The 71327-nt window shown below is 43.4% G+C and overlaps 3 protein-coding genes across 4 annotated transcripts; 1 reads left to right on the plus strand and 2 right to left on the minus strand.

Annotated features, from left to right (window-relative positions):
• Positions 1 to 298: 298 nt before the first annotated feature.
• Positions 299 to 13341, minus strand: tubgcp3 (tubulin gamma complex component 3). The gene is made up of 23 exons (XM_029517460.1): positions 13178 to 13341; positions 12004 to 12111; positions 11147 to 11214; positions 10886 to 10963; positions 10597 to 10805; positions 9641 to 9813; positions 9206 to 9315; positions 8061 to 8186; positions 7892 to 7960; positions 7666 to 7798; positions 7411 to 7577; positions 6143 to 6253; positions 5915 to 6023; positions 5006 to 5195; positions 4772 to 4907; positions 4617 to 4685; positions 4370 to 4505; positions 4014 to 4102; positions 3527 to 3658; positions 3303 to 3443; positions 3051 to 3167; positions 2828 to 2922; positions 299 to 2589 (listed from the first exon to the last, which is right to left on the minus strand). Exons 1-23 carry the CDS (start codon positions 13251 to 13253, stop codon positions 2523 to 2525), a joined length of 2709 nt encoding a protein of 902 aa, XP_029373320.1. The 5' UTR covers positions 13254 to 13341; the 3' UTR covers positions 299 to 2522.
• A 1200-nt stretch (positions 13342 to 14541) lies between these two features.
• Positions 14542 to 45778, plus strand: atp11a (ATPase phospholipid transporting 11A). Of its 2 annotated transcripts, none has more exons than XM_029516006.1 (30): positions 14542 to 14863; positions 31943 to 32065; positions 32547 to 32636; positions 33043 to 33123; positions 33209 to 33316; positions 33724 to 33852; positions 34060 to 34163; positions 34247 to 34294; positions 34431 to 34495; positions 34624 to 34705; positions 35374 to 35524; positions 35607 to 35804; positions 35897 to 36010; positions 36137 to 36196; positions 36284 to 36450; positions 36567 to 36638; positions 37045 to 37118; positions 37198 to 37301; positions 37722 to 37903; positions 38186 to 38437; positions 38512 to 38689; positions 38770 to 38872; positions 39033 to 39178; positions 39269 to 39328; positions 39427 to 39554; positions 40015 to 40150; positions 42201 to 42266; positions 42357 to 42460; positions 42548 to 42713; positions 44686 to 45778. In XM_029516006.1, the coding sequence occupies exons 1-30, from the start codon at positions 14819 to 14821 to the stop codon at positions 44965 to 44967; spliced, it is 3618 nt and encodes a 1205-aa protein (XP_029371866.1). In that variant the 5' UTR covers positions 14542 to 14818; the 3' UTR covers positions 44968 to 45778. The 2 variants fall into 2 exon arrangements, with proteins under 2 accessions (XP_029371866.1, XP_029371874.1); XM_029516014.1 differs by having other exon boundaries at positions 43418 to 44828.
• Positions 45779 to 67331: 21553 nt separating this feature from the next.
• Positions 67332 to 68752, minus strand: sox1b (SRY-box transcription factor 1b). Its single transcript, XM_029517846.1, has one exon. The coding sequence runs from the start codon at positions 68630 to 68632 to the stop codon at positions 67583 to 67585; it is 1050 nt and encodes a 349-aa protein (XP_029373706.1). The 5' UTR covers positions 68633 to 68752; the 3' UTR covers positions 67332 to 67582.
• Positions 68753 to 71327: the final 2575 nt, after the last annotated feature.

Below are 71327 nucleotides of genomic sequence, written 5' to 3' on the forward strand. Positions count from 1 at the left end.
ATGCATGCTGAATGTCTCGACCTCTGCTGCTTGTAATCAGTCTCACAATCCTCCCAATTTAAATATTCTTATTTCTAAAGTGACTCTTGAAGCTCTGACTTATTTTATAACCATTAAAGTTAGACTGAGGAGGATTGGATGTAGTGCAAAGCGCTCAACCACTCACACCCTTTTGGGAATTTATGGAACGACGACCTTGAAATTATCTCATCTTTTCCTCTTTTTATCTGTCACTTGTTGCCAGAGGGTGGCAGTAAATCAAAGCTGCACTGCTTCATATAGGAGTCAAACACATTAATAATAATAAAAAAAAACCCAACATTTTATTAAAGAAGAAGCGGGATGGTTTGTTTCCCTATATTCTATACATTATGTGCTATACAATGCAGAGAACAGAGACTGCAGCTTGGTGTTTTGACGTGGATGAAGGAGACTCATTGTCACAAAGCAGGAACTGGTCTAATGACCTGATGCAGCACCAATTTGTTTCACAAACGATGATGAAAAATCCAAATCAATCCTGAAGCTTCTCTGCACACTTCCAATAGAAGTCCGCTTGTGCACAGTGACCAAAGGGCTGATGTTGGAGGACGTCGCTGTACATGCTGCTGAGTGAAAAGATTCCCCACAACCTGAAATATTCTGAAGCTGTTAACTCCACTGAGGCCTCAAACAACCGAAGGGCAAAGATCTGCCTCTGAATTATTGTATAGTTTTACATACTAAAATGAGCTTTGTGAGGAAGTTAAGCATGCCTTTTAAAATGCATGTGTCCATTTTGTTATGTTTTAGTTTCAGAAACCTCTGCTCCCCGACCGAGGATCAATGCTCACAGCTCTTCCTATGGAAATGATTGTGTAACTGCATTCTTAAAATGTTACTTGGCTTTTAAATCGCTACAGACATCTTTGCCTTTTTCTACAGCAAAAAGCATTTGAAAGGGAACCACAGAGGAAATCCAGCAAATAGTTTGACGCTACCACAGCAATTCAGACTGATGACTTTCAGTTTTAGTTTTAGGCCATCGAGTAAAAGCTTGTTCTTCTTCTCTACTCCTGCTTAAAGTAAAAAGTTGGATATTTATTTTTCGTTTGGGAACAGCTGACGATAGACTTCTTCTCCTTAACATTTCAAAAATATGACCTATATTTCAAAATGCAGTTTAAATTAACTAGTTGAGGGGCTGATCCAGCTCCATCAGAATACCGTCAGCGTCTCATCTCAAACCTCACTTCATCACTTTTCTTATTTATAATGTGGGACTTGACCTGCTTCAGAAAATAAACTGTCCAAGAAAACATTTAGAGCCATTAAAGTCCTTTTTGATTCAGACATATTTACAATATTTAAACAAACTGAAGTATCTGAACATCTATAGTTGTTTTTGTGAAGGCGGTGACAAGAAGTGAGGTTGTTGTGGTTGTTGTGAGGATTGTTTTCTTCGACATGATCCGTCTCTCAGACAGACATAAAACACACTGTACATTAAGCAGGGAAACGTCGGGATAACACTTAAATACATCGTAAAACCTTCGGACATTCTTTATATCGGTCAGATCTCTCTCTGATGTTTAACAGCTATAATAAACACAAAACTATATTTAGTTAAAACAAATAAACTAGAGATTAATATGTGGCATAAACAAATTGTTCGTTTATGCAATTCCAAGTCCTGTCTATGAGCGGACAGCTGACCTGACGTACTAAAAAACCCTGGATTTTAAGGAGGAGAGTGGAGAACTAGGGTTAGACTGATACAGTGCTACGCCAATATTGACCATAAATACTAAATATTCTATATGCTCAGCCTCAGTGCTCTGAATGCATTATTTTTTTTCCACTGTAATCAGAAGAAACACAGTTTCTTGTGGAATAATCGCATTAAAAATGATCCAAATTTATAATTTTAATATCTGCTAGAAATACAAAATTGAAAAAAATATCAATATCAGACGCGTATATCTGTCGAACCCTAGTGAGAGGATGCAAAGCCACAGCTGTTGACGTGTAGAGACAAGTGCATATATACACACACATACATACATACATTTTTGCATAAACTCTATGTACATACATTATGTGTGTTGGGACTAAATTTGGCAACCACGCTGAGAGAGAAGGTTTTGTTCTCCCTCATTAATAAGGCATGCCATGTAAGGTGGCCGTGTGTGAGTCGGGGAGCTCAGCCTGACAGCAGCAGTCGGACACGTTTCACAAATTTACTCAATATTTTTGCAGAAATCTTGCAGAGCGCCATGGAGCCTGTTTAGGGTGTTTACTCTGCACATCAAGCTCTTAAAAGGGTTTGTGATCCCACCCAGCAGGCTTCACTGGAGCCGTGTGCTGTGATGTCATCACTCGGTGACCGCTGCAATACCAGAACGGCACTGGATTGCTCCTCCAAGGCATGACATCATCTCGACATGAAGCGCTAAAAGTCTGCTGGTCTGCCCATCCCTGTGATGTCACAGCCCACGCTCCAATGACTGGACGTGTTGTCTGTCATTGCCTTCGTCTTCATGTCAGATATTTGATGGTCGTCGGCCTCGGGTGGCGCCGAGTGAAGCTCGCAGCCTTGGCTCTCTGGCCCTGTAGGGTGCATAATAATGATGTCAGCCAAGCTTCCAAATGCAGCTTCCTCAATAAGATCTTTTCACATTCAGAATTTTCCACTTCAATCGACAAAATAATAAGAATATAATGACTAAAGCAATGTGCTACGTCTCCTTCGTCAGCAGGTTCTGAATACAGACAGCTGTTTGAACGACACAACCGTGTCATGAGCTTCAAAATGTGCTGAGTGTGACTGCGTTCTTCAAAGGCAAACCTGTAGTGTTCATTGAAATCCAGTCGGAAGCTGAGGAAACGAAGACTCTCATCTGAACTTGTCATCAGCAGCACCAGGAACTGCTGGACGATGCTCTGAGAGAAGGGCAGGACAAAAAGAGAGCGACTGAGGAGATATTCCATCACAGCTGATTGCACTTAGACTTGCACCTATTGCTCCTTGTGGGGGGAGCGAGGGGGGGGGGGTCGTCTCAGGCTGGTACCTGGTAGAAGTGGGTGAGAATACGCAGCTGGGAGCGCATCTTTGGTATGGTTTCCTGGAACTCCTGAATCCTCTTCTTCTCCTCTGCTTCTACTTCGGCTGTCACTCCCCACTGACCCTGAATCAGCAGGAAAAGGCTGATTAGGAGTGGATAGTATTCACAGTAAAAATATCTCACACCTCTCAACATCCTACTCTCTTTCTGTAGCTCATCTGTGGCCCAGAAACCTCAATTCCTCCTCCTACATCTCACCTCCTCTTCTCTCTGGCGCTTCTTCTCTTCAAACTGTAGTCTGAGGCTGAGCTCCTCCAGTGCAGAGCGGTAGAGGGAGTCCTGTGCGCTCTGAAACTCTATGATCTGGTCAAATATGGCCCTCAGCTGGTTCAAAAGAGACTGGACGGACCAAAACAATCAGTGTGAATCAGAAAACAAAAAAACAAAACCATAAATGCTCGTGTGTTGTGTTTGTGCGTTACCCTGCTGTTATTGTCCAGCAGGCATCTGGAAATGATGGTGTCCAGGAAGACTTCGTGAGCAGCGATGATGTGGTCTAGGTCCTGAGCCTGCTGTACTTTGTTCCACAGCTCGTCCCACGAGCACTCCAGCACCTGCAAACACATTGACCCTTCTATCAAACATAAGATCTCACACAGTCCGTGTCTTCTAACTGCCTGTCCACAGTCAACACCTCCTTGCTCTTCTTGTTTTTACTTCACAGTAAAACAACAGTAAAACCTGCAGCTAAAAACAACCTCATTCGTCTGACTTTCAGTACAGTGTCAGCCGCTAATGCGCTGAATTGTTAAGGAATTGGTCTGGACTTGAACCAGCAACCTTCTGCCTGACTTCAAAGAGGCTGTAACTCAGAATCACGCAGCGTTGCAGATCACCTCCTGGTGTAATTACTACTTTTCACCGATGTTTTACAGCCTGGGATGGCAACGGCGCCGCTAATGGACTGACCTCGAAGGTGATGTAGTACTGCATTTGGTGGATGAAGTGGACCATCTCAGAGGCCAGGATGTGACACTGGTGCAGCACACCAGACAACTCTGGAGGGTAAGAAGCACAAATGCAGGCCATACATGTGTTATCAGGCTCTTTGGATACCAGTGATAATGATGATGATAATAATCAGACAACATAACAAAAAAACACGAATGTCTGAACATAAAAATGTGTTGATTCAAGCGGTAATGCTTTGATTTAGACTCAATTATCTGAACTTGACAGAACGCTGGGACAGCAGTGATTGAGACCTGGCTACACTGAACACGCCATCACAAACAGAAATGCTGAATGATGCAAGGCTTGTGTACCAGGCATGGTTTTGAGGAGCTTGGCATTACACATCTGTCCCTTCCAGATATCCGTCAGTGTGTACTCCATTCTCTTGGCCCGCCAGAGGAAATTAAACACGCGCAGGTAGTGGCCCATACACTCCCTCGTAAACACCTGGCATAGACACACACAGTGGCAAGACATTAACATTGACACCAATCCAGGACAACACAATGGCTCTGAAAAGAAAAAAAAAACCAAAGCTGTGAATTGTGCATGTGTTACCGTAGCAATTGGTCCATCAACGTGGTAGTCCAGACTGAAAACGTCCCAGCCTGTATCACCAGGAGACACCTGGTGCCGACAAAGAACAAGGTCAATGATCACATGCTCGCACATTTGCATCACCGCACAAAATCCTCACAGCGCACACACTTCACCTCCAGCAGACGGACGTCCAGCCTCTTGAGGATCTCTGCATTGTCAAACTGGGCATTGGTGGCTCTGACTGCTGTTTCTAAGATACCCGTCAGGTTGTGTTGGTACAAAGTGGTGGCAGGACGCACCAACTCCGGTCTGAGACAAAATACATTAGCATACGACAAAATGAGATTTAATTTAGCAGCAGCAATGTTAGAAACAAGAAGATATATTAACAGCATTTTGTTGCTAACTTGAGAAGGTCCATGAGATGCCTGATGAAGTCGCCCTGGCCCAGCAGCAGGTATCTCCTCATGGCTTGCAGGTGCTCCAGCAGCAGGTAGTTGCGGTTGAGAACGTCCAGCAGGTATTTGCTGGTGTCAAAGTAGGCAGCATCAATCTTCTCCTGAAAAGCCCCCTCCAGGTCTGACAGCAGCTCTGCAGCTGTGAAAGCATGAGGTCCAGAGAATGGTGGTGTGTTTTTAAGGAAAGGGTTTTGATGTTCCGCAATTACATTTCCCTCCTTTCTCTTATTTGAAAAATACAAGACACCAAAAAACACAATATCTCACAACAGCATGGCTGCCGGGGAAAAAAGAAAGAATGTGCATGGACATTGATGGTCAACCTCACAAACACCTTGTCCTTCATCAACCGAGAAATCAACGTGATGTCCTTCAACAAATACAGTAAAACGCTCAATCAATAGAACATGGCTAAGTATACCTCTTCCCACTCCATAGTGAGAAGGAAAGGGGGACAAAGCCAGCAAATGGTAAGAGCATTGATCTGTGCCTGTCCACTAATCTACATCAATGCAACCACGTCAATATGATGAGGACGAAAAAAAAAAAAAAAAAAAAGGGTTAGGCCCCTTCTTGGTCAATATCATTTGTGTGCTTGATTAAGTAATAACGCTGGAAAAAGAAACCCACAGCAATAAAGGTTGGCAATAAAGCAAACAAAACCATTCCAGTTTCAACGTGGGCATAATTTGTATTATTGCTTCCTCAGTATTCTCATCAGATATTGTCCTTTTACGGGCTGCAGAGAAAACGTTTAATCCAAATTATTCCCAGAAACAATGTACAGACATTTGGTTTGTCAAGCTGTTCCCCTTGTGGGTGTGAGCGACACAATAAGAGGGCAGCTGAGGCGCTTACCGTCTTTGGGCGTGTCCGCAGACTTGGATGCTGACGTGATTTTGCCTGGTGGCGTTCTGTCGTGACAAACCTGATGCAGGAAGTTAATGGATTTTCCGATGAGCAGAACCTAGAGGGGGGCAATGACGGTGGCTTTATATGAGTTAAGAGAAAATAGTTGGTGACGACTCCGATCTATTGCTGCACATTAAGACGTGTGAGGATGTGAGCGTGCGTATGTGTGCACACCTTGCGGGCCTGATCCATGGTGATGAAGGAAGGGATCATAGACTTCCTGAGGGAGTACTTGTCGTGCCACAGACGATCAGTCTTCACGTTGGGATCTGACGCTACAAAGAACTATAACACACACATAAACAAACATAATTCAAGAAACATTTCTTTCCCAGCTGGGCTTTGTGTAATGTACGACAGAACTGATTCATTCCTTCACTTGAGTGGAGTAACGTGAATTTTATGAAGAATAAAGCAAACGATCAGGCATTTGGAGAAATGTTTTATGGACAGAGCGTGCAGTCCATGACAGAGTTTTTCCTCCTTTGTCACTTTCACTGAGATTGCCCATTTACTTACAGAGGCTCGTACAAAAGCTTCAACCGGCTCTCTAATGGGCTCACTGAAGGCTTTGTCCTCTGTGTATACTGATACATTTATGAAGTAGCTCTGACTGTCAGTTTCACTTTGAATCCATCTTAAAATGCATTTTCCTGCCGCCCATTAGCTGGAATAAGAGCCGAGGAATAAAACAACATGGAGCATGTACACAAAATCCCACATTTAATTCAGTGTGGATTTCTTTGTCAACACGTTTGTGGTTGATAAAATTGATGATTGGAGAGCAAAATGTTTTTTTTTCGTAAACTATAATAAAGCTGCACAGCAAAACTAGAACTAATGTCCATTTGTTTGCCAAAAGAATCAACAGGAACAATACTGTCAAGTTACATCAAATATTTAGGTGATAATTTTTCTATACAATAAGGTGCTGTTTACTGCATTCCTTTCAGACAGTGTAGGCGTGATCCACTTGGTAATTTCCCTCTTGAAAGGTGCAATAACTTTCTCTCCGGTTTCTTAAACACTGCAGAGAGCAGTGTTAAGTCCAGTGACGACTGTTAACGCTGGACACATAAATACTGAGCGAGAGAGAAAGAGCGAGCAGGGAGAAATAAAGGAGAAACATCCATCACCAGGTTCTCCATTACACTACTCTCATCAGTTCTCATTTGAGAAGCTGTCCTGCTTCACCTCTCTCTTTATTTCTCTCTCCCTCCTCCTCTTCCTCCTCTCAATAATCTTTTTTCTCACAGGGGTCAAACGTCAGAGGAGTTAAACAGAACAATTTCCAGCACCCTGCAGTAAATTCCCGATGGTTTCTCAATTAAATAGGAGGCCAGGAGCTTAAAGCACACAGCACTACATTTAAGATGAAGATAGTCATGACTTCAGTCCGGAGACTGAGCTCACATGGAGTGCAAATATCAGAAGGTGTGTACCTCATGGTAGGTGTCTTCTAACTCTCCGTCATAGATCCACCTGTACAGGAAGTTGAGAATGGGGTGTGACACCAGGCTGAGGATGTGTTGAACCAGTGCTCTCATCTGGGGGTCTCCTGTTTTCCCATAGGCATGGACAGCAGAGGCTAGCTCGCCCCCCTTTCGACCTGCCCATAACCACACAAATGGAAGAACACTCGTTCAGGGAAACTCCTATTCACTTCCTGTGTTAAACCCAGATCACTACCAGCCCACCTTGGCAGTAGTCGACGAGGGCAGCTAGTGTTTTGAGTCGGACTTTGGGATCGTACATCCAAACCAGCAACCTCCTGAGAGTCAGGCTGCTCTCTGTGCACACGTTCACACCTTGATCATCTTCTACCTGCAACTACAGCAAACACATGCAGGTCAACTTCAGAAATCTCACTGTAATTTCTCTGTCTCTGAATATCAGCCATCTCTGTGCTGTCTGTCTGAGTACCTGGGAGTGGAGGACGGACAGCAGCCTGTAGTACTCCTTCAGCTCCTGGTGAAGTGAGGCGCAGAAGCTCTGGAGATGGAAAGGGGAAACACATGGATGGAATGATATGTGTTAGAGGAAGAACTAATCCATAGAAGGAACGGAGCCACAGAGGCCGGTGCTGACACACCTGTCCGACCAGCCCGAAGGCGCGGTCCAGGCTCCTGGCGTCGGTGTACTTCCTCACTTTGTTGTGGAGCCAGCCGAGCTCGGCCAATCTGCTGCTGGTGTCCCTCAGGGACTTGCACAGCACCACCTGATGAGGTGCAACACACATCATAACACAAGGCACTAAATTAGCACTGGATTGCTGATGAATCTATGTTTGATGCAAATATGCATTAAACACTCAGCAGCAAACAAAGACTATAATAAACAAATCACTGATACAGACGAGTGCACTTCATCCAGATTTTCAGCGCACTTGCAATTGTGTCACAAATTTTAATGCCCTGATGACGTTCCACTGTGGATACCTTCTTAACTTACATTATAAGTAAGTTAAGACAAATAAATATACTATAGCTGGCATGGCCTCCTCAGGGAAAGAGATTTGTTCTGCAGTTGGGGAAAAGTTCACAGTTAATGATGCATTAAATTTTCATCTGTTTAACAAAACCTCTTTGCAGAGAGTTTAAGTGGCCAAAGAAGAGTCCAGAAGAACTATGTCCATCCTTGACTCATGTATTTTTGGTCTCAATGGCTCCCAGATTGACCACGTGTTTATATTTAGCATCACTGAGTGAAGATGGGACAGGTTACATCAAAGGCCTTTCTATTGATGATATGGGGGAGGGGGAGGAGAAGAAAATTGATAGGAGAGAGGAAAGATGTGGGAGCAGAGAGAGGTCGATGTGGGTCAGAGCCAAAGAGCTTTATATTGATCTGTTGAATCTTTCCTTTTAAAGTCCGATCAACAACAATAGTCTTGATTTCATATCATCTGCATTGAATATATGGCAACCTTCACTTCAGCTCCACTTCGTCAGTGAATGAAAATCCAAAGTAAGATAGGAAAAATGAGTAGTAGTGTCATGATCAGAGTCAAACACAACAATGTGGCATTATTTCACAGAATCGCTGAGGTCAAACTTCAGTCTAATGCTCCCTGGACCAGCCACAGTTAGCCACTGTATTGTACCATCGTTCAACGGTAATGATGACGATAACGTGCTGAACTGCACTGTTAGACTGTTCCTGGTAACATGCGAGCTACTGAACCGATTAGTCCATTAAAAGCTTTACAGGGCGATGTGGCAATGTGGGTTGAGGTACCTTGCTGTCTATTTTGTAGCAGTTATCCTGGGCACTCAACTTGATGAACTTGCCATCGATTCCCTGAAAGACATAGAGGATGTCCCGCACCAGCGCCACCTCGTTCACCTCTGTGAGGACAAGAGAGATAACAGAGTTATCATAAATATAAAAAAAAAAAACCCAGTTTCTGGTCTCAGCTTGAGATAAAAGATTTGAGCTTTGAGTCAAAGTTTGGGTTGTAATAACAAAATTAAAAAACTAAATAAAAAATATCATTTGCAGCGAATTTGAATGAAACAACTTTTTTTTTTTTTTTTTTAGGGACATGGTCACTAAAAGGTAGGACAATGATGAATACAAAAAAATTATAAAAAGTCCTTTACTAATTAAGGACATGAAGGATATGCTGCTTCAAGTCGAAAACATCAGCCTGTATTTATACACTTCACGTACCACCTGTGTCACCGTCTCGGCGAGGACGGGGCACCCTGGAAGAAAGAGCTGGTGGTCCAAGTGGCGGCCGAGTGCTGGGCGGGGCCAGAGCAGAGGAAGGAGAGGAGCTCATGGGAAGAGCCCAGGCCAGTCGAGAACCCAGAGGCTGAGCGCCTGCAGACTGAGGGGGTTGACTAAAACACACACACATGGTTTCATGGTCTAAATGCAGTTTAAGAGGTCCAGATTTAAGGCAACTAGAGGAGGCAACATTATCTCAACCTAAACAAAAGAACACCCACGCACCAACCCATATCAAGGTCTTCTGTCACTGTGATTCCCACCATGTTGGATGATGCACTCAGCAGCAAAGCCCACCTTTGCATAATTAAAGTGCATCCACTGTGCGAGTATAGATTACTGTTCAATGCCTTGAGACCTTTTTTAATGTTTGAGTCAGGAGCTGCCCTTTCACGATTAAGAGGTGAGCTCAGACAGCTCCATGGTCATTTGTAACCGTAAGCCTCTTGCATTATTAATATGGATAAATGGAATTAAATGGCCTTCTGATGCTTCATAAAATAAATTTAAACCAGGGCAGGCTCAAAGGTGGGTTCATTTGCTCGTGATAAGTGAGGAGACCTGTTTTCTTACAAGACGACCATCAGAGTGACCCTCTTTGGGGAAAAGTTGCTTCAACAGAGCTTAAATATGATCAAGGTGTGAAGATGTAAGTAATATCTCTCAACAAATGACTTCATGATTATAAAGAGCAACGGTAAAATTTGAATGAATTTTGACCAGCTCCATACATTTAGCTTGTTGAGCGGGTGTCGCTGTTATTCAAAGTATTTTGTTGGCCTCAGGGTCACAGCTTGTTTAAGTGCATTTGGAGCTGAATAAAGTGTATCCATTAAGATGCAATAAAACTGACTGCAGAGTAGCAATGATAATCCATTACAGATGAAAATGCTCACCCAGCCAGCAGTGACTGTGGTGTTGGCGTTGGTCCGTTCAGGGTGTAGACCCCCAGACTGGAGATGCCACTAGTCCCCACGCTGGCCGACAGCCCAGTGCTCCTCTCCCCGTAGCCCAGGGCCAGGCTCTGAGGTCGGGTGCAGTAGAACGGGGTGGAGTGGGCGTCCCTGGGTAGGGCCTGGGCAAACAGTGCCCCATAGTTGCCAACCTGAGAAGGAAAAGGTGGCGAGGTGAGGCCACTTTCACCCTCATGCTTTCATGGTGTTCGTGTGTGTGCGTATCCCTCACCCTGCTGGATGGTTTCCGAGGATCTTCAGAGAGGCTGAGCAGCAGGTAGAGAACAGACCAGCGATGCTTCAGAACACCCTAACAAACAGCAAACACATTATCCCATTAGCCAAATGACCCCATTATCTACTGGTGCATGACATAAAGATAATGAATATCCCTTATTGATAAACAACAGAACACATAATCAGTGGCCACATATAATAATACAATTAACATTGATTGACCAGCTACGTGTGTTTATGACACACAGACACGAACCTGTGTCTGGAGTTTTCGATGCAGTTCTGAGAAAAGAGCAGCATCTGTTTCTCTCCTCTGCTTCAGCACTGCAACAGAATCAGAACAGAACTGGGATCAGAAGTTTCTGAAGGGAAATATTAAGAGTACACCGAGCACTAACTTTATCTCCCTGGAGGTTTTCTTAACTCACTGATTAAAGGAAATGTGTTGTTGTACTGCGAATAGAAATAAATCTTTGAAACGATTTTCAAAATGACATATTTTAGAAAGATTTTCAGATTTTTATATCAAGGATATCTGACAATAAATAGTTGCCCGACACAGTAACTTTTTACTGAAGAAAAAACAAACTTATCTTTTCAATTCTGAATGACAAACTGTAGTTCCATAATTGTTTTTGTTGGTACCAATGGAATCAGCTATTTTGTTACATTAGGTTAAAAGTCTGGCCAGCAGGTGCCTGTTTTCCTTTTACTGCAACTCTGTGGTCATAAAAATACTTTATCAAAGTTCACCTTAAAACCTGGTGCAAGTAAAATGCTCCCTGTACAGTCGGTACTGTGGTATTTTTGTTTTAGCTTGAATCAATGTTTTCCCACTAATGGTGCCACCTTGGCTACTATGAAAGTCACCTGGGATTTGCAATAATGGTGCAATAAAGATTTTTTTTACTTTTTTTGTGGAGTAGCACCAACAGTAAGTAGTAAAGACACTGCTTGATAGGCGTACATATTTATTTTGATGTCAAGGGAAATGACACACATACTAATCAGAGTGACATACTGGAGGTGGATGATGGAAAATTAGTTCATCACCTCTGGTACACAGCAATTCAGTGACCTAAAAATATTTGTGTTGGTCTAAATGTCACTTACATTCCTTCTTGATCTTCTCTGACACCAGGAACTCATCCCGTTCAATAGTAGGGGCGTAGTTACTGCCAATGACCCGCACTGCATACTGGAATTGGTGGGCAACTTCAGCTGGAGAAATAAATAAACCTGAATGACTAGTTCAGGACAGCCATGCAGAAATTACCACAAGGTATAGGCAGGAGGTTCTGATGCTGCAGATTCACATTTTCCCCCAGTAATTTGCAAAAACAAAACGTGCACAGTGAAAATCTTGAATGTTCTTAGGGTGCTGATGTTAGCAGACGGTTGCTTTGCACGGTGAAGGGAAAAACATTAGATCATGTCAAATAGTTTGGCTAACACACTTTTGGTCTCTGGATATATAAAACCCCACTGCCAAGCTGCACAGCTTTGTCGTCTGGTCACGGGGTTTGATAGAGTCAAAGTGGCTGAAAAACACAAGATCATACTGATATTCTATCCACTTTTCCTGCTGCCACTGAGCAGACATACGAGCCTTTCTCTCTGATGTCTGCATCCAGCAGGGGCCTGCAGCTTGCTGGGCACAAATGCATCCCATCAGCATGCAAACAGTGCATCCACAGGGGTGAGAGCTAACTGGCTACCAATTTTACAGGTAACTGAATGCACCAGCTGATAAAACCTAAAATAATAACATATTATAGCATCAGCTAGGAGCACCGTGCAGCTGCCAGGCGGGATGTGCACATAGCTAAGCCCATTTTGGCTGACAGCTAGGCGGACCTAGCCGGGCTGTCCTGCCGCACTCCTGCAGAGAACAGCTCTATTATTAAACAATCTGACCTCTGCTGGGTCGTTATAGCCTTGACAGCATACTGTCTCCAGTTCGGCACATCTCCAATACACCAAACTGCACTTAATTCAATAAAACTTTTAGCGCTTTCTATAACATCCCCTCCTCAAAAGCACACAAGTCTGACAAGTTCTATTATTCAAAAAACGATCACCATCTGGTGTCGGAGCTGTGAGCCGAATGTGTCACAAGAAGATACAGATTCAACCTATGTGTTTAGATTATGGGTAAATTTTACATGACAAGCGACGTGAATTAAAACGTCAAAGTGGATATTTTTCCAACGTGGTTCGCACCGAAGCCAGAGCGGACCGTATCCGGACTGGCGCGGAGGAGCAGGCTAACGGAAAGCCGCTGTACCTTCACTTTTCCCGGTTATCCTGCAGCAGAGGCTCTGCAGAAGCACGTTAGGAGATTTCTGATCCAGGGTCGCCATGCTGTCGGAAGCTAAGGTGTCGTTTGTGGCCCGGAAAAGGATTTTTATGCCACTGAATAATATGAACTAACTCCAGTCTACCGTTCCGAGCGTCGCCATTTTGACAAGAGCAGTCAAGCCGCTGCGAAACAGGAAGAACATGACGCTGTTTCCTTCAAAGTAAAAGCATCGACTTACTCCTGTTGAACGAATATCAGGAAGGATTTATTTAATAACTTAAAAAATACAAACAGTACTTTTAACAGGGGTTATAAATTGAATGACAATTAACAAAACAAGTATATACAACACATGGACTACATTTAAATATAACACAAATACCTCAATTTAGAAGTAAGATAGTAACACACTATAAAAAGAATTTGACAATTTAAAATATCGTTCACGGAGGAATAATATAAAGAGGCAATTATTACATCACGTAGTGACGTAGTGCATGATAACCAAAAATCAATAAATTAAACTTTTTGGTCAAATTTAAATGAATCCAGGAGTTTACGGTTGAGGCAGCTTCACTGATATGGGTTTTATTGTGAAATTTCAAACCGGAAATTCTGTTTGTTACTATGGCGACTTTGACGCTGAATGTTTCAACAGAACCCGCCGAAAAGCGTCTCCAGGAAACAGACGTCGGACAAATGAATGAAAACATTTCCCTCCGGAAAGAGAGCACGCTGGACTTTAGGTCCGGCCCTAATGTTGACCCCACGAAACCGAAAACTTGTAAATGTGAAAATGTTTATTCTCACAATTTAAAATGTAATCATTGTGTTTATTTTCTGTTGCGATGAATTACAATCTATCTACTGACGGAACTAAATTATTTAAACTTAGCTTTCCTCTAGTGAGGTGATTTTTCTTTCCAGTATTTTAAAAAGTAACACACAATTATGTCAACGTTCAATTGATTTAAATGAAAAGCGTGTGATTGGTGCTCACACAAACACACACAACGTGCATAAACACTTTGACAATGCGTTTTATTTTATTTTACTTTTTGCACAATGTCCCGCCTGGAGAGCGAAAAAACAAATCACTCCTCTAATTAACTAAAAGAACAAATCAATTAATTAATTACACCCACAAAAAAAAAAAAAAAAAACATATCCCAGGGCGCATGCGCCCACCTCCAGTCCGCGCCACCTGGCTGGCTGTGACGTAGCTGAGATGAAAGTAAAGCTCCTTTGGCCGCCGCGCGAGACAAGAAGATTATTGGTGCACGCGCGCAGAGAGAGAGAGAGAGAGAGAGAGAGAGAGAGAGGGTGGAGAGAGGTAGAGTTGAGTTGGAGGAAGAGCATACCTGCAGGAAGAAGTGTCCTAAAACTGTAGTAAGAGCCAGACGCCCCCCCCCTCACTATTAAAGCTGATGGTGAGGACAGTGTTCACTATTCATGGACACACCAGAGACCGACCGAGCCGCTCTTTAATGCAGGAAGCCCACAGGACACAAAGTCATGGACAGAGGAGGAGATTTAACAAGCAGCCAGCGCCTCCAGTGAAGAAACCCTGAGAAAAGAAGTGACCAAATAAAAGAAGCCGACGGAGTCAGGAGACGCGGGGACAGGATGGGGATGGATTTCAGCACTCTTCGGACTCTCATCCGCAGATATGTAAGTTCCCCCCTCTGCTTTTTACATGACTCTTATGTTTTCACCGTTTAACAGAAGCGCACAGAGCTCCCATCTCTTGGTTTCAGATTCCGCAGCAGCAGCCAGTCGGCCGGATTAAGTTTCCCTCACAAACGGAGCTCAAACGTGACTCTTTTTTTTTTTTATAGGGAAGTTAAACTTTTGTTCTAAATTCATTCACATCACTCACATTAAATAAATGCCAGTTCGGTGCAAGACGGCAAAAACTACCTTAAAAGGTTTCAAAATGCACTTTTCCTCCATTTTACAAACTATTGTAATAGTATTGGTAATAATATTTAGTTACTATTTTACCCACCATGCATTAGTTCATTTTCACTCTGAAGTCTCTCTCTTTTTGGTTGTGAACATTTTAAAAAGTGATTTTCTTTGTAAAAGTATTTATTGGCTTTTTGAGTGTTTTATTGTATCCGTCTTTGCTTTGACTTGACAAACCACATCGGCCTGGTAGTGAGGGAAAGGTGGGGTCACTGATGTTGTTACCAGGTGGAATGCAGCACAATAGTCATTCATGACAGAGCATGCTCAGAGATGTAATTATCGTCTATGTTAAGGTGCAGAGAAGTTAAACTCTTAAATCTGTGAAATCATAGTTTTGCGGAAGAAGAAGGTTGCTGTGCTTCATGATTTCCAGTTCAGTTCCACATAAAGAGTTTAATTTATCTCATGGAGAAATTCTGAGCTGGACCGTTTCCACTAAAGCAGCTCCTGTGCCCCTCACTCTCATTTATTATGCTGCTTCTTCCAGTTGAACATGCTTACAAATGGAACAGCCAGTCACATGAATTATGTAATCCAGTTGTTTTCTCCCTGCTCGTCGAATCGGTGGGAAGCAGCGCTGCAACCGGCCTGCATGGCTGTGGGTAGCATTAGGCTACAATAATCCAGGCAGAGCAAACGCCGCTCACATGAGGGATAGTGAGGTTTATACCCTGGCTACATGCTCAGTTGGGGCTTAGACATGGCCTCCCAACTGTTGCAAATGGCTGATTAAATAAAATCCCTGCTGTGTGGAGGGTGAAATGGAGCCGTAAAGTCAGGAGTGTGCAGACACAAACGCCTGAGACTGGTCGGATGTGGGATGCTGATGAGGTCTGCAGCTGTAATTGATCAGGATAACTGCCTTAGACAAATGGGTGAGGGTTAAATTGATTGTATTGCTGTTGCAAAAATCCGGAAGCAAGGAGAGTGCTGAATACTTGAGATTGTGGCGAGCAACATTTGTCTGCCAATATCAGGCTTTTTTTCTGAGCTGGTGAAATCATGATGGATTCTTCTTCTCACTGTGTCTGTAAAACTAATCATAAATTCAGTCTTTATTTAAAAGCTTATTATATTAATATCTTTCTAAATATTAAAGACATGACGTGAGTGATCTACATGTCACTGATTGCTGGTGAAGGAAAGGAAACCTGTACCAGATCTCAGCATGAGATGACTATCTTAGAGGAGGTAAATTAAAACAGCATCACTTTTTATTTCAGCATTTTTTAAAACAGCATTTTATTATTTCACTCTACATGTGCCTTTCTGTGTGCAACACACTCCTTGTTTTGTTTCCATAGACAGACAGGAAGAGGATGTTATTAAAAATTAATATTATTACAGCAATTAAATGGGATCATTGTATTTGATTTTGACTAATGTAATTTGTACCTAATAATAGATTCGTAATGTAGAACACATCCCAGACTAACATGGTGCAAAGTCCATAACAATTCAGCGTAAAAGTTGAAATAATATGGTGCAGAGCATCTCTGATATCCATGACAACAACACTCCTTTCCTTTCATACATTAAATGCTGTACTTTCCAGCACATTGTTGGAACAATGCTGCTTTTTGTCAGCTGTTATCCAGGAAGCAGTCAGCTGCGTGGGCCGGCAGTCATTATCAAGAGCATGCTGAGATTTGAAAACTCACATAGCTCAATAACAGATAACTGCAGGGATTCAAAAACAAAATGATTTCACGGAATAAGTATACAGGTAGTTATAAACTAACTTCAAAATAAACACAAATGAATCATGCTGACTTTGTGAAAACACCACAGGACTATTGAGGTTTAAAAGTTTCTGTAATAACCCTCTGCTCTGTAAAAGCAATTACATAGCATAGAGCTAATCTTAGCCTTTAATAATAAAATAATATCTTATTTTTTTCTTGAGTGACAGTGTAACAGCGATTATTAGTCAGTCACCACCAGAAAATAATAGTAATCACTTCAATAGAACAAATACAATGCTGTCAGTGTTGACGAAGAGCTGGAGTAGAAAGGCTAAACTGTCTTAATTACTTCTAACCATGTTCAACATGTTACTCTAATTATGTTTATCTGAGGTCGTGTTCAACACCTGCCGTGCTGTTTTGGGGTTATTTGGGCTTTAAAGCCGGTCTCTCCATTTGCTGCCATCTCAGATCAACTAAAGGCAGAAGATGTTACATAAAGCTATAGCTCTCGTTGAAAGCAGAAATGTAGAGTTGTAATCTTTGCGCCTGTCACTCTTGTCCACGCTGAATGAGAACAAACTGTAATCACAGTGACGGGTGGGGGCACGGAGAACTATTGTACTGTACTGTATCCACTCTGCTGACTCGTTTCCCTTCTTCTCCTCTCAGGGTAGTTTAAAGCTCCAGCAGTTTTAAAAGTACCATTTATGGATGTTGTTGAATTATTGATAGTAGTTTAATCAAAATAAAGTTTTTATGTTTTTTTTTTGTAAGATCACATTAACTAATCCTTCAGATATCTGCCGCCTTATCTCTTTGATCTTTGCTGTCATACCTTTTCTTTATTTTAATCTCTCCTCTCCAGATTATAGTGGGCGGATTATTTTGGTCTACTGATGAAGAGAGCATCCTAATTTTCCCCTCTACCCATGTGATGGTGACATTCATGGAGTAGTTGCTCTGCTTCCATATTCTAGAAACTAATCGACTCTTCTGACACGTATATAGCGATGTAAAAGAAGTAGAGTAAGAAGAAAAGGCCATGGGATGTTGCTGGTTTCCTGATGGTTACCTGCATACACGGTGAAAAAATGTCAGAGGGTAAACTTGGAATCATTTTGTGCCCGTTGTGTCTTTTCATTATATCTGCATCACAGCACTAAACATTCCTTGTTATGAAAAAGGTCAGATAAAAACACTTACAGTTGTTCTGAAGTTATTTCCAGAATCATCAAAGTCTCCTCAAACAATCTAAAAAAAAAAAAAAAAAAAAACTCTCTCCCATGCTTGATTATTTTTAACCTGATTCTCAAGCTGCAGCTCTCGTATCCGATCCTGGCCAGAACTGCTGCATCGTCGAGATAGTTTTTTGTGACCTACCAAAAAAACTAAAACGATTTCCATGTGACACTATGAAACTGTGGAGACTAAAGTTAATATAGATGGACAACAGAAAAACATTTCCTGCTGCCATCTTTGTCTTGAATATGATGTTCATACATGAATCAGCTGTTGAGAATGGATTTACCGTCAATTCAGTGCCTAAGAGGAGAAGCCTTGGATCATTTTATGATGAAATGAATCAGAAAACACTGACTTTTAAAACTAATTGCCTTGATATTCTGTCTTGAATAAATGAGGTAGTTCAGCTGCTGTACCGGTTTGCAGCACTGAATGAAATACACTGAAGATGTTCTATCTGTGCTAAAGTGGGTGAAAGCAGCCGGGCAGCATTCCTCTATCGTTGACTAATCTGGATTCCCCGATAGTCAGTCCCTCCCCTCTCTCGTCTCTCTCTCCATCTGGCCTCCTTCACACAGTGGATTAAAGGGTTACTGGTGTTCACCACACCTTCTCCCACTTAAACTAGTTCACAGCGACACTTTCAAATCAAAGCCAATCACTGCTCCCCTCCTCCTTATATTCAGCCTGCTGTTTGCTCTAATTGGGGTATAAATATTTATTTACACTGAGTGAATAGTGGCAAGTCTGCAGTCCGTTACTGCGACCTAATGCAGGATATAATAAGTGAGGAAGTGGAGTCCAGTAGTAGTCAGGTGACGCAGAGGGCAGCGGCTCACATGAACCGCTTGCTGCTGTCTGGTTGTCAATAATTCATCAGCACACTGGCTGACAAAGGGCTGACGTTTATGTAGATCATTGTGGAGTCTTGTATGGCTGCACTACTCACTCTGGGGTCCTTGATATGATCCCAAATATCATTGTCGTTCACTTTAAGTTTAAAATATCTGAACTACAGAAAACAGATGGTAGATTTAGATGGTTGTTTTATCTTGAAGAGGAGATCTTGGAGACGCACTGTTAAAGAAACACTCTTCGCACCGTGCTAATCATCTAAAACCTGCTTGTCCATCTTGTCCACAGTGAACTGGGGTCAGGATTTACCTGCAGGCTTTCACTAAGCCACTCAGTTCTGGGATAGTCGGTTGTCGCTTTTAAATCTTATTTAGTGATACGAATCATATTTAAGGTTCAGAAAAAAAGTAAAGACATTCTGCTCTTCTTTATTTTGCACGGGTTATGCCAGGTAAAGGCTCACAAATTGCTGAGAGTTTCAAGAAATGAATGAAGGAAAACATTTATTTCTATGACGCATAAATGTCTGATGCTGCTTTATCTTGCTCTCCAAAAATAATTTGACGTTATATAAATTTGGCAGTAAAATTCCTGCATCATAGCTTTTTTTTTTTTTTTTTTTAAACCAATACCTGAAGAGCTCCATCAAGGGAAGGTATCAGTGTTGTAGAAGAAACATTGAGTGTATTACAGCCCATTGAACAAGGAGACAGATGATGGATGGCCCCGGGTTAATGGTGCGTCGAGGCCTCTATCCAAAGAGAGACTGACACACGGAGAGAGAGAGAGAGAGATGTTGTTTGAACTTGGGCCATCATAATAACATTGCTCCGGCTTCCAGTGAAAGTGCTGAGGGGGGCAGGTACACCTTAATGTTCTCCCTGTCTGAGGGAATGATAGCCGGGCGACTCGGTGCTGCTGGAACAGACCATTCCCCACGGTCCTGATGTCAGAGCGGGAACAAGAAAAGTGAACACCCCCTCCTCCTAAATGCTGAAGGTGCACTCTGCAGAACAACCCCCCCGCCCTCTCCCCGGCTCCCTCTTGTTTCCATTTAGCCCTAACATCTCCCCCCTTTTGCTTCTCTTTGCTTTGCTTGTCTGAGACTTTAGGTAATGAATATTTAGATTATTAGCTACTCGTACTCACCTCTAACTGAATGTTCACAGAGGAAGCGAGGCTGAATTTTGCCTACTTGAATGAAACTGATAATTTGTGGTCGATTTCTTCCCGGTAGTCCCACTAAGATGGATAATTTGACTGACATCTGTCCACAGTAGAGCTTCTTTGGCCAGCGAGGTCTGATGAGTTGGCAGCTGGTCTGCCAATGTCTTTTCTGGAGATTCTTTTCTATAAATGGAAAGCCATTTTCTTTCTGGAAAGATACCCAAGGAAAAATTTACTGCATCAGGCAAACTTCAAGCTAATGTTTAACAGTACTACCTGAGTAAATGCCTTCATGTCTCAGTGCTTCTTTTTTTAAAATGCAGAACTGAAACTGTGTCGCGAAAGCAGTTAATGAGAATTTTAAATGATGCTTCTCCTTTTTATGGGTATAGACCCTTTTGTCATTCCTTTGGCTTTGTTTTATGGGATCATCACTCACATTTGAGTGTGTTTTCTTTCTTAAATGGCTGATTTATTGCAGAATATGGAGCTCCAATAGGGCTGGAGGTAAAAGCTTTTCAATGACACCCAAAGGGACTCCTTGTTAGGTTGTTCTGTAGCAAGCTCAAGCAAAACAACTTATGAAAGATCCAGTTGGCTCCTTGATACCAACCGTTATTGTTATTGCCCAGAAGCACAGATGGTAAATGACAGTAAATCGTATGTGGAGGTTTAGTATTAAGTCGAATCTGCTGAGCACTAAAGTTTTTCCACAATCGAACAACTTGTACACATGAAACATCATTGATTATCCTGTAAAATGATCAATGCACTTTGGCAGCCACCGTGGCAGTGATCCTCTCAAACTGCTCTGCCCATCAGTCTGCCAGAGCAGAGCAGCGTACGCACCACTGCACTTTGAAATGTCTCTGATAAAACAGAGATGGCATGTTGTCACATCAGAGCCAGTTCTGGCTTTACAGATATATTTGTTTTTCGTTTGCATACGACTCGACGATGAGAGCAGAGGGAACACATTTGTCAATCCAGGCTCTGGGATCAAGTCGTTCTTCTGAAGAGTATGATGGATATGTAATGCCATAGATATAGGAGAAGCTGCTGAGCGGCAGGGCAGTTGTGTTGGAAGTGTTTTCAGACAGGTTTCTGAGAATTTGGTGGCAGAACAGAGGACTTAATAGAGACAGAGAGAGCATATAAATAATGGAAATATGGTTACATTAAATAAATCCCTCTGAGTTAAGTATTACTCATGGTGAGCCCAAGTGACAGCAGCGAATCATTTAAAGGTGGTATGTGTAGCATTTTAACATGAATAAATAATCACTGCATGAATATTTGAGTGTAATTGCCACAAACAAAAGAGGCCACCACTAAATCTGCAAGCCGTCAGTTTGGATCAGGCTCCAAATCTGTGGGGAAAAAGGTCAGTGCGGAGAGGTCCATCTGAGGAGTGAAGAGCAGTGTTAGGACAGAGATAAGTGGAAAACAAGCACTTTTAATATGTAACTTTTGTCAGCAGAGCCAACAAGCAAGGACAAGAAGCCACATGAGGGTTTTTGGATATTGTGCTTCTGACATTTCAAAATGCTGGCATCAATAAAAAGCTGCTTTTCTGTTTCCCAGATATTAAAGAGCTCTTTTCTTTGAATTTCAAGTTTGCACTGGTCTTTGAGAGCTGCATGCATAACTCAGCTACAGCAGCATCTTAAAAATAGTTGAGACTAGCACCAGTGAGATGCTCAGATGAGCACAGAGTGGACTGGCCCTCTGCCAGGATTGGCGCATGGTGTTCTGCTAACACCGGGGGCCAAGTGCATTTGTATATATTATAACTGCTCTCTTTTCAGTGAATAATTTCACCTTTTTTTTTTTTTGTAATCAATTATTTTGTCCTACAGCTGCAGCTGTCTGAATCACTGACTGCATTTCAAAGCAGTGGAAACTAAATCCTTCAGTCACTGGCAATAAAAACGGGTTGCTGAAGTTCTGAAGTACTGCAGCTGTAATTGTGACGATGCAAGAAAGCACGACAACTATCGATATATCTTCTGACATCAGTAGCTGGCTCTTAAAGATGTCATCATCTGTCGGAAGCCATTTCTACCGTGGAGCTCGGCCCTGGTCAGGTGACTGGTCTCATGGGGTCCACATGATGCCATTAGGTTCCCCTCACCCCCCCTGACGTCTGTGACTTTTACTCTCACTGAGAACTGAAAACCACAAAAATTACAAAACTGTTTCAGGAACTTGATTTTAAAAAATATCCAGCAGACCAGGAGAAGGAGATGAAGAATCTGGCAAAAGATTCAAAGGAGACAGACAAGACAAGACAAGAAGAAAAGGAAGACAGGGAGATAATAGAGTCAGTAGTAAGAGTGAGTGCAGGGAAAGCGAGAAATTGATAATGTCATGGTTGTGGAGGAGATAATGAAGAACAAACTGACCATATAGTAATTTTCTCCTCCTGTGCACCCTCTCACTTTTGCACTGATGGTGTGCGAGTGTTTGTCTTCTTTGGTGACGTGGAAGGGCAGCAGGATTCATGAGGACGTGACGGTGTAACACCACGAAAAGGACAGAGCAGAACGGAGAGCGGTGGAGCTCGACAGACCTGAACTGTGTGAAACAGCGAAATAAAAATGGCACAGGACAAATCAGAAATTAGAAAAAATACTGCAGATGTTTGCCGAAGGAGGTGTAAGATCTTTCACTGTGGTCTAACCATGAGAAAAATGTTGAATAAAAACCTCAAGTCATAATTTTAACAAACATTAGACACCAGAGTGGCCGACTGCGGTAGCTGTTCGAAGTACATGTCCATTAGCTGAAGCTATTCAAGTGTTTGTGTTGGTCGTCAGGGGGAATGAGACAAAACATCCCTTTCATTGTCTCGTGGATGTTCTTGTTCTAACAGTGCGTAAAAAAAAACAGTGTTACAGACTGGAAACTTAGGGAGGCTCTAATCGGCATTTAACTGCAGTTCTTTATCAGTTGATCATCATGTGATTGATTTTAAGTCCCTGGAGCCGGGAAGAGTAGACCAACTGGAGGAGGGTGGACCAGTTACTGAGTGGAGTCAGATAGACTGGGAAGCAGGCTGAAAAGGATTGGACATAGACACAGAGAAAGGTCAGACAGACAGAGCCCTCATTAATGCCTGCTCCTGGTAGAATAACCTCAGACTACAACATGGCTTCAGTTTCTCTCTGACAGGAAGACAATCAGAATGAAGAGGCTGATTCAGGTAAAGCTTTCATTTCCTCAAATATCTCATTGCTTCACATTTCTTTCATCTCGTCCCTTCATCCCTCTCTCAGTTGTTGCTTTTAAAAATTAGGCCTCACTCCACTGTGACATAGCTGTTCACACTCACTCACTGAACTATTGTGAGTCTATGTGTATGTCAGTTAACATACATTCTAATGACTGATTATTTGTGTCAGAAATGCCAAGCATGGCTTTTATGGGAATACAGCAGCAGAACAGACACCACAGTAATTTCTTTATTTTTTAGTCTGTGTGTGTATGTGTGTGTCATCTCTTGTTGGAATGATTACCGGCAACACAAACAGTGTAATGAAAACCATTAGGCAGCAGCGTCCCTACAGGACAAACATTAGCGAAGGCCGAGAATTGCTGCCATTAGCGCATAAGAGAAAGACGACCAGGATGAAAACTTGGGAAATAAACGTATTGGCAGAGGGTTGAAAGTATTAAAAGCATTTTTGGTACTTTTCTCTGAGCTCATGAGAGACAGGCAGAGCCCGTATTAAATTACAGCAGGAAGTGAAAGCACTAACAGAGCAAGGTAAAATGCTTCAACACCAGACCAACAGCTAATGGCACTGTCACCCTGAGGAAAATAAAGACGTCTGATGAACAGAAAACACTTGTCTTATGAAATCCCGCAAGACTGCGGGTAGTTTCTACATTCTATAAAAGCATTCTGGCTTCTTCGATAAGTGTTTTTTTGGTGGATGAGCCAAAACAAGGTAGCATGGCGGCATAGTGGTTAGCGCCCCACAACACAAAGGATAAGCGGCAGGAATGAATGAATTAAAATAAAAAATATTATCTATTGAAGGAGAGATTGTTCATTGATTATCCATCCCTAATTCAACGAACTACACAGTAACACCAAATTCATGTTATTCGATGTCTCCTCAACATGGCGGTGAGGAGGGGGGCCACTGTCACCGGCAGAAGTGATGGTGTTATCCACGACTAGCAGTCCTGCAGTTATTTAAAGCTAGTTCACCATCTAACAATCAATGCAGGCACTTTGTGTAACCTGGCTGCACACACAGAACACATTTAATTGAAAAGTTTGCTGGCTAATGCGGATGCATTTAAATTGCCCTTCATCACATCATCATTATTTTTTGATTGCGTAGGAAGATGTGGTGCCGCTGCAGGGCTTATTTTGCGGAATTGATCTGATCCGTTTTGTATGTTTGTTGGCTGAGTGCTAACACGTCTGCTGGTCATGCTTGTCAGCTCAATCTTGGCATTTATTAGAGCAATGAAGCAAACGGATGCCTGTTGGGCTGCTTCCTACTGCCCCACAGAGTCACCAGGTGATCAATAGGTAATCAACAGAAGCTACTGTCCGGGAAGCCTCAGGGTTGTAGATTTCAACTGTCAAGTCTTGATGACATCTGCTGCCATGTGACCTGAATGCAGCATTAGGTCATGTCATGGAGAAAGATCATGTGACCATCAGCAGCGCTCCCCTTTCATCCCATTCCTTCACACACAAACACGGCAGCAGACACAATGAAACAAGTTTATGCCCTTTATCCGCAAGAGTGTTCCTCTATCCAGCTCTGAGGAGTCGGACAAGCTTTCAGGAGAGGTGTGCATCAATGCTGCCGCTAAAGAAAATATCATGGAACAATACTGAGTGTTTTGGGTCATCAAAGCTGTAACATTTAATCTGGCGCTTGACGTAGATACTGTATGGAAAAGCAGGCACTTTATCCCAGTTCCCCACTGAGATCTGCTCTGTGAAAACCAGGCTAATGAATTTCTCTGTATAGCTGACAGAGGCACTGAGGTTACACCATTCCTGTTCTCTCCTCTCGCCCCATTTAGCCTTTCAATAGTTTATCAAAGCAGTGATTCAGCAGGGAGGGTTTCTCAGTGGGAGTGGTGAGTGTGGGAATGTGAAGATAAAACTACCTCTGCGCTGCATCATAATGATGTTCTCGTGTATTCATAAACTTATCTGTTAGAGATAAGATTAAACTGCATTCATCCTCCAAAGATGAGTTTCCAGCAGCCTTGCGGTTTATAGTTGTATACATAAGTGCTTGTTAATAATTGATAGTAAAATTTATTCTATACTTTTCAGAAACCAAGCTGCAGAGCTCTTTAAAAGGTAAAACCACAAAACAAATCGGTAGACACACACAGTACAGTGGTCTGATGACCCACAAACGCCGAGGAAACAGCTCATTCATCTTATTTCATCTTAATGACAACAGATCAGAGTCAGCAGTCCTGATACTCGCCCTCAGGCTGCCTTCAAGTCTTTACTTTCTTTGAATGGTTAGCAGCAGCTAGACTTGTGCAGATTAATATGTGGCTCTTTCCACATTCTTCCCGTGTGTTCATGCGTCGTTGGAGCAGAAAGTTTTACAGCCTAACTTCATGCATTGGCTGATTTCTTTGATCCTCATCTGGGACGGCAGGCAGGTTAAAAAAAAATGCTTACTCACGTTAAACCCGTATTTCATCTAGTTGATCACACCTGTCCACAGACACACACCTGTGGCCACGTCGCTGTGATTTATTAATGCAATTAGCTACAGTCAGAATAGAACTTCATGAGGAATAAGGATTGGAGCAACAGTCTGTCACTTTGAGTGACGCCTTCGCTCATTACCCAAAGAGGAGAGTCAGTGGAAGCTCAGGAGATTCAAATCACGACTCGCTGCAGACCTGCTGATTAAGACGTTTAACTCCGCTGTTATTAGCTCATATTTCTATGTGACTCTATATGACTGAATGTGCTCAGGTCAAGGTAGCACAGTCAGGAGAATCAAAGATATCAGCAGCGATTGAAAGAGCAGGTTAATGTTTTTGGCTGTGGCAACAAGAGAAGGAATGGAAAGAGAAAAACGGTGCTCTGATTTGTTCAGCAAAAAGGAGCAGTCACCTGATGTGACGTTGAAAGCGCAAACTGCTTTTACACACGTTTGACTTTTTTAATTAGGTCAAAATCAACAGACATTCATCACCTCCTTGTTTTGTTTTCATCATCTGCTTCAGATATACAAATGTAATCATGTAAAATTAGTTGTCTGTCTCTCTCACACACAGACACACACACACACCAACAAGCACAAATGCTGAATCTTAAAGTCCACTGACTGATTAATACCTCCTGTGTGTGTAGATGGTTACAAAGCAGTGAGGACTAGAAGGGTCAGATCACTAAATCCCCGACACAGAGACACCCGTCCACACACAGACACACACACTTTGCTTTATGGACTAGCTTGGTTTTAACTGATTATTATTCTGTTGTCTCGGGGTAAGACAGTACACACACAACAGTAGCACAATCACAGATTAACTTAAACGTGAGTAAATTCTCTTTTTCTGCATGAACTTTGGCTTTTTGAAGCTATGCTGTGTTTCCTTTCTCCCCCATTGTGGCCTCCAGCGAGGAGCATCGCTATTCATGTCAAGCTCCTCCTTACAGGCGTTTGCCGGGACACATATTCAAGTCTCCCAACATAAATCCCCCAGGTACAAATGCTGTACCAGAACTACAGCTGGAGGGATTTATGGGAGACCGTTTCCAACCCACCCCTCCTCTCCAACTGTTGACATCTGTACGTTGAAATGTGTCTGCTCTTTTGCTTTCTTTTTCATTGATATGTGGTCTTCAATAGTGGATTGTGTTTTCTCAGTTGTGGTGCAGACAGAGCTGTTAATATATCACATAACAAGCAGTTAAAAATTAATCCATGGCAATTTTTAAAGTCAATTTTATGGAGCTTTCAGGAGCCTCCTTGAATATTTTATTTTGCAGGACTGTCACCAAACTTGCACGACTGCTTTGACAGTTTGTTTGAATACACTCGAGCTGAATTGAAGGCTGAATTGATTTTGAATTGAAAATCTGGACTAGATTCCAGATCTGCGTTAAAATAGCTCATTTTCTGACACTTCATGAGTCCCTAAGCTCTCAACAAAGGAATGCTGCATCATGTTCAAAGGATGACACATGGCGTTTAAAGGTGGATAATGCGAATTTATCATTACCTTATTTGAGCTGGTCTGCTGAGCCAGGTGAGGCTGAACGACAGACTGACAGATGGGGAGTACAGCTGGTATTTAATGTTTCACTCAGGTATCACACAGATTCACTCACTTTATTGCCTCCCAGGCCCGTACAAGACCTGCACGTGCATATAATGCACAAGATAGTGCAAGTTCCCTGCTATTTTCAACCTGCTCTGGAGCCTTTTTTAAACTCTGAGTCCATCGGGAGCAGATGTGACGAAGGGTTCCAACTAAAACACTCAGAAGAGCCGGTCTGAATACTGAGAGCAACGTCTCTACCTGTCTCTACTTTCCTGCGTGTGTTTATCCTGTCATCCTGTCCAAACATTTCCCACACAATCTTAAGTGCAGTAGTCACAGACACACTAATACACACCACAAACACACACACACACTCCATGCCTGTATGAAATGCTGAGTTATTTAGGGAAGGGCATAGGATTTTTCTTATCTCCACAGCTCAGTGGTGGCAGAGAGATAAGACACATTCATGAGGCACGTGTGCGTGTGTTCGATTGTGTTTGCACATGCAACATCTGATATGTGTGGCAGGATTTAGATGCAAGCGCGTGTGTGCGCCAGCAGTATCACAGAGAGCAGGTTTGTCATCTGTAGCTTTTGTCGAGCCTAATTTTCAGTGCTGCCTGTTGCAACGGAAGATAAATACTTTGGGATTGGTCATCAGTCGAACAAAAGCTCAGCCTTTTAATGCGTCACAAAAACAATAGTCATGTGTGTTGCAGTGATTCCTTGTTTCTGTCTTGCAGTATACGGAAATGTTATCTCTATTTTTCAGGCATCATAATGTTGCTGCAGAGACTGAATACCACGTAGAAATCTTTACATTTCTCAGTTTGAGACTAGATTATATAAAAGAAACTCAAAACGCTGGTCGCATGTTTGCTGTGGACATGTTAGCTTTTTGAAAACAGGGTCAGCTCTTGTCAGTGAACTCTATTTTGGTCGTGTGGCTCATGTCCTGTCTGTTGGCAGTTGGCAGGAAGTAGCTTGAGGTCCTCCCAGATCATATTCTTCATTAATGTTTAAAAACTATAATCTTATCCTTGTCTGTAAATCTGCTTTGACGTTGTCTGCACACAGGATCTTTCCTCCATTTATTCCAAATGGTTTCTTTCAGTTATGATTAACTCCGCACAGCAGGACAATAATTATCTGGTTACTAGTTACTTACTTTAATAACCCTCACTCAAATAGAAGTTTCATAATGGTTCTGTAAAAATGCATCAGTTCAGCTGTATTCAACACACAGTGGGAGATGATGGCGAGCCGTCAGAGCATCCAACGTCTGTGCCACCAGATGTTGGCTGCCTTGACAGCTCTACTGTTTCTTTACATTTTTTTGTTTGTTTTTCTGTTGTTTGGATGTTTGGGCAAAAAAGATCAATAACCTGATTTCAATAATGTAGTACAAGGAGAGATTTTTTTTTTTTTCTACGAGGATGTGCAGATGCTGTATCTTAGTCATGTGTTGTGTGATGGATTTTTATGGCGTGTTTGAGTATGTCTGGAGTTGGAAATGAATTTCCTGCTTGAGCACAAACACAGAAGTATGTTTGATTCAAAAGAAACAGCAAATCTACACCATTTCTTCTGAGTTTTCTGAGCTTCTTTGATCAAAATGAAGCCTCCTTTGTTGGCAGTATTGGCAGAGACAACATCAGTGAAATTAAATATCTGTTTCTTTGTTGAACACACACAGACGCACACATGCAGACACGCATTCAGCTCTGAAGCTCCACATCTCTGGTTCTCTTGTCCTCTTTCTTTTCTGAACCTTTCCTGCTCTGCGTCTCCAGTGGACTGGGTGGGGTTGGACGTAAAGTGGGTTTGTTTCAGGAAGTGTGTGTGTGTGTCTGCGTCTGTGAGTGGGTGGATACAGCTCTTCCTGTTTACAATATGGTCCTCTGTTACTGATCACAGTGGGACTTCAGTTTCTGGCTCATATGGTGGTAATACAGTCGGTGTGTGATTTGTAACCGCTGGTCTAACATATGCGAACCGATGTTTAGATGCAGTTGTCTGCATTTTTATTTTTAATCCTCAAACTGCAGAGAAATAAAACAATATACATGATATTTACATTTAATGATAGTGTAAAAATGAAGCTGTTTCCAAAAACACATTACACCTGATGGACTTCCTCAAGCGCTGGCACAGACACGCATAGCTGCTATATGCACCTGCGTTAACTTTAAAATTTCAAATGACAGGAAGAATAGAGAAGTGGAGCTTGTCTGCTCATCTAAAAATACCCTGTAGGCCAGTGACTACATAGTGTGTCAATACTGTTTTCATATATGTTTGATGTTGCTGGGGTGATGTGATCTCTAAAGGTCTCCCTGTGCTTTCGACTGACATGGCTTTAAGGATGTGGGCGTTGAGTGAGACAGACAGAAACAAAGCTCGTGAATTCTCTCCATCCTTCTCTCCAGACCACAAACGTTTCCCTTCTAACTATAAATACACCCCTGAAATCCGCCACGTCCAGAAACATGAAACGCAACTAAAAGTGATTATCAACATTCAGAATAGCCCAAAGTCTCCTATTACATCCAAAGGCTAAAGGCCCAAGGTAATACAGTTCAGCTTTATTTTATAAGCGCTGCTTTTATTTTGTAAAGATGCTATTTAATTTGATTAAGCACAGCCAAGCTTCCATGTAAAAAGCCTGAATCCGGAAGAAAGCTAAATGTAATCGATAGTAGTGAGATGGCCGGCTTACAGACGACCCAGGTTGTGGTGAGAGATGGAAAGGGAAGAGGTGAGAAAACCAATAAAGCTGCATTACAGGCAAAATGGAGGAGATGACAGTAAGAGAGGAGGCCCACTGATCCTCAGTCAGTGCCATCTGTCTCCATTCACTGTGTTTGATCAACAGTAACTCAGGCAATAATCATCAGTTTCATCCTGATTCTTTTTACTGTCCTCTGTAAATGAAGTAGTTTATTCTGCCGAGGCATTAAAAGTCAACTCATGCTTGTTTTTTAGGAAATTATCATTTGAGTTGAGTTCAGGACGTTGACATGACTGAACTCAACTAAACTTTGCTTTATTTTGCTCGAGGCAGATGTAAAGCAGTCTGGAGAATATTAGCTCAGAATAAAGATGAACATCCTCTCCTGATAAACTCAGGCGAGCTTTGCAGTAGAAAGCCTCCAGTGATGAGCATTAAATACACCGGGATGTGCTGCTCACTACTGAGTGTTCTGTTAGGAGCCACAGGAGATGGAAAATAAGACGCTACTTTCATTATGAAAAGGCCAACTGTGATGTCAGCGTCAGCTAATAGCGCGCCGGCCGCTGTGCTGTGTGGATGTATGGTTGCGGTCCATATACAGGCGAGCTCATGGGAGGCCTGTGAGAAAAAAGTGTGAAGCGAAGCAGACGGAGCAGGCAGGTGGGCGCGAAGAGGGAGAACAGCAACACTGTGTGGGCGACGGAGTTGGCGAGTCCGAGTGACCCGGCTTTCATCTCCTCCCTCAATGTAAATCAGATATCAGCTGCTTAGTGCGCTCCTTATCTGATGATGTACTCGCTTCACAACTGGTTGTTGAGAGGATGAGCAAAAACTGAACTGAGTGCGAAGACTCAGCTGAACTAGGGATGACACACATGGATGTTTTGTGCATCATTTTTCCATTCCGCTCTTCTATAGATAATTGGGAGGTCACGGGATATAAATAGCTCTCCATCTTAAACAAGGTAATCTTGGAGCATTCAGCTTACTGGTTTGTGACACAAACGGAGAGAGAGAGAGAGAGAGAGTATAGAAAACTGGGCCATGCAGCCTCTTGACACTCAATCTCATTGACCGGCCACAGATTACTGTCACCTCTTGTTAGTCTGTGTGAACGTGTGTGTCTGTATACACACCATAAAGTGAGCGACCAGCACCGTGATTATTTGTTATGACTGAGGTGATTGATGGCTGCCGGTGGACAAGCATGGAAAATATCCTCCGGCTGAAAAAAACAGAGAGAGAGAGAGAGGATTAGATGTGTACAGCGTTGAGGTATCTCGCCCAGACCTGCCCATCGTTCTGGCTACTATGCTTGACATGTAGCGGCCTGCTGCGACACGAACGCCCTCAAGACACAAGTTGAACTACTGTTTGACAAAAGCTGCTCCCATTTCAAAGCGTTAACACAGAAAGAACTTCGTGTTTAGGTATCTAATCAGGTCTATGTAAGTCTTTGTGTGTGTGTGTGTGTGTGTGTGTGTGTGAGAGATAGAGTGAGAGAGTTCTGCACGTGTGTGTGTGTGTCCTGCATTCCAGTCTGAGTCACATGCAGATCTGTGTATCCGTGGCAACAAAAGGTTTCATTCATTGAGGAGAAATTACTAATTCATTGTAAATGTCTGCAAATGTCCGTCTGGCTGTGTGTCATGCAGCGCGTAGTTATCAGTGTGTGAATGTAGATGCTCATTAACTTGGACAGTAAATGAAAACGGGAGATTAACTCTGAATGCAAAGATCAATTTAAAATAAAAACTGGCAGCGCATGAAACACTCCACACACACAACTTGTCTTTGTGTTTTTCCCTGCAGTGTGTCGGTGAGGAGGACTGGGTGGACAGCCGGACCATCTACATCGGACACAAGCAGCCTCCTCCTGGAACCGAGGCCTTCATACAACAACGGTTCCCAGACAACAGAATAGTCTCCTCCAAGGTCAGCGAAAGCACACACACACACAAAAAAAAAAAAGAAACCCAAACACTCTCTGTGAGGGTCGTCAAAGAAAACAGCGCCCAGAGTCAGAGGACTCTCCAGTTCACAGTCAATTACTTTACTACTCTACTCAGTTCAGGGAAAAGGAGAGTCAGAGAGCAAGGCTCAGACAAAAGGACGTGACAGGAAAGAACAGTTAGTGCTGCAGCTCCGAGCAAACGGCCTTTTATTGTGTGGGTGAGTTGTTCTGAGTAATCTCACCACTCAGCGTTAGAGGTGTTCTGGGAGAATGCAGATCAGCTAATATGGGATATTATATAAATCTGTTTACCCTCCTAGTTTTGAAAAGTAGCTGTTATTAATAATAATAATAGAACTGCGTTTGGACTGTATTCAGCCTGCCATGCCAATTAAAAATGATCTGTTGATGTCCTTAAACATTGTTGAATTGTTGATTGTGACACTGTCTCATGCTTTCCAGTACACGTTTTGGAACTTCATCCCCAAAAATATGTTCGAGCAGTTTAGGAGAGTTGCCAACTTCTACTTTCTCATCATATTTCTGGTCCAGGTAAAGAGTTTCTTCAATATACTTCCTGATTTTATTTACACTGTTTTTATTTCTGCAAAGAACACTTCTGTTCTGCAGTTAAATGCCTCGAAATTATTTCTCTCTGTACGGTATATTTAGATGTTAGTCGTGTAAATCTTTTACTCTGACCTGTTCAACCTTCACTTAACTGCCTCTTGTCTGGTCAGTAGGGTGAGTGAGTAGCTGTAAAGCTGTAATCCAAGGAGTCGTTATTTCTTTAAGTGACAGAGATGAGGTCTTTTGATATTCTTGTACCTCTCATTACTTCTCTCCTGAGGCCTGTAAAGGTCAGTTATCACTTAGCGCCGTTTGTCGTCGTGATGGATTCCTCTGCCCTAAATTCACCTTCACTCGCTCAGTTCTGTGTGTGTTTGCATCATTTCAGCTGATCATCGACACTCCAACCAGCCCCATCACCAGCGGGCTGCCGCTCTTCTTTGTCATCACAGTCACCGCCATCAAACAGGTGAGACACGATCCACACAAACACTGATCACTTCTTATCATTTCTGCACACCGTAACCTTTCACGCTCTAATGTCTGCCTCTCAGGGCTACGAGGACTGGTTGAGACACAAAGCAGACAACGCCGTCAACCAGTGTCCCGTCCACGTGGTGCAGCATGGGAAAGTGGTCCGCAAACAAAGTCGCAAGATCAGGGTAAATCACTCTCACCCCGGCTTTGGCTCTTTGTGGGATTTTCCTGCTGTTAAGCTGCGTGTGGGTGTGTGCGCATTCGAGAGCAATTCAGCTTTCAACATCAGTTAGATTAATGTTTGCTATGTAACACTTTCACAAAGCAAAGTTACAGCTGAAAGAATAGATTCAGCTGTCCTGTGAGAGCAAACGTCTGCGACTGTTGGCTGAACTTGAGAGGCTTGCAGGTGAAGGTAAAGCAGGTTAGCTCATTAGACAAACTGCATTAGTAAAGTGCATTAGCAATACTAAAAGGATAAGTGCCATGTCCACACTGATGCTCTCATATGACCTGAGCCATGTAAACAAATACACAACCAGATGAAGAAATAAGAAATCAAATTATTATTTAAACTGTATGTTGTTTTCAGGTCGGCGACATTGTTTGCGTGAAAGAAAATGAAAGCTTTCCCTGCGACCTAATACTTCTCTCCTCATCTCGAGATGAGGGGACCTGCTACGTTACAACTGCCAGTCTGGATGGGGAGAGCAGCCACAAGGTGTGTGTGCGATACTCAAGTTGTCATTCTCACAGTCGTATTTGTTTACACCAGCTTGCGTCACTGTCACAGGCTAAAGCCGAAACTTACATTGCCACAGTTCCTCCTCTCCTCTGATATTTGTCCCACTTCCATCTTTTCCCTCCTCCTCCTCCTCTTTCTGTTTTGATTTATTTACTGTCCCTCCCTCCCTCCCTCCCCTCACAGACCTATTTTGCAGTTCAGGACACAAAAGCTTACAACACAGAGAAGGAGGTGGACTCCATTCACGCCACTATAGAATGTGAACAACCTCAGCCGGACCTGTACAAGTCAGTGCAACACAAATACTCTCCTCTCTCATAACTAAATACCTGGAAGTGTCTCCTCACATATCAACCCTAACCCTACACAGATTTGTGGGCCGCATTAACATCTACATGGACAATGAGCCAGTGGCCAGGTAAGCTCAATCACTTTTTAGGTGTTTGCTAATTCTGCTCCACACAAGTTTGTCCTGATCAGCCTGTAAATGCCAGATGTCATTTATCTGTGCTAAAACAGCACGGCAGTCTGAATGAGCTGATTTTTGTGTGCAGGCCGTTGGGCTCAGAGAACCTGCTGCTCCGAGGGGCCACGCTCAAGAACACCGAGTACATCTATGGTAAAATAGCCTTCCTCTGTGAATCTGGATTAAACTCCTCTGATAAATATTGCACGATGCAATCGAAAGCTCAGGTAAAAGAAAATGACAAATGGGTGAAGTCACCAGTCACTTCTTCTTTCCTTTAGCTGTTGCCATCTACACAGGCATGGAAACAAAGATGGCGCTCAACTACCAGTCCAAGTCTCAGAAACGCTCAGCAGTGGAAAAGTAAGCCCTCTCTTCCTCCCTCTTCTCTTTTATTTTCATTTACATAACACAGACAGCAACTTTCAAGCATCAATTTGCTTTGGCATCGGCCTTTTCCTCAATGATCATCGGGTTAGATAATCATTTATCTTTCTCCCCATCCCTCCATCCATCTGCTCATCTTTAAGAAATTCTTCATTTATTCACCGACTGAGGCTCCTTGTGTGTCTCTGTCTCGCTGCACTGACTGGATCACTTTCTCTCCATCTGGCGTTGACATGCGTCTCGCATCCAGATGGCTTGTAGATATGACCGACTGTAGGTGGATTACTTGGATACAGTGTTTGGCTGGTTAACTCATTAGAATTGGAATAGATGCCTTTCTTCAGTATTTATCCTGATAAGTACAGTGTGCTACAGTTGCAGCTGTGAAACTCTGCCCACTGTCTGTTTGAATGTCTGTGCTCTTTGCTTGTGTAATCTATATCTATGGATCAGATATTTAATGTTTGTCAAGCAGCCTCTGTAGTAAACCTGGATGATTGCACGATGCTGGCTTTCTTTAATTTATTCTACAGGCGTAAGCAAACACAGATTGTCTGCTGATTGGGAAACATGGGAAAAAAATGCAACCTTCGAAGCCCCCCGTTAATGTTCTCTGATCAGCCGCTTGATGTCTCCCCCTGCAGGTCAATGAATGCCTACCTGGTGGTTTACCTGTGCATCCTTATAAGCAAGGCTCTCATCAACACAGTGCTAAAGTACGTGTGGCAGGCGGACCCCAACAGAGACGAGCCGTGGTACAACCAGAGGACGGAAACAGAGAGACAGCGGCACGTCGTGAGTCTCTTAATCAAACCTCACTCCACCTGTTTCCTTAATCACCTGTTCGCCGTCTGAGACTCTTCGCCTTCATCCTCAGCTGATCCGGGCATTCACAGACTTCTTGGCCTTCATGGTTCTTTTCAACTACATCATTCCCGTATCCATGTACGTCACCGTGGAGATGCAGAAGTTCCTGGGCTCTTACTTCATCATGTGGGACGATGAGATGTTAGACGAAGAGCTCGGGGAGAGAGCTGTGGTCAACACGTCCGACCTGAACGAGGAGCTGGGACAGGTGGCCCATTTCACGTAGAATCAAATAAAAATATCAGGCGATTTAGAAACACATGTATCTGAATAAGAGATGTTGCCGTGCTCCTTTTCCAGGTGGAGTATGTGTTCACAGACAAGACGGGGACTCTGACGGAGAACAACATGGAGTTCATAGAGTGCTGTGTGGATGGACATGTTTACGTGCCTCACGCCATCTGTAATGGACAGGTAAACCCCTGCTCCTCATCCACATCGACTGCAAAATCACTTTTTAGGCCAGATTAAAATTATTTAACTGTCTTCTATCTCTGCCCTTTCTCATATTTATATTTAATTGATTTATGTTGCTGGAAGGTGATGCGTGGAGCAGCCGGTATGGACATGATCGACACATCGCCAGGTCCCGAAGCCAGGGTGAGCATAGCCTGCTCTGTTTGTGCGTCTCAGTGAGTGTATGAATATGTGAGTAAAGTTTAAAGCGTTGTTGGCGGCCCAACGCAGGAGCACGAGGAGCTGTTTTTCCGGGCGCTGTGTTTGTGCCACACGGTGCAGGTGAAGGAGGAGGAGACGGTGGACGGGATCAAACATGGCATCCACCAGGGCAAGTCCACCTCCTTCTACATCTCCTCCTCTCCAGACGAGGTGGCGCTGGTGGAAGGCATGAAGAGGTGGAGCCCCGCAGACACACACAGGGATATAATGCCAGTGACAATCAGATGGTGAAATTGTGATAAAAGCTATCTGCATGCACATCAGCACAATAATGGTTTGTTCTTTTCCGCAGGCTCGGCTTCACCTACCTGAGACTGAAGGACAGTCACATGGAGATCTTAAACAGAGAGGATGAGATAGAGAGGTGAGTGTGTCCCTTCAGAACTATGCTGTTTATCTCTTTAACCCGGAGCATCAGTTACTTTTTTGAGTTTCATATTTTTGGAAAGGTTTACAGCCTTTGCTTTGTCTCAAAGGTAATGTACCAGAAATTGCAATATCTCACTATTGTAACATTGTACCACACTGACATAGTTTCACATAGTTTAGCGCAATGATTCACGCTGATCTTACTGTGTTTCTAATATTACCTCGGTGCTGCACACATTGTGAGTAGCTTAGTAACAGTGAAAACTAACAGCTCTCCAGCTACTATTTATAAATTTAGGACAGTGAAAAACACTGATGATTATTGTTTCCAACCCATGTATGATTTTTTTAATGTCACTAAAGGATGCTTTCTGTGTCATCTGTTATTATTTTTTCAACAGGTTTGAGCTGCTGGAGGTTTTGACGTTTGATTCAGTCAGACGGAGGATGAGCGTCATTGTCAGGGCCAGCACTGGTAACAACGACACAACAAACATGATGATCAGATTACATGGTTTCTGGCTGACACGCTTCTTCCTTGTCTGTGTGAGCAGGTGAGCTCTTTCTGTTCTGCAAAGGTGCAGACTCCTCCATCTTCCCCAGGATTATCTCAGGCAAGGTGGATCAGGTTCGAGCCCGGGTGGAAAACAATGCAGTGGTGAGAACACACTCAAACGCACGTACAGTACGAAAACGCGCACATGCAACAGAAATTTGTGGAATAACCAACTTAAAAGAAAGAACCTGTTGACCAGCTGAGGTTGGAGAGTCGTCCATATGATTAAACCGCCTCCTGACAAATCTTATCACAACAATGCAGCTGATTATGGCAGCATGAGAGTATCTGAGGGTGGAGTTTGTGGTCTGATTTACCTGCTAAATGAAGTGAACGGATCCTGCAGTGGAAACTAGGTCACCAACACTACACTTGTGGAGTTGCAGCCTTCAATAAGTGGTAGTTTTTTTAGCTGCAGCCCACACACTCACATTCAGAGACCAACCTCAGGATTTAGCTGTTTGTGGAATGAAATGAGCAGATGATCAGACTAACCCTCTTCTGACATGCTGTGTCCTCCAGGAGGGTCTGAGGACACTTTGTGTTGCCTACAGGCCTCTGAGCCCTGAACAGTACGAGGAGGTCTGCCACTTGCTGAGCGGGGCAAAGTTAGCACTTCAAGACCGGGACAAACGGCTGGCGGAGGCCTACGAGCTCATAGAGAAGGACCTGATCCTGCTGGGAGCTACTGCTGTCGAGGACAGGTGGATGATCTCTTCAAAAAAAATCTCTGCTAACCGCCATGTCTGCTCTTTAAACACTGTGCGTGCTGCCCCACTTCTAAGTGAGCCACACTGAGCGAGACACTTACAGTGTCGACTTCAAAGTGATCTGTAGTGAGGAGGACACTGCAGGGCTGCTCATTCAGAAGTCAGAATATGATCAAAGTGTTGTTATATTGTGTGTCTGTTTTGCTCCTGAGGAGTATTTTGATGATGGGTTTTTTTTTTTTTTTCAGTGCATTTCCTCTCCTTCCTCCTCCACAGGCTCCAGGAAAAAGCAGCGGACACCATCGAGTCGCTCCACAAAGCTGGTATGAAGGTGTGGGTGCTGACTGGGGATAAGATGGAGACGGCGGCGGCGACCTGCTACGCCAGCAAGCTCTTCCGCCGCAACACCCAGATCCTGGAGCTGACCACCAAACGCACCGAGGAGCAGAGTCTTCATGATGTCCTGTTTGACCTGAGCCGCACCGTCCTCAGGCATCATGGAGGGATGACCAGGGACACTTTCTCTGGGTGTGTGTCTGTGATTCTAAGCTTAGGATTTAACGCATGACGCAGTCTTGACATGGTTGTGTTACCCCGTCCAGTTTATCAGCTGACTACGCTGACTACGGCCTGATCATCGATGGAGCCACCCTCTCTGCAGTGCTGAGGCCCGGGCAGGAGGACTCAAACTCGGGGAGCTACAAAGAGATCTTCTTAGAAATCTGTCGCAACTGCAGCGCCGTGCTATGCTGTCGAATGGCGCCGCTGCAGAAAGCTCAGGTGCAGATATCTTACGGCACCTCACAGGAGTGTCAGAGTGTCTATCACAATGATTTATGGGGTTCACTGTCACTCTCTAGATCGTGAAGCTGATCAAAGCCTCCAAGGAGCATCCGATCACCCTGGCGGTTGGGGATGGAGCGAATGATGTCAGCATGATCCTGGAGGCCCATGTTGGCATTGGTTAGTGCTGCGACCCGTCCTGATCCATATGCTACTTCAGGGTTGGGTAGTTGTTGCTCAGTATAAGACAAGAAAACATGAGCACTGTTGTTTCAACGACAACAACAACAAAAAAGAGGTGTCACAAATGAAAGTCACACATCTCCCTCTGCCTTCCCAGGGATTATGGGTAAAGAGGGTCGTCAGGCAGCGAGGAACAGTGACTACGCCATCCCAAAGTTCAAACATCTCAAGAAGATGCTGCTCGTCCATGGACACTATTATTACATACGCATCTCTGAACTTGTGCAATATTTCTTTTACAAGGTACAAGCCAGTATCACAAACAACACAACACACGACAAACCTGCCGCCTGTTTCTTTGTTTTCACTTATTTATTCTGTGTCTTTTTGCAGAATGTCTGTTTCATCTTCCCCCAATTCCTCTACCAGTTCTTCTGTGGCTTCTCACAACAGGTACACACACACACAAACTCAACACATCGAACACAAACAAAGATAAGGGATTAAAGGGAAAAGGGTTGAAACACTTCTGTCTGTGTGCCCGTCTCCAGCCTCTCTATGACACGGCCTACCTGACTCTGTACAACATCAGCTTCACCTCGCTGCCCATCCTGCTCTACAGCCTCATAGAGCAGCACATTAACATGGACATCCTGAAGAAGGACCCATCGCTATACAAGTCAGTGTTTATATCCTCCTGAATGACGGAAAGCTTTCAGTGAATACAGGAAAGTGCAGCTCAGGACTCAGCTCTCAGACTTCTGTGTGTGTAATGAAATAAAGAAAGACATATTTCAGATGTTTTAGACATTCTCAGGCAAAACACTCGTCCACGAAAACTGCAGACAAACATTTTGCTCTTAATTTTACATCCAGGCGAAGGAAATATTTGCTGGAGGCATTCAGATCAGAATCCTCACTCCTCACTAATTTTCTTGGGTTCCGTTTGGAGACACTTAAGTGAAATCTCAAGGTTTCACATGATTAGATGAAGAATTTCGAACTCCCAGAATGAATTCCTTTTCTGCTAAATCAAATGAAAGTATCCTGTTTACCTCAGTTTCTGGGTAAGTCAGCTAACGTACTGATTAATGACGGTGCTTTTGATGCTCACTGCTCTGCCCTGTTTTTCACCACAGAGATATTGCTAAGAACTCTTTGCTGCGTTGGCCCATCTTCATTTATTGGACCATCTTGGGTGTTTACGACGCCATCGTGATGTTCTTTGGTGCTTACTTCCTGTTTGACAACACAACCTTCACCAGCAACGGACAGGTAATGCCAGTGTCTGAACGGCAGACTTCTTTCAAACAGACAAGCTGCTGAATCAACAATTGAAGAAAAAAAAAAAAAAAAAGAAGTTGCATGGATCCTTATTTGTATTTCTATTTTACAGGAAATATTTGATTTTAATTTGCCTCGTTCGACAAACACAACAACATCTATGATTTGCTGCTGGTCATCTTTTCTTTTTCAGTGTTTTTGGGCTGTTTTCAGTTTATCAGTAAACACAAACCAAAGACATCTCTCCTTTCTTAAAGTGGATAAACTGCCGTCTTCATCACTGGCTCAGCTGCTTTGGCAGAGGATTTCTTAGGACAAAGAAGCTTTTGATAGATTTATTTTTGTTAATTTTACAGTAGTTTTGTATTTGCAGGACATAAGTCAGCATGAGGTGAATGAAGCAGGCTTCATTTGTGCCCTAATAATCCAAATTGTGTAATATTTTGTCACCAGGTAATTACAAGTAATTAGGTTGTTGTAGTGTTGGTGTGTTTTTGCAGCGTTTGCAGAAAATGTGTGTACTGACAGTTTTACGTGTAAAAGATTCTTCCATTTCACATCCAAGACGCGGCAGCATGGCGGGTTTGCCACCATCTTCCTCTGTGTCCTTTAATTTACAAAAAAAGAAAAGAAAGTGTTACCTTGGACTGCTTTGAGTTGCTCAGTTTCACTTCTTGTTTTGCATCTAATTTTTATTTAAATTATTTTTTCTTCTTCAGCCACAAAACTGTTGTTTATTTATTTTCTCATGATTTTCCTCTTCTGGTTTTTCTCCTCTTCTTAATTCCTCCTCTCTTACCTTTGTGTTGCTTTTTCTTTTTGCTTCTCTTTCCTCCTCCCAGCTAATGACAACCAACACACAGATGGTAAGCCTGTCCCTGTCTCTCTGTCATCTCTCCCTGGTTTCACTTTTCAGTTTCCTGTTTCGTCCCGTCACACATCCTGATACTGAACCACTTGTCACCCGTCCACCACTCATCTCACGCCCCGGCCCTTAGTGCCTGCCGTAGATACTTTATAGGCTTTTTGTGGAGTGACCTGCCTTTTCCCTTTCGTGTCCAGGTTAATGTAGTGATCGAACACCTTAGCTGTACAGTACACTGTTTGTGGATTGCGTGTTCTGAGTTAAAAGCACTGGATCTAAAATCTAATGAATCTAAAAAAAAAAATTCATTTTGCTCTCCTACTTCCATTACATGGACATTCGAGCCATCGTTCTAATCTAATTCTCCTTCAGATGATGGCTCTCCTTTTAGATCTGAAGAACATAGTCACATTTGTGGATACTCTCCAAACCATTAGGTCTATTTATAGACTCATTTGTAAAGAAAGAAGAAGTTGGAGGCAACGAAGTTGATGATGTTCTCATCCATCACAATGCAAATGTGAAGCTTTTAAGTTGTTAGAATAAATAAACAACAACACACAGAGTATTGAAATATGCCTGGTCAGAAATAAATGTGCATGTTTGGAGCAAGGGTGAAAATCAAACCGAAGATAATGAAGTACGAGATGGTTTTAATTTTTGGTAAATAGTCTATTAATATCACGCAGTTTAGACAGTACATATAAGTGTCGGCTTCAAAGATGGCTATCATCATTACGATCATCATCCTCATTGGAATATTGTGAAATAAATGTGCTGCGTGTAACATTTACAGATTAACAGCTAATTTAAATTTAAAGCAGAAACATTGGAGATGAAATCCGTCTGTGCTCTTTTTAAATATAATCACCGCAGTTAACGCCACATCACTTCTATTTAAACCATTTAAAACTCATTCATCAGCCATCGGGAATCTCTGCTCAGCTGAATGTCGCTTTCTGAACTCCCTGCCATCTGTTTGATTGATTGATTCCTTATCGACTATGTGCTATTAAGTTTACCACATTAACATCGGGTCTGCTGAAGGGCCTTGTGGGTGATGACGGTGATGCTCGCTGATCTGACAGTATATACGGCAGCCAGGGTGCGTTTTATATCGCAGTCATCGCAGTGAATGTGAAATCCTGACCAGCTGTCGTCCCTCTGCCGCTGTAGATGTTCGGGAACTGGACGTTCGGGACTCTGGTCTTCACTGTGCTAGTCTTCACTGTTACATTTAAGGTAAGCACACAGCATCTGCACTCAGAGGTACTGAAGAAGAGCTGGATTCAGGCTCACTGACATATGACTCGTGTCCCGTCTGCCTCCTAGTTGGCTCTAGACACTCATTACTGGACTTGGATCAACCACTTTGTCATCTGGGGCTCACTCATTTTCTTTGTGGTCTTCTCTCTGCTGTGGGGAGGAATCATCTGGTAGGCTTTGAACGTATATTTTGATATTTAATTTTTAGTTATTTTTTTTACTCTTGAGTTAATGATCCTCCCCTCCTTCCCTCCCAGGCCTTTCCTCAACTACCAGAGGATGTACTATGTGTTCATGCAGATGTTGTCCAGCGGTCCGGCCTGGCTCAGTATAATCCTTCTGATAACAGCCGGTTTGTTGCCAGATGTAGTAAAGAAAGTGATCTGGAGGGCGCTGTGGCCGACGACTACTGAGCGCATACAGGTGGGTGCTGCCACATTAAATATATGATATTATTATTTAAGAAGTCATAAAGTTATGTCCTTTAAAGGATCACAAACAGGATGTTGCTGCTACTTCACTTGAGTAAAGTTGACCTCTTTTTGCATCTTAAATATTATTGAATATTAATGCTGTTTTGAAAGCTCTAATGTGTGTAAAGTGTCTCACTGATGACTGTGGGTCAGCAGATGTATGCTGGGTTTGGCTATTTCCCCGCTCTGTTGGATGTAAGTCCGTAAACTTCTCTGTCTGTTTGCAGTGCTCCTTTACTTCCAATTCAAATGTCAGTCATTCATTGTGTCTTTGCTGCCACAGCAGCATTAAAGATAGCAATCATAAAAGCAGTGTTTGGTTTAATATGATGATTCTTCAGGCTCAACACCACGCCCGGTGTCTGGAATCCAGTCGGATCAGTTTGTAATAAGCACAGCACTGACATTATTGTAAATGGACACTACGGGAATTTCCTCCATGCCTGCAGTGTCTGTTGTTTTTGTGCAGTGAGGTTTCTTTATCTATCCTTTGACAAAACTCTATTTCTGGTTTTCAGCTCTATAAGAACTTTTTCTTTCTGTTTGAAATCAAATTTGACAGTTCCTTGTGTACTCCTCCCTCTGATCTCCTGGTTTTCTTTCTTCCTCCTCCTCCTCCTCCTCCCCGCTCCCTCTGGTTCTCCTCCGTGGCAGACCAAGCGTCGGCACCTTGCCTCCGAGCCCTCCACCATCTTTATGCTGTCTCAGACCTCCAGCAGAATCAGTTTCTAACCCAGCCCTCCTGGAGGTGACCCTCTGCCTTTCCCGCCATCTCTAACTCTCCCATGTTTCCCTCTGAATTTTCCTTTCTGTCCATTTTCACTGCATGAAAGTGCACGTTATCTTGTCAAACTGAGGTTAGAATATGTGTTTGTAGTCGACCCTAAATGTGTGTGTGTGTGTGTCTGCAGTGTGTGAGGGATAAAGGGTTTGACATGGCCCTGACCTACCACAGCTCTGACTCGTTACTAGATGGAATAGCTGTCACAGAAGCCTAGAAGGCTTCAGCACGGTAAAAGAGGTACAGCCTGCCGGTGTGTGTGATGCTGGGTAATGGTTTAACACCCTGTTTTGGTGTGTGGTTCACCTGGTTTGACTTCTGGAAGTTGAGCCTGACTAACACGTGAGTTGCCGTGTGTTTGTTTGTGTGTCTGTGTGCCTTGGTGAGCAGGACTCTTCCAGGTATCGTATCACATGCTTCTGCAGCCTTTTGAGTAACTCTTGACGTGGAGCTCTGGCCCCCTCTAGTGACGCAGCTCAGTATCACTACGAGGCAGAAAAAGATTTTACTCACAGCGGGGCTGAACGTTGATGCATGTTATCATTTCTTCATCTGCATGGTTCGGTTCGGTTGTGTATCTGCGGGTATCTGGTGTCACGCAGTGCTGCAGTTTGTGTTCATTCATGCTTTTTTATACTAAAGTGTACTGCGCTGTCTAAAAGGAGTGTATGAGACATTTCTATCACAGCTGGCCAATGAGATTAGAGGCAACACAATACTTTTTTTTTATTATATTACACAAGCAGCTGAATCGTCTGGTAATGCAGATTTGTGTTTGGGGTCGGGTTTCTGACACAGCTCATTTAGTGCCTGCCTCTTCAACTGCAGCCTTCGTTTAGCTTGTCATCTAACATCTGCTCCAGAAAGGAACAAATGGAGCCGCCACCGCCAGGAAGTAAGAAAAAGGAGGTGTTAAAGAGATGGAAAGTCACACAGCGGTTAAAACAAACAGCCTCAGACCATCCAAAAGTGTGAGAGCAGCCAACAAATCATTGTCGTATCTCATCACAGTGTGAATTTTGGCCAGCTGGGATAACAGCGTCTCCACAATGTCTGTCCTCTCTGCACTGCTCCACAAATAACACGTTTTCTTTCTCTGCATCTCTCCGTCTTCTTCTTCTCCACGTCTACACTCACACAGAACGCTGATAAACTCTACAAGGGCCAGCTCTCCGAGTTTACCCCACTGGCATCTCTCCATGCCCCACCCAAGGCTGGCGGCCAGCAGCAAGGCTCGGGCCACCAAAGGAACGCCCCGAACCCTCGAAGGTCTGAACCCTTTACTAAGAAAGTCATGTTCACACGCCTGCAGAGAACACCCGACTACTGCACCTTCACTCCCCTCCTCCGATTCGCAGACGGGTCCCGTCATCCACGACAGGGACACACTTACAGCGGGGCGGGGCCCGAGACCTCAGTCTAATTTATTTCTGTTCAATGTTTTTCTATTCTAAGACCTTGATTTCAGGTATCAATGGCGTCCATCTGGCGTTAGACTGAACAAACGAGCGGTTATGATAGATCGGTCACTGCTAGCAGAGCCGGAAAGTAAAGTCAGCAAATGAATTCATTCACGTTACTGAGCCGGAGTCAGATAACACTGTGGCGCAAAGCACTATGGGACGACTCTGGAAAGAAGGCCATTCTCAGAGCCTCGCTCACCGCCACGATGTGCAAAGGGCTGAGTGTACTGATGTCACAACGGATAAAAACAAGTATTGATTTCATAAAGCACACCACCTCACGCTGGCAATATGTGCACTGGCCCTTTAAATCCATCTGCCTCTGACGGCAGGCAGCTGAAGCGTACTTTTCTCTAATTATTAGGATTAATAGGACTTTTTAAAAACGGATCATGACTGGAATTGTGCTGCTGCTGATGATGACACCAACGAGGATGAAGACAGTAACAGTGCTTAAGCCAGCATGGGCTTTCTCTGACAAACCTTTTCTTTTCTCTTCTTCAATTCCTACCATCTCTCTCTCGCTCTCCTTCTTTCCATCTGCCTGTCCTGCCTCTTTTTTTAGGACTAACTGGTGTTGCCTGTGTGCAAACCTGTTATCCAGAAACACTCCGTAGGACTCTGCGGCCATTGTAAGGAGGGGTGTAGCTTAGAAGTAAAGCTTCAGCGTTTGAAGGCTGGATCTGATTTGGCCTGTTTGTTTCCTGTTACTTATTCATTATTACGTCTTAAAGAAAAAAAAAAAAAAAAAGGCCAAAATGAGCTCCATATCCAACACTTAAGCTTTTAATCTCAGCTGTAGGTAGTGAAGAGTGTTTGGTGGGATAGATGTGTTTATCTGTGTGCTGATAGCTAGTGGCCATGTTAGTGTGTGTGCTGTATTGTATTTATTGAAGCACTTTAACTATAGACATTCATCTTACATTTATCTATGATGCTGAGAGACTGATCTAAATTTTGTTCTGCCTTATTACTGATGGAGTCCAGTAAAAAAGCGGCTGCGACGGCTTCCTCGCTGTTTCTGAATGCCTTAATGTCACCTTGTTAAAACCACAGAGATTATGAACCAAAGAACCTGGAGAAACAAAAACAGCTGATAAATGCACCGCGAGTTTATCTGATTATTGTCAGACCTGTGGTCTGCAAGGAAGTCTGTAAACTTTTGATTTTATGTTACATACACTTTTTAGCACCTTAAAAATTTGCATACCAATCAGAAGGCAAAGATTCAATCAAGTGCTCCGAACTACTTGACGCCTTAAATTAGTAGTTAATATTGCTGAGATTTGTTCGTCGGTCATTAATGCAGGAGAAGACGCTGTAATATACACTGATAGCTTCGATCGTTTCTGGGTCACGGGCTCGCTCTGAGAGAGGGGCGGGGTCACCCTGGACAGGTGGCCAGTCCATCACAGAGACAGAGAGAGACAACAGTGAACCCAAACATGAACCCCGCGCAGAAAGGCCGTGCTGAACATGCAGACGCAGCAGAACTTCATTCAGCAGTGAGCCTGCTCAGTCAGACCTTTTATTGGAGAAGATAAACATAACAGGTGTAAACGTCCTGATCCCTAAAGGCCCAACAAGCCTGGATCTGGTGTGTTCGGTGAAATCTGAGTGGATTACAAAGAAATGTATCATTTTGTCGCCTTTTTATCAGTCTGTTAAACGTCAGTCAGCTTTTAGTATAGGAGCTATAGGAAATTCAGGTATTCACGCTTGTATTCACATAAATGTTTTGTCCCGCCTCATGATGCATTTTAGATTGATTATAGCGTCTAATGCTCTCATGCTGTTCAAAGCCTGATGACGATGTCAGCGGAGTGTAATGAGATTATCTGCCGTCACTGTGCAGGCCATGAATTTTGTTTTCCTCACTCATCCTGTGTCTTTCCTTCTAGCTGTCTCTCTTTCTTTCTCTCGTTCTTCCCTCTGCTGAGGTGATGTGGAAGTTTTCCTACCTCTCTGACAGCCGCCTCCGTCCGTCCGTCCTCATCATCACCCTCTCATCTGTCTCGTAGATCTGTCCTGAGACGGAGCAGGAATAATGTTTTGTACTCTGCATAAATAGTTTTATGAACCAAAGCCTTGTTGCTGCTAGAGATACTTGTAGCTGCTTTACATTAGGTGCCTTGTGGTAGTTTCTGTCTGTGCTTGCTTTTCTGGTAAATTTAATTCTAATAATAAGCATTTGAATGGAGAAGCACTGCAGATGATGGATGTGAATGTAAAAGTTATTGGAACAAATACAGTACGGAAATATTACCGTTATGACACATTTGATGAAAAAAACTTTGACCACTTGCACCAAACAATGACTTTTGCTTCACGTCTTCTTTTGTTATTTAAGTTATAAGCCCAGGAGGGCTTTTGTCTGTTGTTATTTTTTATTGTTTTCATGAATGTATAAAGTATGAAATTCCCTCACCCTGTGGTCAGATCTGTCATCTTATTTTAAAGAAAACTTGAAGCGCTCCACTTCTGCTTGATCAATCAGTTGCAGCGGTTAAATATTTTTTTGAAAATGCTGTTTCCTTTATTGTTGGACTTCAGATTCTGCTTTTTTACTACAATATTTATATTAAAACTGTCATACTTTTGAATTCTGTGCTAGTTTAAGTGGGAAACAGATTTTGTTCCTTGGAGCGCCTCAATTTAAAACGTGGACACAGAAATAAAACCAAAACGATATTTGCATTACTTCCTCTGATGCTTTTTGGCCCTTTAATGTTCTCAGGCTTGTATAATTTTTTCTCCTGCCGAGTTAGATTTCATAAAACAATAAAAAAAAGACCAGTGTCTTTGTGCCAGTAGTGAATATTGTAAAATCTTATCGTGTTTTTCTACCTAAATCTATAAATAATGAGCGAGAAATCAATAAACCCCCCAGGACAAAGTAACGATCAATATCTGGAAACTCAAAAGCTTTTATTCTCTATAAATGGTTTTATTTAATATAAATGAATTATTAGCACTCAGTCGTCTGGAAGACTGCTGTGGGTTTTTTTTACGTATATCAGCAATGACAAGAGGATTTCGTACTTTTTTTTTTTTTTTTTACTTTCTGGAAACTGTTTTCGATGTGTGTCTTATCTGTGTAGAAGAGTTTTTCTAAAGCCCACGCTGGGTTGTGACAAAACGACACTGGACGTGTGTGTACGCTTTAAAGCTTTACAGAGACTTCTGTGGTCTGAGCTCAGATACTCTCCTGCACTGAACTGTCTCGTCTGATGATCGACACTTTGCTGTAGAAATTTTTTGAAGCCATCAACGGCGGATTTAAGGTCTTTACTGCACCAATCATTCTTGTCCTCAATGTCCTGATCTTTCAAGACCACCTTAACTGACAGCCTTCAAACCGAATGTTCTCTTTTCTCATGTACAATAACAGACAGTATCTAAAATAACTTGAATACAGTATATATATATATATATATATATATATATAAAAATATATAAATGCAGACAGTATACAGATGTAGTTATGTTGATTAATGTACAGTTTTGGGGTCTTTTTGTATACCGTTTTTAACAGAGTCATATCCAGATTTACTTGTGGATTTTTGCCAACCTTCTGTAGCTATCAACAGCAGATTACTGTATATTTGCTTGAAAATAAAGGTCAGAAGTGGAAATATAAAAAGTGACACTGTGGTTTTCTTTTCTGGCCCAGTGGGTGCACCGCCGGCGTCGGCCACAGGGACGCAGTAGAGTATTTCACAAGTGTCGAAGGTGACAGACCAAACACACCTGAGGAGCTGATGAGAGGATGTTCATGAGAATCTAAAATAAACTACCAGCTTTCTTTTTTCAAAGGCAGTTTTTAGATTTAACGTCTTCCCCAAAGTTGCTTCGGGGCTGCTGTCTGCACCATCTGAGGATGTCAACAAGATTAGGATGGAGGTTTTGGATCGATTGGATTCCCTTCATCCTTTTCACTTCTCATCTGCGCTGATCTCCTCGTCCTCTCCTCCACAGCTGGCAGCTGCTGAGACCTGCTCGTGTGTGTGACAGGGATGGGGAAATATCTAGGGCACGACTGTCAGAGGTGAAAAAGTGGTGGGGGGTTGTAAATAAGAAAAGTAAATGCTGAAGAGCAGCGCTGCGTTTTCATTGCAGGGTCTACCTGGCTTCTGTCACTTTTTTCTTTACGAAGTTAAACTGCAGCGGCTCGCAGAACAGCGTGACAAAGTCTGACTGCTTTATTTCATCAACTCCAGCTCCTCTGAAAACTTCGACTATAAATATGTGGTATTTCTACCGCTGATTTGGGTTTTATGGTGTATCGCCTAAAATACACAGACAGGTGGGAGGTGTAATTTAAGGTGCAGTAAGTCCTTTACAACGTCTCCGCCATCTGTTTAGACTTCCTTCATGTCAAACTGCCTGATGCTGAATCGCTTGAAGCACATTAGTCAGACATAATAGCAGAGTTTTTCTGAAGGTAGGTGTTACGTGTGCCAGTGAGGGCTGGATTAGGATGAATTCAGAGAGTAGATCCACAGGATCAGAGTCAGACCTTTCTAAAGCGGCAACAGGTGACTTAAAAATACCTGTAATGTGCTGCACGCAGAGCCAAGAACGCACAACCGCCTGCATAACCACGGCAACACCTGACACATAAATCATTATGATGTGTTACGGCCACATTAGCAGAAATTAGCGGGGACCGATTTGTTAGCTTCGTTACAAATTCTCATCAGATCTCAATTACAGTTATTTTGACACCTGCAGTAATAACAGAGAGTGTTGCTGCACGTTTCTGGGCCCAGCAGTAGGCCTGACACTCAAACCAGCCTTAAATCATCAGACCGACCCTCCACACACACACACAGCCTCACCTCATCATTGTAATGTCAGTGTGTGTCTCCATTCACAGTATTAAATGGAGGGAGGTGATGGAGGCAGCCACACGTGAAATCTAAGAATTAGCTGTGAAATTGCTGTTATTTGCTGCAGATTGTTTATGACTTGGTACACAGTTTTTTCTTTCGTTTCTCGGGGGCTTACAAAGGGCTTTCTCATTATTGTGTCCTGGCTTTTAAGGGAGTTGTGTGAGTTGTTCCACACACACACACACACACACACACACACACACACACACACACACACACACACACAGCTTTCACTCATATTCTGACAACTTCTGATACTTTTGCTCACTTATATAAATGTATGTGCATATGAAGCTGGCACAGGTGAAACTGGCTCTCTGTTTACTAAAGAGACTCAGCCGATTAACTGTCCGGAATCAAATGGTGGGAAAAAAAACTCAACTCAACAAACACAGCAAAGGTAACGCAATCTGAAAGAAGAAGTGAGAGCCGGAGAAGTTCATTTCCAGCGTTCATGTTGTGAGATAAGCAGCTCTTCACTGTGACCTGCAGAAAGAGGCGGCCCTCTGAGTCCATCTGAGCAGACACACAAACAGACTATTTGTGTGTCTGCTTAGATCCACCTGTGCTGTTGCTGTATGAGCCACGTTGTGTGTTGTTGTTGGTACATATTAAGCAGAAACAAAGTCACCTGTTGGCTGACCTGAGGCCAGTCTGGACCTTTGCAGATTGTGTTCTAATTATTGTTGTTGAGTGTTGGAACTGCAGTGCTGTTTTTGTGACGTGGTGCTTTCAGCTGGACTTGTTGGTTTCAGGGATCCAAAGGAAAAGCGTTACATGCTGATGGAGGCTAAATATGGGACTCAGACTGCATCGTGTCGATGACTGTCTCCTCTCACAAGTGCAGAAACAAACTAATCTGATTAGTGTGCATCCTTGTTATCAGCGCTGAATGGAGTCCAGCTGCCAGAGGCAGAGCTGCTCTCTCTCCGATGAACCCATTTCCTTTTTCTCCACCAATATGAGGAGTGATTCAGACGCTGATTTATGTTTTGAATCATTTGTAAACTACAACAGTGTGTCCTCCTTATCGTCCTCCCTCGTCTCCTCCTCTCTGTAATCCCTCTCATCTCCTCCTTTTTACTTTTTATATTTAGCCCTGACGTCCACTTCTCCAGCCCTCTGCACTCTCCTCCTTTCTCGCTGTTGTCTACCAATCAGGTTGATCGATTTTTATGCCTCTTCTTATCGAGCGGAGCAGCCGTGGTCCATAAATGTCACTTCACCCTGCTCAGACACACACACATACACACTTTGACATACAAAGCAGACTTTTTCAGACTTCACCAGCCGTCCCATGTATTCTTGTTGGGTGTGTCGCTTTCCACACTTCATCAATCCTGACTTGTGTTTCAGTTGTTGTAGGATGCAAAAATCTGTCAGTGAAGAAATCAATCACATTCAGGCATCGGTACTCTGAGTAAAGTGTTTGATATTGATGAGTTACTCTGCAGATAAAACGTGTTTCCTGCGTCGTTGCATGTTTGAGTTTCTGAATATCGTTTGATTTGGCGTTAGAATCCAGCAGCTTGGTGGTCGGTTGGTTCATGGTGGCATCATATTTTAGAAGAGCGAAGAATCTGGGTACATCACGCCGTCAGATAGCTCACCGTTTGTTTTCCCCACCAGAGTCTCTTCCTCAATTTCAGACAGAAAAGAACACCATTCAGATTTTGTGGATTGCTTTCCTGGTGGTGGCTTTTCAAAAGGAAAATGGCATTTTCAAAAATATTTCACAAAGAAAAAAGACAACCACGCAGAGAGCAACCCACCAAGCTGGAGGATTTAAACAAATACTTTTTTTTTTTTTTGTGCGGCGAATAAAGTTGGTTCTGAATTTAAAATATCAAACCTGACTGATGATCATAAGAAGTTTAAACTTTTTAAATAATAGCTCCATGCTGCCTCGCTGATCCTTCAGAAGCACAAAAACAAACTGTGGCCATTTTCCTTTTGGTCCAATTTCAAGCAGATAAATATATGCTGCTACAACACAAACAGGAAAACGTAAACATTTAGACTTTTAGAGAACGAAGAGCCTAAAAAGTTGATTTCTCTGTTTGGTGATTGTCATTTTTGAAACGGTTTGAGACGCACATGGACTCCTTTTTCAGACAGACTGTACCTTTTGTATTCGGAAATAGTCCGCTTTGTTCTGGTGGCCAGATTGTTTCCACACGGTGAATACGAGGTGGGGTCGAGTCTAATTAGTGGGTGAAATTCACTTCTCTCACCAGGAGGCTTTCTGCTCTTCTGTGGGAATATGGAGGCCCAGTTTATTTGTGTGCGTGCGAGGCAGGGGGAGATCCCATTTCCCCCCAGGGTTGTATCATTACATAGATAATTAGAGGAGGTTAGCCAGAAAAGGAAGAAAGCCAGGAGCCGATTCCAACGTCCTGAAGAGAAGCTCTGTAGAAATTCTGAGTTCTGAAAAACACTCACACTGGAGAATAACCTTGATTTTTTTTTTTTTTTTTTTTTTTTAGAGAAAGGTGAGTGGCGAGCTTTTTGTCCAGCGTCACTTCATCAGTCTGAGTAAAGAGGCGTCCTTTCTCCTCTCCTGCAAAGACGGAAAATATATTTACAGTTGTTAATTCGTTCATGGCAGCAGTTCTCTTCATTCGACCTCATCGAGCCACTTTTTTCTTTTTTTAAATAGATGAAATTGGTTTTATGAATTGATTTATCGTGCATGGAAGTGACTTGGAATTTCTAACCAAACAAGGAAATAAATCGGCATTCTGTGGCAGCGAGAAAGAGGACGACACGAGCGAGGATCCAGAAAGCGACAATATGTCAGCCTGTCGATCGAATTATCACTAATATTTCACTGCTGCAGCTGCTAACCTCGCAAGCACTCAGTTTCTTTGGATGAAGGATTCATATTCATCCTCATCCTTTCATTTAGGTCTGTTCATTTGAAGACACAGAGCGCACTGACTCAATTTAAACTCCTACACTCATAAAGCACAACTACACACACACACACACACACACACACACACACACACACACACATTCCTCACTCCCTGCTGAAATGCTCAAATATGAGCAGCCTTGGGAAAACTGTATTCAATTTTGTTTGCATTCTTTCTTGTCTTCCTTCTTCATCGCTCTCTTTCTCTCCAGCTATGCTTCTTTTTCCTCCAACCTGGGATGCCTCTGAGAGTTGCTATTCTTAAGGTGGAGCTGTTGACAATAGTGTGTATCTGGGAAGCCGATATACTTGGTAAAAACATTTTATTTTTTTTTTTTCAAAGCGTTGGAGACTTTTCAAGGATCGCGAAGCTGAATACAGGCTGGGCTGATTCCTGCAGCCAATCGGTGTCATTCACTTCTCTATCAAAGAGTTCGTTCCTCAGCACAGAATAACATCATTTAAGGTTAAACAGACTAAAGTGAAGGTGACAGGTGACTCTGAACTTGCTCTGCTTTCTGAGCCGGGCTGTGCTTTGCTGACCTCGCTGCTTTCGGTTTTAACCAACAGATGTAGCTGCTGAGCTTTAGAACCATTATATCTATTTCTCTCCTTTCTGATCACTGCATCCTTTTTTTTTTTTCATCCCCCCTTTTCATCTGCAAGGAAACTGTCATGAAGAAATGAGAAAACTCATCTGACGCGTTGACAAGTTCATCGCTACAGAGTCAGCTCGGACATTAGTACTGTTTAAAGTGTTCACATGTTGGTGGACATTTTGTTCACGCGGTCATTGTCGTTAATACAGACGCTAACGTCGGCGCAAAGCTGTAGCTGGAGGATTAGCGGTGGCCATGTGTTCCCATGGTCCCTGTCTCACACACACACACACACACACACACACACACACACACACACACACTTGGCGGTTTTATTGGCCTTTCAACTTCTAGTCAACCTGAGCTGCTTGAAGTCAGAGCTTAGGAGTGTCGCAGGTTGACTCCACACAAACGCACACACACACAGATCCCCAAGAGACTGAACTCGATCCCCGGCCCGACCGGCTTGTCATTCACTTACGGGATTGATTTACGGATAACTGACAGTTGCTGGAGCCGGTCCTGGCAGCAGGTAAAGAGCGCTGGAAGAGCTGTGGTGGGCGTGTCCGAGGAGACGAGGCTCGGGGACAATGAGGGGCGGTGTCATCTGATAATCACTCGTAGGGGTTGAGAGTTGCTGTGTGTGTTTAGTGTTTTTGTTAGTTGGGACAGTTGCCTTCATGAACAGCGAGGTAGCTTCGTTTTCCGAGCATCAATCAAACAACCTGCAAGTTCCCATGATTATTCTAATATTTAGGGAATTGTACTTGGATATTTTAGATTGGAAATAAGGGAAATATTTTATATACTAGTCTGATATTTGGGGCCACTCAGAAGGACTCAACATCACAAAGCATGCAGTGACTTTGTCAGGTGTGAAAGTTGAGGCCAACCAAGCAGAGAAGGACAGAACCGGTCAGAACAGGATTTCAGTTGTTGAGTTTCAAGCAAAGCTGACTTTTATGTGATTTTAAGGAAACTTTGTATTCATCATCCCCAAATGTTATCAGGATCAGGATGGACTCATCTCCGCATCATTTTGAGCAGTTTGTGTCTTCCAAGGTCTTCTAATTCTTTTCATAAACGTAATTCGATTCTTCTCCAAACATATAAACCCTCACGGAGTTTCGAATCCCTTGAAAATTGTGCCAAAGTGGAACCTGCAGTTCACCGTCATTGTGTTTTGAACAGACTCTCTTGTGCTTTATTCTGTTCAAGGTCAATGCAAATGTTTTTCTTATAAAGTTGAATTTTATCTTTTGAAAAGATGCGAAGAGATTATTGTTTTCTTGCGGCACTGACATCCTTTTTTATTCTATTTTTTGTGGTGGCAGGATTCCTGTTCTTATTTTCGATAAGAAGATGATGATGGATGATATTGAAGAACAAAATTGGAGACACACTCGGTGAAATTAAGAGCTGACGGTCTGTGAGCCGACTGAAATATTATGAAGAGAAAATCAAAGATATTTTTGCAGCTCAGATATTGGAGGCCAACATAAGTTGCCACTGTGTCACCACGAACAGAAAGAAAAAGCTGAGGTTCGTTTGATTTGGACCAACTCACAGCAGAATCCTGGTGCGTGTCTGTTTTTATCAGTGAGTCAGTCTGACTAAACACGTCAGTAATGACTTGCTGTTACTCTTGGAAGACTTTTTGTTATTGATTGTGAGAAAGCACACTAAGACCCCCACCCATTTCCTTTCTCTTCCTCCGTCTCCCCCTCACACTCCTACTCTTTTGCTCAGCTATCTTCAAAGCAGCAGCATACATTAGTGACAGTGTGTGAATGTTTCCAGCAGCTTCTGGAGGAGTGTGTGTGTGTGTGTGCGTGCATGATGCAGCACAGACACATTTTCCTGAGAGCATCAGTCCACAAAACTGGAAACGTCTTCGACAGATTGCTGCAGAGATGACAACCTTGTGTTTGTCATGAAATGGGAAAATCCGTATGCGTTACACTTCACATTGGTAAAGCAGACAGTAATCAATAATTATGTTAAAAAAAAACAAAAAAAAACAGACATGCCACTTGATTCCAAGTGTGACATTGTTGTTTCTTTTTTTTTTTAATGCGACCTTTTCATGTGCAGCCATATGAGGAAGATAAAAACTACAACAGAGGAAATCCACGCAGCTTGTTGTGATTTTGGATTTAAAAGTTGCGCCTGAACTAGTTTATTCAAACGAACTTTCAGCGAAGCCACATGGAGGTCTCTTGTTACTCGACAGTAAAGAAGTCTGGTGGATTCTGTGATCGTCTGTCACTGTATAGAAAGTACGCCGGCTTTCTTTTTCCCCTGAATGTCGCCCTCCTGTAGTCATCCTCCTCTAATCTTCCCTCTTTCCCCCTCATTGTCCATCTCCCTCTCTCACCTCTCCATCACTCTCTTCTCCTTCAGTGACAGTAAACAGCCCTCCTGCTGTGTGTCTCCTATTACCGCCTCCTTCCTGATTCCCTCTCTTTTCGCCATCCGTTCGTTTTTTTTTTTTTTTTATATGCCCTTTTCTCTCTAACCATCAACTGTTCAGCCTAAAAGCTAAAGGCCCACTTCAGACACTGTCTAAAAAGATACAAGAGGTCCAGAACAATCAAAGGCCCAAAGAGGAGCGTGATGACGAGGTCGGAGTGATGACGAGTGATGATGAGACCGACGAATGCTCTGGTGATCACAACGGCGATGGCCGAGTAACACCTCTCATGTTGAACATGACAAATGCAGCAACGGTGTGAAGATGAGTGAAAATGATTCATTCATTCTCCGTGATCGACTCAACCAGCTTCCACATTAAAGAAAGAGAGCGTTTGTTATATAATCCACCTCAGCATGCAAGAAAAATGCCAACATATGCCACATCAACATACTTTCTGGCTGTTTGATATCCTGCCACTCTGCACCGTTCGTCAGAGAGCTGCGTCCTCACCTGGCTGTAACATTTAGATTAGGCAGCCTGGAAATTTATGACGGCATCACCACTTCTGCACATCATTCTCCGTGACATCTGTATAACGGCTGGCCTCGGATTACTGCGCCACCGTTTCCCCATCAAATTCATTGCATTAGGAAATGACTGATGGTCAAAGCTTCCTGTTAATTTTACACTGAATGGGCTTTATATTGGAAATTTAATTGAAATTTTGGCAAAGGAAGGAAGTCTGTTGGCGTCTGAACCAGCACAAAGATCTGACCTGATGATCCTCACAATCTTTTCCGCCTGCAGCGCGGCGCTCGACTGAATCATACTGCGTCTTTTCAAATCGTAGAAAGAATACGATGCAGTACAATAAAAATAAAAACAAAACACTGTCACACAGATGACGTGCAAAATGGGGACGGAAGGTCAGGAACGCCGATCATTTCAAACGTGAAGCTGAACTAAAGAAGAAAGTCGGGGAACAGTTTCCAGCTCAGAGTCGAACCAGGTGCAACGGATTTCTGCAGCGAACTGAAGTCGGACTAAAAAGGAAGCAATATCAAAACGATGCATGAAAGGAAATTACAGGAGAATACACTTCTGCTGTCGGCCTGGTCGCAGCAGTAAGACTGCTGCTAAAAGAAAGCCCGAACAGCAGGAGCCAGCAGATCTCCACTGAAACTTCATTAACTGATGTTCCCCCGTATTTCTTCTAGGCTGCTGTTCAGCATGACGTGCAGAATATTTATTCTAAAATAAGACACGCAAAGCCTGAGAGGGTGGAGAGCGTGCAGAGATCTGCTGACTGGATCCCAGATCGAGCAGAAACCTTTGGAATATGTGACATGACTCCTCAGAGGGGGAAATGGGCAGGAAAAAAAAAAAAAAATCGCTCTTAATTCTCCTCATGTCACGCTCAGTTGGTGCCGGGAAACATCCTGCGTGCACGGCCGGGTCAAAACTCTTACGTTTCTGGGGCAACTTTGAGGGCCAGAAAAAGGACTTCCATAATGTCTCCCTACGGCGAAGGAGAGTGAGGGAAAAAAGTGGGAGCGAGCTCTTTTCTTTCCTCGGCCGTCGGGGGCCTATTGTGGCTCACCCTGTGGGGCCTTTTAGTCCTGAGCTTCAACTTATTGGCTGTCCAGCCATGTGGGGTGGGCGGCTGAGAGGGCGCAGGAGTTGGGGGGGGTGATTGATACAGTAAAACGCCCCGCTGTGGAGGGCTCTGGGATTTTTTTTTTTTTATTTTAGGAAGGGGGCTTTGTGTGCATCGAGAGGTCAAAGCTACATTCGATCGGCCTCCCTCTCTCTCCACCCTTTTTTCTCTCTCCCATTGCTGCAAATTCTCCATTTTTCCGTTCTCTTCATGTTGTACGTGTGATTTTAATTTACCTGCCCGCCGAGCGACACGAGAGACAATCGCATCTCTGGAAGTCACTGAAACTGAAATGATTTGAATCGTTTGCTGTTTTTTATAATGAAGACGGGGAGACGACAGCTGCTTTTTAATGAGAGCAAGGCCAACAGACAGCTGAAATACATCCTCAGAAAGTCCGGCAAATTCACATATTGCTGCAAATCCACTTGAGCGTGTTGTGTTAAAGCAGCATTGGCAGTGAAATCTGGATCCAGACATCTACCTCAGCATTATCTGTGCTGCAGTTTGGCTAAACGTTGGACTTTGTGTTGTGCTTGTTTGTGTTAATGTGTGATTGTTTCTAATATTTCTACTGCTGTTGTGATGCGACGTGATGAGGTCAGGCTCGACCAGATCAGCGTGGCATCTTTGTGTAGGTTGTGCGTGCACGAATGTGTGCCTGCCTGATCAGATGATTATTTCTAGATGAGATAAATTGGTGAAATGGAGACACCGCTGACTGCTGTTCAGGTAATCAACAAACACACATACTCCCGAACGTGTGCACACGCACACACAAGTCGTGCCACGCCATGCCAGATTGCGTTACCTGTCCCTTTTCAGAAAGACCTAATGAGATCATGGAAACCCTAAACGGATGGATGGATGGAGAAAGAAAGAAAGAAAGAGTGGCACTGAAAGATGGTGCAAGAGAGAGCAATTAGGAAACATTTCTACTTCAGAATCCAGAAGAAAACGGTCCAACAATCATTTCTGTTTGAGCCAGTCACTGTAAGATATCTTCAAAAATGTCACGATGGTGTCTTTGCTGGCTGTTTCATACATTTACCTCGATGGGCATCGTGCTAAGATGGAGAGAAAGTGAGCGTTCAATAAACAGAAAAGGGAGTGAGAGATAAACAGAGGAGGAAATCTGGCTGCCTGTCAGCTCAGCTCTTTGTGTCAATTTGTCCAAACAGAGGAGGCTCAGGTTGCAGCGGAGAGCCAGGTAACAGGAGAGCGAACAGGCCACACCTTTACAGGTGGAAGCCTGAAATAACAGCCGTCAGATTTACAACGTGCAGCTCCATTTAAAGGAAAACTCTCCACATCATTTAATATTCACTGAAAGTCAGCAGACGCACACAGTTTGCACTTCTCCCTGTCTTCTGCGTCATTTTTAGGATCCGGACACAAAACTATTTGCGGTTCGATCTGAATTTCATCGCACCAGCAAGGTCCAGGTCACATTCATTTCTATGGCACACTGAGATGAAACCAACGAAAGTACAACACAACGCCCAACAATCAGAAGTTCACACAGTCATCGGACAGCTTAGATCCTGACGGTGTTCACTTACTGAAACTTGAGTTTGCAGGTTGGAACCAGAGTTTGTCTCGCACTGAATTTCATGGACAGTCCCAGAAATCGTCGGAGCGCCGCCCACACCGTTTGACTGACAGTGTCTTTAATCTTGTGTGTGGTGCGAACCTGCCAGGCTGCTGCCCTGATGGATTTCCAGACAAGGTGGCGTCCTGGACACATTTCTACAGCTGCCTCCACGCTTCATTATGCAGCTTATTCTCATCATATTGCCCTCGGTTAGCAGGCTGACGCAACAGCCAGCAAGCTCCCTCCTTCACTCCCTTCTCTTCCTCCTGACTTCCCACTCTTTCCTCTCTTCCTCCTTTTCCTGCCCTCTTTTATCCCCGTCATTTTGGCCGTCTTTCCCTCCTTTTCTTTTTTCTTTCCTCGTTCCCTCCCTCACCTCTTTTGTCACATCTTTGCTGGCATCACTTGTTTCCTCTGCTCTCTCTCCTTCTTCCATTTCTGTGTTTGTCTTCCTTCAGAATTTTTTCTTTCCTTGTTCTTGTTTCCCTCCCTTAACTTTTGAGTCTTTCTTTCTTCCTCACCACTTCACCCTTTTTCCCTTCATCTCTCCTTGGTCACTCTTTCCTTCCTTTTAATTTTTCCTCTCTCACTTTTTCTCCACACTTTTTTTTTCCTGCTATGGAATGTGCGATGAGCCTTCAGCTAATCCCATCCCTAAAGCACCTTAGCAACGCTCGCTAAGGGAATTTGGAGGGAGCTACAAAAAAAAAAAAAAAAAAATCTCATCCACACACGCAGAGACATGCACCAAGCCCAACAAGCAGCCCCCTATTGGCAGAAAGTGGATTCAGGGATGCACTAATACATCTTCAAATGTGCTTTTTAAAGCGTTTGGAAAGGCTCTGTCGTCGGGCGATAACTCCCCACTGGTTAAAGGATGGATGCTCCCGTTGTGTTTCTGCGCTGCTCTTCCCTCCCTCTGTCTTTTCTCATCCTTCCACATCCTTCGCCATCACTCCTTCTCCTTCCTTTTCTCCTCTCTGCTGACCGAGTTGTGGGACTTTTAAAAAGCATGAAAAGTTTGTGACTCAGTAACAGCTGCATTGTGTGAAGTTTCCTCCTGGCAGTGTTTTTTCTGATGGAAGAACCTTTGGATTTTTAGTTAAACCACTTTAAAGCTGAATTTTTTTCATTTCAACATTATCATCAACAATCATCACCGGTTTTGTAGATATGATTAAAAATATAAATAACAGAATGATATCTAACTTTGAATCAACAGGTGGCAAACGGGGGATAGAAGACTCTTCTCTGCTGAAAACTATTCTGATGACGTAAACATCAGTCATCAGTGACCTGACGGCCAAAGGCGGCGTTCGCCTCCCAGACGCCCACAGCCACATGAGCACAAACACTGTAATTATCCTTCAGAGAGAAATGACCTAACTGATCTTTTCTTTTTGAACTGAAACTAATTTATTAGTCTGAGTTGAAAAAAAAAAAAAAAAAAAGCAAATTTGGACAAATTTAGATTCCAGATGAGAGAAGGTTTCTGAGGCCTGTAGTATAAAAAAGGAGCATATCAGTTAAATATCGTGTTTTTCATGTCTAATTGTGGTGTGATGCACATTTAACAAATAACCCAGGTTAAAGTAAAAAAAAAAAAAAAACATGTCGCTTTCAAATTTGGTCCAATCACAGTAAACAGATTAAGCTATATAGGTGATAAGATTAGTGTGTGTGTGTGTGTGTGTGTGTGTGCGTGCTTGTGCACACAGATTCTGAGGCTATAATGAGAATCTGTAAATACCCTCAGACCGAATCCCTCTCCATGTTTAATCTGAGTCCACAACTACTGGCTGCCAACACAGATCATCCTCCTGCACACACACGCACACACACACACACACACACAAAAGCATGGAAAAATACCAACACATGCAAACACACAACACGTACACACAAACCAACCGGATAGACTTCAGTCAATATTCATCATCCACAAATGACACAGAGACAGGAAACGCATGTATAGAAAGGAACCATACATTCTAACAGATCATAGTGACTAACGCACACACACACACACACACACACACAGGAAGGCCTATATAAGTGGATCATGAAGGTGGGTGTGTGTAGGAATCTTCAGCCAGGCTATCACTAACAAGCATGTGCCTCTCTCTCTCTCTCATACAGCAAATCCCTCCACTCTATGCCGGAGATTAGCATATTGTTTTACCCAAACATGTGCGTTCTTCGGAGCAGATCTGGAGTCCGGACGGTCACTGATGGGAACTCAGCAGAAAGGATAATTCCATTATCTTATCATCTTTAAACATGGATCTTATTTTGATGCATCTGCACCTGATTTCTGGAACGAATCAGGACGCGCTGCTCATCGGTGAAATCAGCATTAATGATTAGACGAGGCGTGTGTCAGACCACTGATCAGTCTCATGTATGAGTCCAGTCTCATTCTAGGTGATGGCAAAAACTAAAAAAAAAATAAAATAAATAAATAAAAAGTCCTGAAAAGTCACAGTAAAGTTGGAGCTTTTAGGGAATTCGATCTTACTAATCAGATATGACCGAATTAGATCGACCTCCCAGTTCATAACTGAAAATACACACGTGTTTGTTCATGTGGTAGAAATCCACATTCCAACATGGGAAGAAAAAAGCTGCTGGGATAGAAGAAAACTCATGTTAGAGCTGCGTTTGAACATCCACGCTGTGAACGCTAATGACTGTTAGCCAGAAATACATTGCTGAGCTCTGAATACAGGCCCGGTTTATTAAATATTTATTAATCAGTGATGTCATAGTCCCTCAAAAGGGTCGACATCTTCACAGAAAGTGTCGTCATGCATCGTTGATGTGACGATGTCAGACAAAACCACGCTGCTGAACGTCTCTGCAAAGACTTCGTCTGCTCCGGAGTGAGCTGTCTCTAATCGGAGGATTACGATTTTTTGAGATTGTTTTTTTTGGCACAAATCGACAGCTAATATGATGCAACAGCCCTCCTCTGCTGTCACTTTAATAGATAATGAAATCCCATATAAAATTAGAATCTCTCTCCAGTACATTTTCATTTCAACCTAATTCTGCTTTTAAACCCAAAAGCCTTCATTAAAACTAACTTTTCCGCTGCTCTGCTTCCTCTCTCTGAGCTGTTTGCACGTCTCTGGCCTCCTCTCTATAGGTGAGATTTGCAAAGTAGGCTGAAGTGGAGAAAGGAAGTCATTTAGATCTTCCAGGGTCATCCAAGTTAAGACGCATTGTGAACTGTTTATCTAATATTCTATAGATGGGCGTAGTTTTAGTCAGCAGCTGGAAGCATTATCACACAACTGAGTGCGTGGAGCAGGCCGACAGTAAAGCTGGAACATGCAGCAAATCTACATTTAACACAGTGCTGCTGGAGGAGAGAAAAGAAAAGAGTGTAATCTGGAGTAAAATGCCCTGAAAGAAGCCACAGACCGTCTCTTCGCGGCTCCCAGCGGCCCTGTTATGGTGCACACATGCATCCCTGCGACCAGTGGGCGGGGCTCCCCTGTGCCCGTCTGAGCAGACGGTGTGTGATGATTATAAGCCCCTGGGGAGATCCAGGGGGTACTCCCTAATTGATTGTCATGAAAGAGTCTAATTGAATTGAAAAGGCAGTGGAACGGCACGCCGTGCAGTCTGTTTGATGCCTGCTGAGACTGCTAAAATAAGCAGCGGCTACTTTCAGATTTAGACGGGGGGAAAAAGTTTGCTGAAGTTTTTGTTTTTTTTTTTTTTTACATCAACTATTGGATGTTACGCTGCCAACAGAAAGCAGAGTTGCAAAAACAAAAGCAGCAGAAATGTTGAGCGCAGCCGGAGCGTCATTATGCTAAACAGCAGTTTGTCGTTTGCTTTGCCGGGTTCTGCTTCTTGTCTGTGAGTTGTTATGAGTTAGAGTGGGGGAGGGAATATTACACTGTATGCTCTACAGTGCCTGCAGAAATGTCTTTTCATTGTGTACACAATTTGTTCCTCTGCATACTCACAACATGGAGTCATGCTGGGCGATACTGCCATGAAATGTCATGATAAATAACTGATAATTATCGACAAGCTGTTTCTCTTAAAGAGCGGTAGGACGGGAGTAAACTCATGTTGGGGGGGGGGGGTGTTGTGTCCTTGTGCTGTTGAGATGCTTTTGCTGCACCGTCTGTGAGTTTGTTGAGATGTTTGTTCTGATTGGTGCAGCGTCATCCAAAGGATAGAGGAAAGTGATAAAGAAAAGCTTGTTGTGGTCGGGCCTCTTGGCCACGCAGAGGTGTTAAATGCTCTCAAACAGATGACTGAATATCATGTTGTTATGGCTGTTTAAGAGGCGGGGGGGGGTACATTTGTTCAGCAAATGTGAAAAGATTACACTTTCAATCCAGCATTTATATATCGCTCCGGACGAAGTCTCTTCAAACTGCTATTGTTCCTGTTGTTATCACATTTAATCATACTGTATATTCTGCCTTGACCTTGATTTTTTTAGAATCAACAGGAAAAGAAATAGAGTTTATTAAGTGGAATATTCTGCAAAGCAGGATTTGTGCTGCTTTCTGGATATTTGGGCTTTTTTTATCAAACCTGGGGGAGAACTAATTAAAACTTTAGAGGCTAATGAGGTCCAAGCCACTTCAAGTCAGTGTTAAAATTTGCAGTTGTGTGACGAAATTTATCGTTTAAAATGAACTAAATGTATTTTAATAGTTAGACTGATGACCTCAGTAACAAGTACAGTAAAACTAAATAAAAACAAAAAATTGTATCAGAAAAATAAAATCGTAATGCAACCTACATTATGTGCAGCATAAATAATACGTTTTCTTTTTACAATAAGTGTAACAAACTGCGTTTATACACTCTCCATTCAAAGTTGGTGTCTTAATGTAAAAACAGATAAATAAAATAAACTAAATTAAATGTATCTGACATTAGGTAGAGCTGCATACTGGGGTCAAATGAACACAATATTTTTCTTCCTACTTTCAGATTTGTATTCTTTTTATTGTGCAGTTTATTGTTTTTTATTAAATACGCTCTTTCATTTTTAATATTATGAAGCCCTCATATTTCACAGACCTGGGTGGAAATTTAACGCGGAAACCTTCAGACCTTTTAACACTCAAAGTTTTTGAGACAGAGACAACCACAACCAACACTATTTTATTTTATTTCCCTTTTAAATGTTTAGAATTATTAACAAAGGCTGATGGAGAGAGAAAAGAGGCAGCAGAGTGATGGAGGGAGTCAGACAGAGTAGAGAGGCTCCCTCAGCACCAATAGGTCTGCTTTTGGAAAGACTAGGAGGAGGGAAGGGGAGGAAGGGGGGGGAGGGGGGGGCCCTCGGATTAAGAGGCTGAAAAATGGTTAAAACGTGTCAACGTGTAATTGCACGATAAGGCCCCCTCACGAGGAATCCATTGGCCCCGTTGCTATTTTCTATGGCGTCCCGGCTAATCTCCTCGCGCCACATTCGGTGTTGTGCAATCGGTCCCCCGTAATCTCCCATGACAGGACCGGGTCCAACGACGGAGGTGAGGGTTTTTATAGGAGGAGAGGGAGGGAAATATGTGGAGGCGTGATAAACTGACGCCGATTAGGCACGTTTAGGACACCGGGAGCAGGCGGGATGGGAGGAGAGGGGGAGTGGTGGAGTTCGGTGTGTGTGTGGGGGGGGGGAGGGGGGGCACAGGGTTCTGGAGCAGGATGCAGGAAGTGCCAGAGCAGCAGTGTCCAAGCATGTGCCAAGCATGGAAACCCCCCCCCCCACCTCCAGCCTCAGTGACAGGCCTGTGGGAGCATCCTGTGACCGGCCTGCGATCCCATCACACTGACATTTGGCGTCTTCTTACCTGAGCTTCCACGAAGCATCATCAGTCACATCCGGCGCTGATTATTTTATTCATCGCACTTCATTTGCTCACAGTGCAAAGACACGCAGCAGAACATCGCTTTTTGTTTTTGTCTGTGACGGATCTGCCACTGATACTACAGAGCAGTGTTAAATGGCCACAAGCTTTTTAATCTCTTTTTCTTTCATCTGCGCATTGCTCATTCTCTCTTCATATTTTTATATTTAAAAACATTTTACAAACTGAAGCCCATAAGAGAAAACCTTTTTTTTTTTTTTTTTTGAGTTAACATCTATTTTCTCTTTCAGAAACCTCTGAGTTCATTTGGGCGGTTTTTACGAAGCTCTGATTTGCAGTCCACGTTCAGTAAATCAGTCAATCAGAGTTCTGACTCCCACATAGTTTACTTTCAGTCTCTACAGTACGTCAGGTTCGGAGATACAAAATCACCTAAAATGATTCAAAAACCAAAAAATTCACATTTATTGACGACAGTCATGCAGCAGCAAAACGCAGCCATTTCAAAAAGGCGCTCACTGTGCACGTCTTTTCCTTCCAGCCCCTGAGAACGGGAGAAAAATGCTGATAAAATATCCTTTCATGGCCGCACGTCCTCATATCTGTACAGCCATGTTGGCTTTTTTAGGAGGCCTGTATGTATTGTTTTTGTAAAGTCTTAAAAATGTCAACGACAAAAGGCATTTAAAGCAAGACAAAATTTAGGGATTTAAAAAACATGATGATGAACATAAGGATGTGTGTGTGTGTGTGTGTCCTGACGTCCCTGGAATTTATTTTATTTGATGTGATTTACATCCACGTTGGCCTCTTGTTTATAAGTCCAGACCCGAGTGGGAATTAGCCTGATACAACCAGGGCTGCTGTTCGCTGGGCTTTTTGTTCGGGGTGACCCCCGAGCTGCCCGAGCTTAAACCAGGACTAATCCCCATTCTCCCCAACACAAAAACCCTCCGCCTCCTCCTCTTTCTCCACTGATTCAGCCATTACAATTAAAGACGGAAAAAATTTAACAACCTGAAGAATTACACGCACACACACACACACACACACAGATGCAGGCGTTTAGCGTTGAGAAGGTTGGAGGCCAGCAGAAGGATCAGCAGATACTCCTTCTCTCTGTCGGCTTCAGATCTGGATTTGAGTGATCGTGACCCTACAGACGGATCAGAGGAGAAACTTTGCTTTGTCTGTAACTGTGATACCAAACCAGGATAATGTACGCAGAGAACGGCTGTGTTTTATCTTTTATCCTGTAATCAAATAAACATTAAGCTTTGTGGGAAAAGGATTTAGTCTTTGGATTATATCATACATGCATCGTTATAACCGGCAAGAATGAAAAAATAAATAAATAAATAAATAAAAGAGAGAGAGAGAGAGGAAATTGAAATAAACATAAAGACAACATACTTCCTGAAAAAGGAAAAATGGAAATATGCTTCAGTATCAAACACTCACAGTAAAGCAGGAGAGTTGGCTCAGTGTCAAATGAACTCATATATATTCTTCCTCCTAGAAAGAAAATCCTCAACCAACAAGTGTGTAGAAGCACCTTTCACCTCCAGCATGTCAGACAGCAGGTACAGAGAGCAGGAAAACTGAGCAACACGTCTGATTTTAGGATAAAAAGTAAGATATTCTCAGGCTTCATGGCAGCTCATAAGATGGATAATTCAAATATTTCGATCAGGAAGAAAAGCAAAATTATGATCATATCTCCAATTAAAGACAATCAATTAACAGTCCGACTGTTTATTTTCCATTTCCTTATTTTTATTTAGATTATTTATCTGTAGATTTAGATAAACCCGGAATGACAAAACAGGTCTAACACCATTTTAAATATATTTCAGAAATTGAATAAATGTGAGTCCGCTTAAATTTCCTGCAAAAATAAATATCCCACGAACGCTTTTTCTGCAGAATCTCTGCAACTCAGCGCGGAACTGCTTCGTCTCCGACCCGAAAAGAGGCGTTCGTGATTTTGTAAATTATGTACAATTGCATAAAAGCGTTTTCAGTAGGCCTATTTATTCACAATTTACAAGATTTTACAACAACAAAAACAAATTCAAATTACAGCGACTGACTCACGTGTTTACAAGCATGAAAACTGGAAATCAATTAAAATTGCAGCCTAGAAAGTTTTTTTATTTTTTATTTTTTAAACACATCTTCCACACCGCCCTCCGTTTATTATACGGTCCCCTTTGAACAGGTTTTCAGGATCCCTCAAACACACAGCTGGTGCTTTTAATTCCACAGAAAAGTCGGGAAAAAATAACCTTCAAAACGCACCAGCCTTCACGGATTATAATTTAAATCGTGTCAAAACTTGGCATGCTCTGTTCCAGAGAGCAAAAGTAAATCAGATGCGCTTTCCTTTAGCTCGGACAGACAAAAAAAATAAAAATAAAAATAAAAATAAAAATAAAAAAAAATCCATCACTGAAAGAAAATAAAAATCAGAACAATAACAATAATAATTATAATAATAATTATAATAATAAAAAAGTTTGTTCAAAGTGATTGCATTTTTATGGCTATAACCGCCTATAATTTACAATTCATCAGCAGCCTGCGCCCCAAATTTTAGAGTTTAAATATTTGGTTGTGGTTTGTAGTGCTTATCGTACATTTTGGGCTTAAATGTGAGTCAGAGGGACCGTCCCGTTCACCGGAGTGGAGCCGCTGCTCTGGTAGTGCTGCGGGTGGAGCACATGCAGTCTGCTCTGAACCGAGTCCCCCCCCGCCGCCTCTCCGGCCGGCAGGTACATGCTGATCATGTCTCGGAGGTCTCCCGTCGGGCACGGCGGCGGGGGGCGAGCCGCGGACACCGGGGGGCTCACGCTGGGCTCGGATTTGACCAGGGAGCCCAAAGTGCCCCCGATGGCCCCGGACACCGGGGACACGCCGGAGCTCTGGTGCTGGTGAGTGTAGCCGGTGATCCCGCCGTAGCCCGGCGGGGAGGCGCTCATGTAGGTCTGAGAGTTTGAGATGGGGCTGTAAGACAACGCGCTCATGTCGTACCTGTGCACGGGCTGCGGGTTGTGCGGGTGCGGGTGGTGCGGGTGGTGGTGCGGGTGCGGGTGCGGGTGGTGCGGGTGCGCTCCGGTGCCCGGGTGCTGCGTGTACGCCAGCTGCGCCTCCTGCATCATGGCGTGCGCCGCCGCCGCCGCGGCCGCCACCTGGCCGGAGTAGGCGCCGTTGGCCCAGCCGTTCACGTGGGAGCCGTAGCCCGCGGTGGCCCCCGCGTGGGCCCCCCCCGGGCTGTCCAGCCGCTGCCCCACCGCCGAGGAGCCGAGGAGCCCGCCGGCCAGCGAGTACTTGTCCTTCTTCAGCAGCGTCTTGGTCTTCCTCCGCGGCCGGTACTTGTAGTCCGGGTGTTCCTTCATGTGCATGGCCCGGAGCCGCTTCGCCTCGTCGATGAACGGCCTCTTCTCCGCCTCGGTCATCACCTTCCACTCGGCCCCCAGCCGCTTGCTGATCTCAGAGTTGTGCATCTTGGGGTTCTCCTGTGCCATTTTCCGCCGCTGGCCCCGGGACCACACCATGAAGGCGTTCATGGGTCTCTTGATCCGCTCCTGGGGGACTTTGCCCCCGGCCCCCCCGCCGGCGTGTCCCCCCGGGTTGGATGGGTTGGTCTGGGGCATCACGGGGGAATCCAAGTCCGTTTCCATCATGATGCTGTACATTCACCTCGTCTCGGTGCGCTCTGCTGGAGCTCCCGACGGGCGGAGAGGCGGAGGAAAGGCGGCGGTAACCTCAGGGAGAAATCACAAACCATCCGTGGGCGCAGGCAGGCGGCAGCGGGATCCGGGATCCGGGAGCCGGGACTCGGACTTCGGTTGGAGCCGGACTGGGAAAAGTTACCGGAGCGTGCCCGGGCCGCGCGCTCTGACAGCAGCTAAATGAGCGCGAGGCGGCCAATGGAGAGGCTCGAGCTCAGACGTGATTTGCATGCAGGGGCTCGAGGTTCTGGTGACGTCGGAGCGCGAGACCTAAAAATGACTCTCTGTCATCTGTTTGTGTGTGTGGCTGAAAACACACACACATCACGTAAAGGGCTTAATTCCCATCATTTTGCGCCTTGTCCTTCAGAGAGGGAGTCTGCAGCTCTCATAGTTTTTCCTATTAATGTCATCAAAGCAAGATAGACTAATGGGAATGAAATTCATGATTTTCAGATACAACCAGGTTAAAAAAAAAAACATTGATGAGTCAAACTGCGTTAGAAAAAAGAGTTTTAAAATGATGGGATGTTCTGTATAATTGTGACACTGCTCCTGTATAAGTCGGGACCTGCACGGCTCAATTTTTCAATTTGTCCCCAGTTTTTTGGCCAAACTCAGCTCGACCCTGCCTCCTATTCAGAGCCACAGGTGCTTTTCTGTTGTGCCTGTTGCTAGGAAACAGGTGACTGACGCCTGGAGCACGTGCCATTCAGAGCACCCCTTTTGTTTGTTTCCCCGGCGTTGTGTGGCGAGCAGGAGAGAAAGAGGGAGAGATTTAACCCCCCCTCCGTACAACAACTGCTGCAGCAACGCTGCGATGCACCGAGGAAAGACTGTTATTGGTGAAGAAGCACATTTTAATATCTGGGGGACGATGGAGCTGCAGGCCCCGTCCTGCTAACACAATCCTGTTTTTAGCACCACAACACAAAGTTTCCAGGGCTGCATCTGTAATTCACATGACTGAGCATCCTGCAGTTACATTGTTTGCTTTTGTTTTCTCATGAATTTCTGATTGCCGGCTGAAAAAGTGTTGGGTATGCGTTTGAATCACTTTTGTCCGACTGACAGCAAACTGGGAAATATTTTCCTGTCCGTGGCTTTGTGTTGTCATTGTCAGTCCACAGAAGGCTTGGGAGATGTTTTGCTCAACATTGCGGCGTGCTGCTGGATAGTCCAGCCTCCTCCTGCTCCACTGTGCAGAATATTTTCAGTCCTCTGGGATTATGCTCCCAAAGTGGCATCTGTCAGGTGCTGCCCGCCTCTCAGCGAGCTGTTAAACTCCACTGGCACGCTGGCATGGCTGGATTTTCCTCTCGCTCCCTTGTACCAGTTTGCTATAGTGCTGTTAAGTGGCTTGTATGATCTGTTTTGCACACACTGTGACAATCTGCTCTCTCTCTCTCTCTCTCTCTTTTATATCCAGCGCGGAAACACACAGACACGAACGAGCACTTTGTGTCTTTCAAACAAGGCAAATCTAGTGGCAGATATCAAGCAGTTATTCTTCAAGGTGGGAAACAAACAAGATCTGACAGAAATACTTGCTATTTTAATGCCGTAGGTGTGTTCACATTGATCAATATGGCAGCACGCAGCGCACTATAAGTACCTCAGTGGTGCACAAAAATAAGTGCTGGTCACTTCTCTGCCTTAACAGTGACCATCTTGACCATTTGTGCAACAAATTATTATTTTAAATTGCAATTTGCCTCATGCGTTCAGTTGGAATTATTGTTTTTTTTAGCACCGCTGGATTAATTTGTTCCACATTTGTGAAAATGGCAGCCTGATGTCCGTGCGCACCTCAATTAATATTTGTTGGTGTCGTGTTCATTTTCAGAAATACTATTCATGCTCAGTGTGACTGTGCAGCAGCGATGGCATCAGGATGCCAACACATGATGCAATGTGGCGCGATTTCGAGCCAAAAACAAAAAAAAAACAAAACTGAACAGCAGCAGGTAAAAAATACGTGGAGTTTAACTTTAGTTAGACTTTTACACCATATTTGTCAGCCACAAACTGCATGCGGGACGAATGAAGGTCTTTTCTTGTCACTGATCGTGCCATATAATTTCAAACATGTCAGTCCTCAACAGAAGAGAAGACAGTAAGTTCTCTGAAGGACTGAATGATCAGATCCAAAATGACTCCCAGAACATGACGACTGTGGACGTTTTTAATGCTTCTTAAGTTTTTCCACAGCAGCTATCACCCGACTTGATCACCTTGTGGTTGTTTTTTAACGTGGTATCGTGACTTCCCTAATCCGGACCCATCAGAGGACCGAAGGGAGGAACGAAAACAACAGCACACATCTTTCCCTGCTACCAGGCCCAAATGTCTGAGCCAACAGGCCATGAACACACACGAGAAATAAAATCAAAGGCATTTCTCCGGTGCAGCAGAAGACCCAGTTTGTTTAAGACTGTCAGCTCTGCTGGAGCTCAGCACACAGCGCACACAAACACACAACATACAGCAGCGTGTTCAAATCCTGATCTGGCTCCGTGTGTTAGGGGACACATGTTCACAAACCACTACAAACAAAACTTATACTTTAGCCTTTAAAGCCCGGATATGATGAAAATGGTCCGGGATATTCTTCAAATTGGCTGCTTTTCTTTGCACTACACAAGAAATTGTAAAATAT

The sequence above is a fragment of the Echeneis naucrates genome, chromosome 2, assembly GCF_900963305.1.
Source record: "Echeneis naucrates chromosome 2, fEcheNa1.1, whole genome shotgun sequence".
Classification (NCBI taxonomy): Eukaryota; Metazoa; Chordata; class Actinopteri; order Carangiformes; family Echeneidae; genus Echeneis; species Echeneis naucrates.

What these genes read in the sequence shown, in the direction of transcription:
- tubgcp3 (XM_029517460.1), bottom strand. Translation starts at nt 13,253, where the DNA reads ATGGCGACCCTGGATCAGAAATCTCCTAACGTGCTTCTGCAGAGCCTC. An exon ending in ATCGAAAACTCCAGACACAG is followed by an intron (nt 10,964 to 11,146) that starts GTTCGTGTCTGT and finishes GCTGTTTGTTAG; the next exon opens with GGTGTTCTGAAGCATCGCTG. An exon ending in CCGAGACGGTGACACAGGTG is followed by an intron (nt 9,316 to 9,640) that starts GTACGTGAAGTG and finishes TTGTCCTCACAG; the next exon opens with AGGTGAACGAGGTGGCGCTG.
- atp11a (XM_029516006.1), top strand. Translation starts at nt 14,819, where the DNA reads ATGGGGATGGATTTCAGCACTCTTCGGACTCTCATCCGCAGATAT. An exon ending in ACAGAATAGTCTCCTCCAAG is followed by an intron (nt 32,066 to 32,546) that starts GTCAGCGAAAGC and finishes CATGCTTTCCAG; the next exon opens with TACACGTTTTGGAACTTCAT. An exon ending in CGCCAGGTCCCGAAGCCAGG is followed by an intron (nt 36,197 to 36,283) that starts GTGAGCATAGCC and finishes GGCCCAACGCAG; the next exon opens with GAGCACGAGGAGCTGTTTTT.
- sox1b (XM_029517846.1), bottom strand. Translation starts at nt 68,632, where the DNA reads ATGTACAGCATCATGATGGAAACGGACTTGGATTCCCCCGTGATGCCC.